Source organism: Astyanax mexicanus, chromosome 15, assembly GCF_023375975.1.
Source record: "Astyanax mexicanus isolate ESR-SI-001 chromosome 15, AstMex3_surface, whole genome shotgun sequence".
NCBI classification, from domain to species: Eukaryota; Metazoa; Chordata; class Actinopteri; order Characiformes; family Acestrorhamphidae; genus Astyanax; species Astyanax mexicanus.
This window is the reverse complement of record NC_064422.1, coordinates 7,793,842-7,860,000: the sequence shown is the minus strand read 5'-3', so window position 1 is coordinate 7,860,000 and position 66,159 is coordinate 7,793,842. Positions and strand designations below refer to the sequence as shown.

The 66,159-nt window shown below is 38.4% G+C and overlaps 3 protein-coding genes across 4 annotated transcripts in view; 1 reads left to right on the top strand and 2 right to left on the bottom strand.

Annotated features, from left to right (window-relative positions):
• The window catches only part of usp22 (ubiquitin specific peptidase 22), a 43,941-nt gene extending 26,829 nt beyond the window's left edge, over positions 1-17,112 (bottom strand). The window contains exon 1 of one of the 2 annotated variants that reach the window (XM_022669327.2): positions 16,651-17,112. In XM_022669327.2, coding sequence (XP_022525048.1) covers positions 16,651-16,770 — 120 coding nt within the window. In that variant the 5' untranslated portion in view covers positions 16,771-17,112. The remainder of the gene's footprint in view (positions 1-16,650) is intronic. The other variant, XM_022669326.2, reaches the window with a different exon arrangement.
• Positions 17,113-22,315: 5,203 nt separating this feature from the next.
• Positions 22,316-34,303, bottom strand: cops3 (COP9 signalosome subunit 3). Its single transcript, XM_015601189.3, has 12 exons — positions 34,122-34,303; positions 32,214-32,343; positions 30,286-30,398; positions 29,999-30,048; positions 29,627-29,719; positions 28,287-28,466; positions 26,977-27,117; positions 26,134-26,307; positions 25,886-25,972; positions 24,220-24,333; positions 23,848-23,928; positions 22,316-22,604 (listed from the first exon to the last, which is right to left on the bottom strand). Exons 1-12 carry the CDS (start codon positions 34,174-34,176, stop codon positions 22,551-22,553), a joined length of 1,272 nt encoding a protein of 423 aa, XP_015456675.2. The 5' UTR covers positions 34,177-34,303; the 3' UTR covers positions 22,316-22,550.
• Positions 34,304-36,454: 2,151 nt separating this feature from the next.
• Positions 36,455-43,679, top strand: LOC103031328 (5'(3')-deoxyribonucleotidase, mitochondrial). The gene is made up of 6 exons (XM_022669328.2): positions 36,455-36,648; positions 39,894-40,221; positions 40,353-40,453; positions 40,720-40,780; positions 41,648-41,762; positions 41,869-43,679. The coding sequence occupies exons 2-6, from the start codon at positions 39,937-39,939 to the stop codon at positions 42,006-42,008; spliced, it is 702 nt and encodes a 233-aa protein (XP_022525049.2). The 5' UTR covers positions 36,455-36,648; positions 39,894-39,936; the 3' UTR covers positions 42,009-43,679.
• The last annotated feature ends 22,480 nt before the right edge of the window (positions 43,680-66,159 follow it).

Genomic DNA, 66,159 nt, shown 5'->3' with positions numbered 1-66,159 from the left:
GAAATCATTTTAATTTGAGTGTTTTGTTTTATCGCCAAGAGTATAGTTAGCGCAAAAATACCATGAAATATTGTGATATTATTTTAGGGCCATATCGCCCACCCCTACCATCCATCTGTTTTCAAACAGCCATTAATTCAGCTCAGAAAACATTTAGCATTACTAGTTACCCATTACGTCTCATTTGTTATTTTAAGTGTCATAATAAAAGCCCCAAGGCAGATAATACAAATGAGAAGATGTATAATTAAATCAGTGAAAAAAAAACTTCCAGGTATTTTATTTCATTTGGATTTGGACATTTTGTCAAACCTAAATTCTCTTAATATCTGCATCTCATTTTAAGCACTATAAGCAGGTCTGGTATATTTTATTATTACAGAGCAACATATGTCTGCTTTTAATATTAAAAATGTATTGAAAATAACCTTTGGTATGTGTGAGCATCTTCTTTTTTTGAGTAGTTTTGTCATTTTTATGTGAATAAAGGTGAAGCTATAATAAAGTGGTCTAGTGTCTTAAGAGATATACAGTGTTTACAGAATCTGTTACTGACTGACGTTTATTATAGGGAGCTTTTAAATGTATGCTAATTATTTATTCATTCACTCCACAGCTAAAACGCAATTAAATTTGATTCTAAATGCGATTAATTTATGACAAAACACTTTAAAGACAATCACATCGCACTTTAAAGTGTAAAAAATCTGAAAACAGAAAAAAAAAAAGATTAGTATATAGTATACAGCACATTCCTTACAATATTAGTGTGTAGTATTTGTATTTGGGAGAAACTGAACCTTCAAATAATTTATTTACTATATTACTTAAGGTTTTTTTGGTTTGTTTGTTTTTTTGTTTTGTTTTTTTACAAAGATGAGATTGCTGAGGTGATGTCCATTCTTTGTTAGCATCCTTAACCTAGCTCCTCTAGCTAAAAATTAAGAAATTACATTTCAGATACCATATATGGCCTGATATTGATGGCTAATCACAATCACAATACTTTGAATCCTGGAATCTAGTACCTCACTCTTCCTCCTCCCTCAGTCCTCCTTCATCTCCCCCTTCCCATCTCCCTCCCTCCTGCAGTAGTGTGATGTCAGCACTCTCTCCGGGCTGTGATGTTGGTGTTAATGTCCTGTTAGTATTGATCTGAACCTCATCTAAGACTGAGAAGCCTTGCTACAACAGAGCTACATCCACACAGTACAGAACATTGACACAGCACACAACTCTAGAACTGCAGATACACAGGTACGAAGGGTTCTCACTAGAGATGTCCTGATCCAAGCCAGTGGATTGGGTTTGGTGTTGATCCAGGCATATGTTAAGGAATTGTGTAGCCGCTACTTTATCCTTAGTATAGTTCTGATTCTCTGTTTAAAGCACAGTTAAAACAGAGTGTCATCTCTGTGCAGCCAGTTGCACAGAGGAGAGTTCTCAGAAGGCAAATCCAAGAGCTTAGTTACGAGCCTACAGTATAAAACTATTAAAGAGCAGAGCAAACAATGCAGAGCCCATAACATCACCAGCCCCGCCCCCATCCGAGCCAACCCACGTCCGGGCCGATCAAAAGCTTAGCCAGCACTGAGCACTCAAAACCCGAGAAAAACAGCAAAACAACAGTAATCGGCCATTTAATCAGGCATTTAAATGGCTTTTTAAAAGGTAAATAAAAGCGTAGTTTTATGGGATTAAAAGCGTGAATTCAGCTGTAACTGGAAATATCTGCGCTGCAAAACTGTGCTGGACTGAGGTGCACAGCTTTCGACACGTGCCCAACCATGTGGATGGAGGCCATGCAGGAACCTCGTGTTTACTCCTGCCCCTAAACCTCGCGCTTCTCAGGTAGCAGCAGTCTGTCACTTACACAGACACAGAGACAGCACTGTGTATCTACTTCTTGTGCCAAGAATCAAACCATTGCAGAATGACGTGTTTGATTTAATTGCCTTAAGTGACCTTGCACGTCCTGCAATGTGACTATTGTGCATGCACACATCGCAATGACGATGCTTAAACGATATATCATGCAGCCTTACATTACATTATATCTGACAGTGTATAAAACTTTGTACAACAGTGTATAAATACTATATTAATCTGTTTCATGCTGGTGAACTACATGCATTTTTGTTTTAAACCAGCACTGAACAGCATGTGTAGGACCAAATGTTAATGCTAATACACACACACACACACACACACACACACACATTATAGAAACCCAAATCATAACCCTTTTATCCCACAATATACATTATTTCACACCAGTAGTCCAAAGGGTGTCCCAATACACATGAAAGTAAATGTGAGCATGTGCTGCTATACCCTTAAACCACTGCAGGCTTGAGCCACAATGTGAGAGTTGAAGGTCATTTGCCAGTTTTTCAAACCAAAAACCCTGAGAATGTGAATGTGTGTGTACTGGAGTGTGTGTTAAGGTTTGTGTGCTTCTGGATGACCTCAGCTTCTGGTGATGGCTGAGAAAAGGGCTCCTCTGTTAGCGTTAGCGGCAGCACAGAGCGGAAGTGAAGCAGCAGAGCTGACTCAATGAAAATGGCCTTCAAAGCAGAGCCAGAGCTCAGCCTGCATGCCTGCACACACACCGAACACACACACAAAAAGCAAAAAAAAAAAAACCCTCAGGTCTAAACATGGTCTGTAAGCTCCAGTTTTGTCACCCGGAGGGTATAAAAACTGCACAATGCGCTGACCGCCAACATCAGTACTGTTCAACAACGTAATTGGTCGTCAATGTGCACACATTGCTGCGCACTAGCCACTATACAGTGCACTTTTACATAGCTCACTAGAAGGTCTGCCTAAATATTAATGCTGCTGCACTGCTAATTATATAGTCCGTGATAGATACTAGGGGTGTGACGTGACGTAGCACGAGATCTCGCGAAATTAGAACGGATGATATTTCTCGTCAGGCTTAAACCTGTCTCGCGGGGCAAAAAAACAGTTAAGTGTGGACTTTTTAAGAGGGATCTGGCAACCCAGTAGCGATAGCGATAGAGTATGATGGCTGAGCAGTGAGAACAGCTCTCCGCAGAAGAGGAAAATTCGGGCATTTGCATAGAAGATGCTTCTGCTACTTTTAAGTTGTTTGTCTGGCTGCATTTTGACTCCAGTGGAAACAATAAACAGTAACAGAGTGACCAACAAGACACAAACCATATATAAATACTGTAAGTAAATCCTACACGTGACTGTTTCATAGACAGTTGTACTAATCCCTTAGCTCTGTACTGTATTAAAAAACATGTTCTGTCTCTGTTTGCACTTCAAGCATAGCCTTAATATGACTGGTTATGGTTATGCATAGTTAAATTACAAGAGATTTAGGAGAAAAAAAAACACAAACCATAGTCTTAATATGACTGGTTGTGGTTTGCACTTATTGTTTGCTCTATGTAAGACCTAGAAAAGTTTTATTTTTTTTTTTTTTTTGTTATTCTTATTTCTATTTCTTATAGAATCAATGTGTGAGAGAAACCAGTCTGTTAAGTTTGCGTTATATGATTTTGTTAAACAAAACTCTAGTTTTCAATTTTTCATTTTTGACATTTTTTATTTTTGACATAATTTTATTTTTAAATCTCGTCTCGTTCTCGTGAACCCAATATCGTGTCTCGTCTCGTCTCGTGATATTAGTGTCTCGTCACACCCCTAATAGATACCCAATAAGAGATGCCTCAGTGAGACACCAAAGATTCTACCTGTAAGATGCCACAGTATGCTACCATAAATACCACCTGTGAGATGTGACCAAAACACCATAGAAACCACCGGTAAGATGCTAAGTAGTGCTGGACGATATGGCCAAAATTTATATCACGATATATTCCTTAATTTCGGTCGATACGATATAATTTCGATATCGATATAAATACTTTGAAGGCCTCAGAAAAACTGCTAAGAATCCCTGCAATGGAAATCTGTACACTACTGTCTGAAATTTTAAATTGAAGTCTTTAAAGCCTCCTATCACAAAAAAACTGTATAATACTTTATAAATAAAAAATTATCAGAATAAATCAATGCTCACTTTTATTTGCATGTAGCAAAATAAAAACATGACATCCCTGTCAAACATAAACCTATAACCTAGATACAAATTACCAATATAAATAACTTTACATTACAACAGAGGCAGAGCTTCTTATTCTTTTGTAAACATATTTAACAGATCAAAAAAAAGTGCTTCAACCAGAATAAGGAATACAAAAAGCCTTCACATATATAAAGGGAACATGATATCCCTGTCAAATAAACAAAACTATATCAACTATAAATAACTTAGATACAACATAAACTACAAGTGTTTTAGCCAGAATAAGGAAGATATTGTGTGTAGTGAATCTGCTTGAGGTGGAGGAACGGATGTATTACTGTTGCTGGTCGGCTCCACTCTCCAGAACAATTTGGAGCAAGCTGAAGTCTGAAGTTTATCAAACCTTTGAACGCCGAAACACTGAATTAGACCTGCCTCCCTCAACTATCCGCTCAATCTTCATCTAAAATGTCCCGCGATGAAAACGAGCGGGTTAGGGTCGGTTTCGTTTCATCGCGGGCGGGTTTTAGGTGCGGAGCGGAGCTCCGCTCGGTTAGGGTCGGTTTCGCTTCATCGCGGGCGGGTTTTAGGTGCGGAGCGGAGCGGAGATCCGCTCGGTTAGGGTCGGTTTCGCTTCATCGCGGGTGGGTTTTAGGTGCGGACGTAGCCCGGCTATGTTCAGGGCTGCAGTGAACTGACGCCGCTAAAAAACGCCTGTCTGTAAATAATACATATCGATATATCACAAAAATGATATCACCGTTATTGAAACATTTCTTATCGCGATAAATACCGATATCGAAATATTGTCCAGGCCTAATGCTAAGTAAGATCCAACTTGAGAAATCACCTACTAAAAACCCATCCATCTAAAATATAATTGTAATTATCTGGAAACACCTTGGTAACCACCATAGAAGTGCTTAATTACTCTATACATGCTGCACTTTACTAGAGATGGCACTTTTCTATCGGACATTTAGAAGACCAAACATGGAGCAGTCTATGAAGCCAGTATATCAGACTTTGCTTTGAGAAGTGTGAAGAGAACCATGCAGCTGCCTGGCCACCCAACCCTTTCACTTTCACAGAGCCCAGCCTGTCCAGAACCAGCCGGCCAGCGACACAACAGCCAAGGGATCCGCTTGCTATCAAATCACTGCTGGAGCAAAATGCAGCAACCGAGCGGCCAATCAGAGACGAGCTGCTGCATCTCCCAGATCACAGGAGAAGCATGAGAGGGATGAAGAAAAGTCAGAGGAGGAGACGGCACAGAGAGAGAGACAGACAGAACGAGAAAGAGAGAGAGAGGGAGAAAGAGAGAGAGCGAGAAAGAGAGAGAGGGGGGTGGGAGTGAAATTATAGAGAATTAATCTCAACCCCCTCCTGTTTTAGGACCACTGCTAAATGAGTAATAATGGTATGTACACAATGTTGCATTATGTATACATCCACCAAACATTCAAAAGCAATTAATCCAACCCATTTATCCATCAAAAGCAGTTTAGCCCCACCCATTCATCCACCTAAAAAGGCCATTTAGCTCCACCAATTCACCCAACAACAGAACTTAATTTTCAAAAAAATTAAAACATTTAGAAGTTTTTATAATTCTTTTCATTTTTTTCCCCCCATTTTCTCCCAATTTTGCTAGATCAATTGTTTCACCCATTCAGCTGCTAGTCAGCTGTATATCCCTCATCACAAGTGATGCCACAACACAAGGAGGGTAAAGGCTAGCACATGCCTCCTCTGATACATGTAAAGTTAGACTGCGCCTCTTTTCAAACTGCTGCTGGTGAAGCACTGCCAAGTAGCATCACAGCGTGCTCGGAGAAAAGCACAGCGACTTGGTTCTAATACATCAGCTCACAGATGCCTTGTGCTGATCTACATCACCCTTAGGAGTGAAGAGGGGAAAGAGTGCCATCAACCCACCCAGAGAGAGCAAGGCCAATTGTGAAGTTGTGAAGTTACAAGGAGTGTTTCAGGCCAGAGCACTGTTAGACCGAATCACAATTTAGGACAGCCAATCATAGCAGAGTTCATGTACATACCATCGGTCTTAAAGGTACAGTAACTAAAACAGTGTGTTTATTTGTAAGGTATAAATAGAGGACAAATTAATTAAGGAATCCACTTCTTCACCTGCAGTTGGATAAATGGTTGGAGCTAATCTACTGCCGATTTTTGGTACATAAAACAGAGAAGAGGTTAAAAAAATAAATAAAAACAAGTTACAGATTCTTAAGTTCACATCTGTCTAACAGCACAGCTTGAAGGAGGAGTTTAGCCTTCTTGACCCCGCCCTTCAGCCTCAAAGAGTTAAGACAAGCTCCAAAGGGGCTCCTCCCCGTTTGAGATCTAAAGCTCCTTCTTCTCCAGCGTCCTGCTCCATAAATCACTCTGTAACCCCAGACCCCTGCAACTCGGGCCCGGCCTGTATTTCCTGACGCAGCCTGAATATGAACGACAGCTGATGGCTGGAATGGGTGTGAATTATTGATGGCAGACGAGCAGATAGTATTAAACAAGGGCAAATAAGACAAGGGCACACTAGCAGGGCTAGCAGGAACTTCAAGCTACACCAGACTGCTCTTTTACTTTTTTTACTTTACTTTCACTTCAGATACGCTGTAGCAGCAACAGCAAACGCGCTTTTCAGCGCGCTTTTTCGGACAAGGTTGGGCGATTCTCACTTGAGCGGGGCGTGGCAAACCCCCTCTTTCACACTTTCTCTGTTTGCGGACCTCGGGGGCGTTACTCACGGCTTTAAAAGACAGTCAGGTGGCGCGGATTTCCTATATCTCCCGCAGCTGTGCGCAATCTAGAATCCTATTTCGTCACTCACACTCGCCGAGGCGTCAGCCGAAGGCGTCAGCTGTTGTGTGAAGACCCTCTCGGATGAAGACCAACGCGGGTAAAGACCTGCGAGTCTACCTGCGCGAGTCCACCGAGCAAGGACACTGACAAGGCAGCTCGTCCTACTGCCTCCTAAAATGTGCTCCCAACACATCTCAGTTATTTCCGGCACGCACAGAAGGTGTAAAAACACAAACAGGCGCCAGGATCATACTAACCTGCGTCCACTAAAACAAACCACGCCCACTACTACCTCATTCTCTGTTGGGCTATGGAACTGCCAGTCGGCTGTTAATAAAGCAGACTTTATCGCCTCTTATGCGAATCATCAGTCATTACAACTGCTGGCACTGACTGAAACTTGGATCAAACCTGAAAATACTGCTACTCCGGCGGCTCTTTCCAATTATTATTCCTTCTCCAACACTTCTCGTCTCTCTGGACGAGGAGGTGGAACGGGCCTATTAATCGCTAATGGCTTAAAACATACTCCACTATTACCGGCAAACACATTCAATACATTTGAGTATCATGCCACACTGGTTAATACTCCAGCAAAACTTGCCATTATTGTTCTCTACCGTCCTCCTGGACAAATGGGCGAATTCACGCATGAACTTGACATGCTACTGTCTTCTATCCCTGAGCAAGATTGTCCCATGCTCATTCTAGGGGATATGAACATCCACCATGACAGTACCAGCTTCACAGACTTCCTATCCCTCATGCAGTCTTTCGAACTGGAGCAGGTCCCCAGCCCTCCAACACATAAAGCTGGCAAACATCTAGACCTGATCTTTACTCGTAACTGTGACACTGACTCTCTCAACTGTCACTCCTTTGCACGTCTCAGATCACTACTTTATGAAACTCAATGTTCATATTTCAAATAAACCCACAGCTACTCCTACTATGGTCTCGTTCCGCCGAAATCTTCGAGATCTCTCAGCAGACCAGTACTCCTTGCTGGTGACTGACAATATGCCTCCACCAGGCTCATTTTCATCACTCAATGTAAATGATGCCACTGACACTCTCTGCTCCACACTAAGCTCCTGTTTGGACAACCTCTGTCCTCTTACATCTCGAGCCATTAGCTCAAACAAACCGCAGCCATGGCTTAAAAATGACACACTCAGGGAACTACGCTCCAAACTCCGAGCTGCCGAAAGAAAATTGGCTACCAGTTGATGCTCGCATCAAATTCAAAGCTCTTACAATCGCCTACAAGGTGATGACAGAACAGGCTCCTTCCTACCTGCACTCGCTCCTGAAGGCTTACGCTACCTCCCGGCTGCTGCGCTCCTCCAATGAACGTCGCCTCGCTTTGCCAAACATTCACACAAAGCAATCCAGACTGTTCTCATACAGAGTTCCCCAATGGTGGAACAAACTACCTTCCACTACCAGATCAGGAGAATCTCTCGCTATCTTTAAAAAACTCCTGAAGACAGAGCTCTTCAAAGAGCACTTACTCTCTTAACACCTCTAACACACTAACTACTTCTAACCTCATGTCCTTCTTCCCCTCCTTCACTCCTCTATCCTATTATTCCCCTTTGACCTCCTTTTATCCCTATCCAAAGATGTTTTACCTTTAAACTTATTTTACATTGTACTTGACTATTGTAAGTCGCTTTGGACAAAAGCGTCTGCCAAATGTAATGTAATGTAATGTAATGTAAACAGCATAACCCACTGCTGCAGAACCATCTGCCTGTAGAGAGTGATGCTAACAGTGGAGATGTTAATCTACACACACCAATGATTGGACAAAAGTCAAAGTAGAACTAACAGTATAACTTGGATATGTCAATTTAAGGTCCTAGCAAAGCTCATGACAATTGCAATGCTGTTCCTGGTGGATGCATTGGTGTCCAAAGTGATTGCCAAAAAATTCAGGTTGATTAGCAGGATGCTGATAAGCAGTTTGACAGTATTTCTAGTGGTTGATATGGAGCTGCCAGTTGTTTCCAAATGACAAAAAAGTAAAAGTAATACACAGTAACCTGGATAAGAAACTTTACTCTAATCACTGGATTGGAAATAGTAACTTGTTAGATTACTTTTGACTAAAAACTGGTCAGATTAGAGCAACATGTCAATAAGATCCTCTATTGATTCATATTAACTTATGATCAATCTTTAAACTGGTCAATGCAAAAGATGGCATTCTAAACCTCGCTCTTCTTCCTGAGACAGAATGAGACACTGATTCCGCCTCTCAGTCTGATTGGTGGATTTGTGTGTCCATCATTAGCCTCTACAACATAACAAGTGGATTCTGTTTATGTTGCGTCAACTAACTAACCAATGGAAACCCATCTTAGGAAATAACTTAGAACACCCATCCCATGAACATTAATTACAGAGAGGCTTGTAACCACCATTTTTTATTTGATGCATCTGTATCTACAGTAATTCTTTTTTCTTATTCCTCAGTAGTGCTGGGCTAAATGAGGCACTGGCTAAATGCTGGTCTGCACAACTGATTTAAGATAGACTAGTCACATTTTGACTTTTCAAATCATAATTGTGATTTTTTTGTTTGTTTGTTTAGGGCCAAATTATTTAATCACAATCTCTCAAGGTCCTGTATCGCTAGTACTGTAAGCCTAATGGGAGAATCGGCAAAAAACATTCTATTTAAAAATGCTGGGGGAGAACAGGGGTGGGCTTTTTGACAATGGTTTGTTCTCGTTATCGTGTTTCACTACAACCGAAATCCATTTCACACCAGAGTTCACCTTTAAGAAGATATGCAAAAATGGCAAAAAAAAAATAATAATAATAATAAATGCCCTTGGACCACTGAGTGTTTGGTACCAAGTAATATTTTTAATAATGGTAGGTTCAGTGTTCCTTGTATAATTATAGCATTATTTTTTTTTCTGAAAATCTCTTTTTTTTATATTCAAACAAAACCTGTAAATGTAGCTGACCTTGTGAATCTGAATCGATTCAGGAAATAAGTGGCAATACCCAACCCTAGTTGGAATCATAACTCTGGTGGTTACAATAGTGCTACTAAGCAGTCGGTATGCTGTTCCAAACTGTAGCTTTAATGTTTCTAAAATGTTGCTACGGTATCTTTATTTGGACGCTAGTCCAGTTTCAGTTATAATCACAGCCTGCTGTTGCCAAAGCAATTCCAAGTTGCTGTGGTATTTCACATGGTAGCTACGGCATTGCTACTCAGGAAAAAATGTATTTAATTTAAACGGTTGTTATGCAGAAACTTTACACCCAAACAAATCTAGTCACCTGTCTGAAATACATCAACAGATATCTGCATATAACAAAAACATTATTCATTCTATCAGAAAACAAACATCTGCACTGGACACTACTGCAGCATCCTTGTCAACAGTAACCCTGCTCATCCCACTCACCCTCCTGCATTCATTTAAATTGTTTCTAAAACAGACAAAAATCAACCAATCCCGGCTCATTAGACACAGTCGATATGTTTGTTTTCTCCTCTACTCTTTATTCGTTCCTCCTCTACCTTGTCTTTAATGTTGGTAACCATGGCAGCGGGGCGCCGCAGCAGCAGGTCCTTCACAGAAACCAACCAGAGCCTCTGAACTTCAATCTGCAGCTGAGAGAAGATCTAAATCCTAAACCCGTCAAAGAAATTCAGAAAGGATATTCCCAATATCAGGATTCAAATCATGTGCATGAGGAAAATACAGAGTGAGTGACACACACACAAACAAACGCACCGCCGAACTGAACCTGTACTGCAACAAAATAATCTAAAGCCCCTCGACAGATCCTAAACGCCATCAGGAAGACCTAATCCTTTCAAGAATGACTAGAACCTCTCCCAGAACAACCAGAACCCAATCAGTCATTGTGATGGCTTAATCCCCTCCTGGCACAACCAGAAACCCTCCGAGCACAACCTAACCCCCTCCCCTCACAGCCAGAACCCCTGTCGCCATGATCAAAACTCCTCCTGTTATACCCCATCAGGATAATCTAAAGCTCCCTTGATAGAACCTAAACAGCATCAGGAAGACTGAATCACTTTACCAGACACAGTACCAGAGCCAACACCTACCAGCACAACAATAACCCCTCCAAATACAACCCAAAACCCTCCCAGCACAACCAGAACCCCTCCAAGCACAACCAGAACCCCTCCAAGTACAACCAGAACCCCTCCAAGTACAACCAGAACCCCTCCAAGTACAACCAGAACCCCTCCAAGTACAACCCAAACTCCTCCAAGTACAACCCAAACTCCTCCCCGCACAACCAAAACCCCTCTAAGTACAACCAAAACCCCTCCAGGTACAACCAAAACCCCTCCAGGTACAACCAAAACCCCTCCCAGCACAACCAGAACCCCATTAGGTTTGCCTAATCCCCACTCCCCTTTGCATGACGTAAACTCTGCCAGTCACGAGCAAAACACTTTTTGACACCATCTAAACCCCTACCAGCAAAACCTAAAACCCATCTGCATGACTTAAAATACCCTATCAACCAGAATCTCTCCGAGCAAAACCAACACCCAGGCTGGCACAACCAGAACCCCATCTGCATGACCTAACCCCTTACCAGCACGACTACGATCTGTATCCCCTAATCCACTCTGTAAACAACTAGAACCCCTCTTTGCATGATGTAAACCCAGCCAACCGTGCAGAACCCTTCCTGACACTATCTAAACCCCAGCCCAATCTGAACCCCCCCCAGCCCAATCTGAACCCCATCTGCATGACCTAATCCTTTACCAGCGGGACTACAACTCTCAACGACTCTGTCTGGCACTAGGGCTGCACTATATTGGGAAAAAAAAAAAAGATATATATATATATATATATATATATATATATATATATATATATATATATATATATATATATATATATATATATATATATCGCAATATTGAACAATGCAGGGCCCATGATGTCACCAGCCCCGTCCCCACTCACGCGCTGTCTTTGGTCCGGACTAATCAAGAGCTATGTCAGCCCAAAGCACTCAAAATCCGAAGAAAATAGCAACACAACAGTAATCGGCCCTTTAATCAGGCATTTAAATGACTTTCTAAAAAGATAAATAAGAGCGTTTTTCTGGGATTAAAGCATGAATTCAGCTGTAACTGAAAATATCTGCACAAAAATGTGCTGGACTGAGATGCACAGCTTTCCACACCTCGTGTTTACTCCTGTCCCCCCTCATGCTCCCCTCAACCTTTGCGCTTCTCAGGCAGCAGCAGCCTGTCACTTACACAGACATAGAGACAGCGCTGTGTATCTACTTCTTGCGTTAAGAATTAAAAATTTGCAAAATGGCGTGTTTGATTTAACTGCCTTAAGTGACGTCACACGTCCTGCGATGTGACTATTGCGCATGCGCATATCACGATGACAATACTTAAAACGATATATATCGAGCAGCCCTACTCTCGGCACAACCAGAACCCTTCCCGGCACAACCAGAACCCCTCCAGTCACCAAATATCCTCTTCGCATGACTAGAACCCATCCTGGTATGACGTAAACCCTTCCAGGACTCGCAGACCCCTTCCTGACACAACCAGAACCCCTCCTGGCACAACTGAAAGCCCCGCTGGCATGACCTGAACCCCTACGCCCGACAATCAAAACCTCTCCTGGCTCGATTATAACCCCTGCCAACATACCCACAACCCTTCTGATACAACTTTTGACCTATCCCGCACTATCTAATCCTTTTCCAGTACAACCTCTTCCTCCTGACAACCTAAAGCCCTCCAGGGTACAACCTAAACCACTGAACTGAACAAAATGAGCTGACATCTGAAACAGCACACTCACACACACACTCACGCTCACACTGTGTGATGATGTTAGCAGTGTGTGGATGAGAGGGATTGATGAGATCATGATAGCCCACTTTTAGATGCTGAAGTGAGGTGGGTGGAGTGTGGTGCATCACATGACCGTGCTGGAGTGGGAGCAGGTTGTTTAAATATTGCAGCTGCTTCAGATCTTGATGTTGTGAAATAACCTTAACGCTGTGCTTTAACCTCGCCCTTCCTCTCTGAAGCTCCTCAGTATCGCTAATATCAGAGCCTGTAGGCGGAATGTGGCTGAGCTGCTGGAGTGCTGATCAGCTGTAGGGGATGCAGAATTGCACCAGTAAACCTACACATGTTTTCTGAGCTTCATATGGAATGTTGATGATGGCGTTAAAATACAGTTTGCTCTGGGGGCTTATTTTTTTTGTCACACAACATCCTGCGCCATTGTGTATCCCTCCACCATTTTAATGAGATGAATTATTTTTTTAAAACATGTTTTTGACACACAATCTTCTCACAACTCTGGTAAAACCATGCAATATAAAGTAAAGAAATTCTCAAATTATTCTCTCAGGCAGCCATCCTTGATTCCCTGGAGTAAACCCTGTGCTTCAAACCCTGTGTTTAAATAGTCCTTTGCATTTTCTAATAAAGCTTTTAATGTAACGGAAGAGCCATCTAATGTGGTTTTCAATCTTTTTAAACCATGCACTACACATAATCTAACTCAAATTTCCAAGTACCACTAGAACCATTTCATAGGGACATGTGCCACACCCACTCACACACAGTAGGGCTGTGTAAATAATAAACTAATGATTATTTAGGTAGTCGAGTAATTTGTCGATTACCCTTTCAATTAGTAATTTAGTCAATTTGTCAGTGTTTATTTCCGCCATGCACTCTATTACTGCATCCTGTGCGTACAACCCCTATTCCTAGCTTTCTCTATAGCTGCTAAATGATAAAAAACAGCAGATGTGCAGATGTTCTGTATTTAATGAGTACACATTTAATCAGTTTAATCACTCACCTACTGTTTTTCTGTCCTCATCTCTTTATGCAGTGCATTGCAGTTACAAATTAATGATTTGTATTCAATGAAAATTAGCATAGACATTGTCGATTATATCTACTAATCGTTGCAGCTCTAATACAAAGTACATCAGATTCAGCCTCCACACATATATAATACAGGTCATTTATTTTGTCAGTGGTTCTTCACCAATGTTGTTGAGCTTGCCCACTCTTGAAATATGTAATCTTGCATGTAAGGATGTTTTATTATTGTTTCTGGTCGATGTAGTTTGATAACTGACCATAGTACCCATCCTACTAGGGGTGGGCAATATTATATCCTAAACAATATATTGTGACACAGAAATCTCATGATATTAAAAATCCATATCGTGATAATAGGGCTGTTCTGTCTTAAAAGTAGTCTATTATTTACTGTGAAGCTTTAGGTGTATTTATTGTATATTTGTTTTAGTTTGCAGTTTATATGCATGAACTAAATATTTTGCAATATTATTTGCTGCGTTATATTATTTTATGCTATATTATTTATTTTGCCACATTATGATTATTCTGTTACACTATTATACTATATTCCTGAAATTAATGAATTACTTTAGTTTTCCTATATCGCCAAGTATATCGTTATCGCAAAAATACCCTGAAATATCGTGATATTATTTTAGAGCCATATCGCCCACCCCTAATAGAGAGGTCATTATTAATATCAAGACATGCTGGATCATTACATTTTGGTGAAATCTCCTAAGCAAAAATCTGCAATGCTAGCTAACGAAGTTTACAACGTGTTAGGAAGTGTGTTTGGACCTTGTTCAGCTGAATTAGACACAAAAATTACTGTACAACGACTGAATATTTACAATATTTCACAATAGCATGCAGCCCTATTTGGAAGGCATGGACCTGAAATAGAGGCTCAAAAATCACATGTAAGCAAAGTCAAATGTAGGTGTTTAAAACTAATACCAGTAAACAGCAGAAGGATGTGTGCAGAGCATTATAATGCAAAGAGAACAACGCATTTGTTCTGTTTGCCACAATTTTCCCACCATCACTGTTCCATATAAAGCTCAGAAGGCACATGCAGGTTCTTGGTTTGGGTTTAAACAGCGAATAAAACAGCTAAACATTTGTGTTGTTGTCACAGACCACCACTGTAAATGATCATTGTGTTGAGTTTGATCTTCTGTGGAATACTGAAACGGGGTGGACGTTCCTCTTAAGCCTGCACAGACCCTGCTGCAGTTTCCTAGACGGAAAAAGAAAACAGAAGCCTGGACATCCAAGACAGCGGTGGTGGCCATGCGGGCTGGGAACCCACACGCAGCACAGACAGACACAGACAGACACAACAAGGCAAGGTCATGATGGAGCCCTGTTGTAGAAATACATCAGCCCATTCACAACCTTAGTAATCTCAGTACAGACATTATAAACATACTGCTACAGGATGTGACCTACCATATATTACACACAATGAAATTGCTGCAGAGGGGGGCTTATAATAAAGGAGCTGAATGTGGTGGGCACCATCTGTGCCTTAAAAAGCCATTTAAAATCCATGTTCAGGGTGTTTCTAGCAGAAATAATCATTGACTAATCGACTAATCATATCGTTAGTGGACAAGCAAAATGATTATTAGTTACAGCCCTAGCTAACCAGGCTAGCTTACTACAACACAGTACAGGATGGATTGGAGGAGCTTTAGCTTCAAAACAAACACATGGTGGAGGAGATGAAAAGCTAGCAAAGGAAGTCTAGGATGTGTTAGGGAGTGTGTTTGGACCTTGTAGACTCATATTAGTGTAGTTCAGCTGCTGCTTTCGAAATTTAAACTGTCCATTCCACGTTTAATGCTGTTGAAGTTACGTTGTGAGATAGATATATAGATATATAGATAGGGAATAGGGGATAAGTTGTGAAGTGTATATAATAAACAATCCCCACAGTTTCAGTAATTTTAGTAATTTGAACACCTTCTGTTTAGGCTGCTTCTGGTGGAAATAATTACTGACTAATCGACTAATCATCAAATTAGTCGACAACCAAGATGATTTTTAGTTGCAGCCCTAAAGAACCTAGTTAACTACAACAAAGGGAAGTGAGCTAAGGAAGCAGTCTAGGATGTGTTAGGAAGTGTGTTTGGATCTTGTAGATCTACACTCTTGTAGATTAGTGAAATCCAGCTGGAACTGTCCGTTCCACCTTAAATGCTGTTAAAGTTAAATTCATAGATTCATAGATAGATAGATAGATAGATAGATTCATAGATAGATAGATAGATAGATAGATAGATAGATAGATAGATAGATAGATAGATAGATAGAAGTTGAGGAGTGTATATAATCAACAACCCCACAGCCTACACTCAGCTTGTTCTGTTGTCTCCAAAAGTGGCAAAACAAAACAGATTACACATTATTTACTCACTCTATATCAGTAATTTTTACATTTAAACACCTTCTGTGCCTTTAAATGGCATTTAAAAACCATGTTCAGACTTTTTATGCCAGAAATAATCATTGACTAATCGACTACTCACCAAATTAGTCGACAACCAAAATGAATATTAGTTGCAGCCCTAGCTTACCTAGTTAACTACAACACAGTACAGGCGTGAGTGGAGGAGCTTCAGCTCCACAGCCCACACATGGTGAAGGAGATGGATAGGATGTGTGTTAGGGAGTGTGTTTGGACCTTGTTGACTCATATAAGTGCAGTTCGTCTGCATTAGAGGGCTGCAGCTTTCGAAATTGGAACTCTCCGTTCCACCTTAAATGCTGCTGCAGTTACATTCTGGCGCCTGCAGCAGCATTTAAGGTGGAACGGAGAGTTCCAATTTCGAAAGCTCGCCCAAGATACACTAGCTAGTATTTGTACCTTGCGTTTCCTGGTTTCAGCCGAGCCACTCCACACAAAGCACTGGTAGATGACTCGCAGGTTCTGCTTCCAGTTATCCACTTTGAAGCCATTCACATGGGAGCAGCCGGCTGGACTCATGACACAAACCACATCCGAACCGCTCTCTGTTTAGAGCTGAGCCGAACCGAGCCGAGCCAAGCACTGCACCTAGCTATTACTATTATTATTACAGTTATTAACCTAACAAGCTAAATAACCAGCTATATATCACAGTAATTCTCCTCCCGTCCACCCAGCACAGCGACGCGAGCAGCCGCGGCCACTCTTCCCATTAACCCTCTCCTTAAATCGGCGTCTATATCGCTCCGTCTCGGCGCTGTTAGCCTATATTCGGGCCCACTTAAGCGCTGTATTTTCCAACTCGGATGTTTTAATGGACGGCAATGGAATTCAAGCGAGCCGACCAGCAGCAGCGTTCCTATTGGCTCCTATTAGCTAGCTGCCCGCTCTGACTTAAGCTGATTGGACAAGACTAACGCCACTCATCGTCTATGCTTAAGCGTGATTGGGTGTGAAGAACGCTCGTCTTGGATTCGCGTCGCAGATTGGATTGGCCACAGAGAAGAGGGCGGGCGGTTTGGTTTGTGGTTTGTGCTAGTAAGGCTTTATTAATAAAAAATATTAGTTTTGTATCATTAAACTGTAAATGTATTTTTTAAATGTGTATATATCAAATTTACACATTTGCTATACATTTTTTTGAACATCTATATTTTTAATTTTAAATATTCTGTTCTGTTGTTAACGTCGTCGTCGTTTCATCAGCGACGTCATTTCCGGGGACTCTTATCTGTGCCAACGGTGTTGGTTGTTGGTGTTTTTTTTCGTTAAACAACATAGCTAACAAACAATAAATAAATAAAACGAATACATTTATGAATGCATTTATTAATAAATGTACATACAATTTAAATATTAAATAAATGAAATGCCAAGAGACAAAACAGATCAAATTAAAACTTACTTTCTATGCAAAGAAAAAAAAAGCTATTAGCTGTTTAGATTTTTTGTTTATTATTAACCTCAAAGATTAACAAAACACGTGAAGGTGAACACCTGAAAAAAATAAAAAAATAAACGAAACACAGGCTGCATCACTGTCACCTTCAGGAATAGCTTTTGGTCATTTTGGTCATGCTTGGGTGATATAATGACAGTGTATTTTCATATGGGTGTTACAGATCTTATATTATTACTTTATTATAAAATGCATTACATACATCTCTAATTAGAGTAAAGACAGTACTGATTTATTATTTATTGTCATTTCCTTCAGATATTTATAATATATTACTAGTATTTGTGTTTATTATTATTTATCTATTTATTCAACATATATATTCAACTATACTTTTTTTTTCTCAGAAATGTGTTTTTGCACACACTCAGCATCCTGACCCCACCAGTACAGCACTAGAACTTTTCAAGAACTGATATGCACTCACACCCCACCATACCTGCACTACTGCTTATACTTGCACTATCATACCCACTTTAATTCCCCCTACAACTGTGACATTTAAAGACCTGTATGCACTTGTTCACTTTACCAGCCATAAGCTTTTATACCTATATATTTGCACTACTGTCATACGAGTTCTGTTCATACTGGTATTGTCATTCCATCTTTAATCACCGCCATAACCTTTTTTGAATATGGTTCAATAATGCAAAAAAAAAAAAAAAAAAAAACTGTATTGAACCAATAAAGGGGTTCCTTTATAGGTTGTGCACTTCCACAGCTCACACAACTGGTGGCTCAAAGCCATATTATTAGATACACCATATTGCTCCACTGCATATAGTACCAGTCTAAAGTTTTGAAGGAAGCATCCTCTCTTTACATTTTTTTCTTATTTCTTTATTTATTTTCTAAATTGTAGGTTAATATTAAAGCCATGAAAACAATTAAGGGGCACATATGAAATTATGTAGTAAAAAAGAAAAGAAAAAAAATAAAGTGTTAGTCCTCTACATTAATCCCCTGATCTGAACCTGATGAACTGAGATGATTTGAGGTGATTTAAGTGGGATGAGCTGGAGCTTCACAGCGTGAAGTAAAAGCAGCAACTATTGTTCAGCACTTCCAGGAACTCTTTAAAGACGCTGAGAAAAATATTTCAGGTGACTCTCCCTCATTAACACAGAAATTACCATCCCAAGAATGTGCAGATCGGTCCTCAAAGATAAACGTGCTACTTAGAAGAATCTAAAGTATAAAACATATTCTGGTTTAACATTTGTTTACAGAATAATACTGCATGTGTTCCTGTATAACTTTAATATAGTCTTTAATATTAAATTTACAATGTAAAAAAATCAGAAAAAGAAAGAACACATTGAATAAGAAGAGGTGTGTCCAAACCTTTTACTGGTACTGTATATGTACAGTCACAGACTTTCTCTTTATCTGTTGCTGCAGTTTATCTGCTCTTCTCTGTCCTATTCAGCACTTAAAACACCAACATTCATAAATATATAAATTTGGGCCACGAGCCAATGTTAGCTAGTGTAGTTCTCACCTCAAACGTCCAGCAAGAGAGTTCATCCACCACACAGTTTAGGATCAAAAGGTAATGTTAGTTTTCTGCTGAATTTAAAACATCCTCTACACAAATCTACATAAAATCTCCTCTAGTTTAGAATACACTTCAACAGAGATCATTGAAATGTGTGTTTTTTTGTGTTTATACAGGAGAATTTTGCTGTTCAGGAATCACCAGCACAATCTGTTAGACCCAAAGTGCTGTGTGATGCTCATGCAGGAAATAGGGATTTGGATTACAGCACACGGTACACCACTAGTTATTTTTTTCTTCTATTGTTTAATGAGAGATCCTAGCCTGCCTCAACTTTCCCCTAATATTAAATTATTCTTCCAGCATAAAACAAATGAAACGAGTTGTCCCCCTGTCACAGGGGGACGTAGGGCCCTCGCACACCAGCGCAAATCGTACCGGGCCAAACCGAGAAACCGGTGAAAGTAATTTTGAGGTCTCATTGAGTGTGCCAATTATCAAGAGTTTTCTATTCTGCCAAAAATGTCAAATATTCATTTAAAATATAGGTGGCGCTATAGAGCTGTGAAAACACATGTATTTGAATTTTTAATTCTAGATCAAAGAACCGCCTCAGATAAGCAGGCCGGTCAAATTTTGTGAGTTTTCCTCAGTTATAACCTCCTCAAAACACCTTGCGTTACCTAGGTGTCAACTTCCTGTTTTGAGGTGGCATCTCAAAAATTCAACCGTCCGTCATTTCGTCCTCGTTTAAGATATCAACTATTCCTTCACAATTTGTCATCAGATATGTTCAGTGTTTATTTTTACCAAATACCAAGAGAATTCAACAAAATTTCTAGGAGTAGTTTGACAACATACGCAAAAAATGTATGTAAAATGCAGATATTTCAAAATGGCAGACTTCCTGTTGGGCGGAGTCAGTCCTACCAATACTGAAAACGTGTGTAATGATTTCTCTTGTGTTTTTGCCAAGTTTCATGAATTTTCAATCATCTGTGTTCTGACCGTGTCATGGTTTCACTTTGGTTTAGTGTTGCGTCTCTAGTCAATCAATTGCCCGCCATTACGTCACTGTTTTAGCGATCAACTAATCCTTTGGCAGTTTTCATCAAATATGTCTGTTGTTCATTTACAGTGAAATAAGAGGTAATCTGACAAAGACTTTAGGAGCAGTTTAAATGAGTTTGTGAAAAAAGTGTAAAAATCTTACAAATTCCAATATGGCCGACTTCCTGTTGGGCGGAGCTAATACAAGCCAATTGCAAATATGTGCAGGGTCACAGTATCTACATTCCTACCACAATTGGAGAACATTAGACCAATTTTGACACATCCAGAGCTAATTTATTAACTGAACAAATTAGGGGGCGCTGTAGAGTCAGCTAGCTACACATGAAAAAACTATCACAATATTTGTAATGTGTTTTTAGGTCCTATGCAATCTGACAATTTTCAAGAGTTTTTGATTATTCCCGTAATGTCAAATATTCATTGAAACCTAGGTGGCGCTATAGAGCCAATGAAATGCGTATATATGAAATTTCAATTTCAGACCAAAGAACCACGTAAATCAAGCAGGCCTTTAAAGTTTTGTGAGTTTTCATACTTTTTAACCTCCTCAAACACCTACCAACACCAGAATGTATTCACTTCCTGTTTTAAAAGGGTATCTCCAGCAACTCAACTGTCCGCCATTTCGTCCTCGTTTAAGATATCGACTATTCCTTCGCAATTTATCATCAGGTCTGTTAGTACTTTATTGCTGACAAATATCAAGAGTATTCAACGAATTCCCTAGGAGGAGTTTGACAAAGTATGCAAAAAATGTGTGTAAAATGCACTTTTTTCAACATGGCCGACTTCCTGTTGGGCGGAGTCAGTCTTACCAATACTAAAAACGTGTCTTATGATGTCTCTTGTGTTTTTGCCAAGTTTCATGAATTTTCAATCATGTGTGTTCTGACCGTGTCATGGTTTCACTTTGGTCTAGTGTTGCGTCTCCATTAAATTAATTGCCTGCCATTACGTCATCGTTTCAGCTATCGACTATTCCTTCGCAATTTATCACCATGTATGTCTGGAGACTATCCACTGACAATTTAGAGGTAATCTGACAAAGACTCTAGGAGGAGTTCGAATGAGTTTGTGAAAAATATGTAAAAATTCCACAAATTCCAAAATGGCCGACTTCCTGTTGGGCGGAGCTAATGCATTCCGATTGCTAATATGTGCAGAATCATATTGTCTATGTTTCTGTCAAAAATCGAGAATATCTGAGAATTTTTGAGAAGGCCACGGCTAATTTATTAGCCGAACCAAATAGGGGGCGCTGTAGAGTCATCTAGCTACACACGACAAAAATGACAATATATATCTAAGTCACTTCGAGGCCTTATTGAATCTGCCAATTATCAAGAGGCTGAGCGCTTTCCAAAAATGTCATATGAAATAGGTGGCGCTAGAGAGCTGATGAAACACGAATTTACAAAATTTTAATTTACGGTGAAAGTTTGGCCTAAGCCAAATAGCTCTGTAAAATTTTAGGAGTTTTCAAACATCCTAACCACTCCGAAACCCAGCGGGAAACTTTTTATTTTGCAACTTCCTGTCAAAATGGCCGACTTCCTGTTGGGCGGAGTCAAATAAAACCTAGTGATTCTTGTTGTTTATGAAGAGGTCAATAAGTGTACCAAAGTTGGTGCACATTGGACAAACTTCATCCCGGCCAATGCCGACGTTTGGGGGCGCTATGGAGCTCCTGAACCACGCCCATGTCAATGCTCTATGGAACTTTTACATTTTCACCAAGTTTGAGGCCTGTGCCAAAATGCGTGAGTTTTCCCATATCAGAAATGCCTCAAAAATGAGCGAAAGGGTCAAGAAGCGTAATAATAATAATAATAATAATAAACGGACCAAAAACAATAGGGCTTTGCACCTCCGGTGCAGGCTTCGCCTGCGCCTTCGGTGCTCGGGCCCTAATTATAATTTCGATCTATGTATCTCAAAATGTTAAGAACCTCAACAGAAATGCCTAAAAATTGAACTAATAACCTGAAGTTGGTAAATCAGAATGAAAGATGTAATAAAGGGACAGCAGATTATTTTTTGAACAAAGAAGTCCAGTCTTTTTATTGTTACGTTTGTGGCGTTTCCGCTTCAACATTGATAAATAAAACACTGACGAAACAGGGATGGTGTATATGAGTGCGCTGTGAAAGAAAGAAACCAAATTATCATCATTTCAGACAAGTTTAGTCCATACTCAATAAAACAATTCTTCCTGATGATGGGTCTCCAGGTCAGAGAGGCAGGGCAGTGGGTGGCGCTGTGGCCTCAGGAGTAGGAGGACGTCTTGCTGCCGACGTCGTCTTCTTGCGTTCCCATACTCTGGAGAAAGTGAAGCACAAAAAAAAAAAACAGTGTGAGAGCAGATTTTAATGCTGTAGACTGAATTTTGATATCATCATATATCATATCTTGTTTGACGATAGAAAAACGTCTATTGCTTAGGTAATAAAAAAAAAATTATAATTTCCATGCTGTAATCAATGCTGCCGGTTCCTAAAATCACCTATTATTCAGTTAAACACACTAACCAGTAGGGGTGTCACAATACTCTAAACGCTCGATTCGATTTTATTTCTGATTTTAGGGTCACGATTCAATTCTCGATTTTCTTTTCTTTCTTTTTTTACAGCAGAGAGGCCTATGCCAGTTTTAGATTAGTCTATGGTCAGTCATTGGTTTGATACATCAAATTTACAATATCTTATTTCAAAAGGTGGGCTTGATATAAGTGATGCAAAGTGATACAAGTGATGTGTAATACACCACATTAGGCCCTAAGGGTCAAATTTAAATAATTTAATTAAGATATATATGTAATGCCATCGAGTGGCTTTATTGGGTAGCAGTAGTGTGCACTATTAAAACAGCAATGTGCAACATAACAAAATAAATAATAAAAAAATACAGGAACAGTCATGTACAAAATAATAGAACAATTAGAGCCTTAACAAACTGAACTCTATCCTACTATAACAGTTAAACATGAAAAATAAGACTCGGTCCCTGAGAATGACAAGTTTTTTCTTTAATAAAGACATATTATTAACTTTATCTGAGAGAAAGATGCTCCTTAAGGTACCAAAAATATTAACATATTTGAGGCTAGACAAAACAACTGTTATTTTTATATTTTCAAGTTTTTCTTTAAGAAGATGAGAATGTCCACATTCTCTGGAGAAAGGGCTACTCTTTGAGCAGTCACAATGTCCGCGGCGTCGGCTACAGTGTGCTGCGCTATTTGCGTAGTGCATGTGCTTGCGTAGCTTAGAGGGAGGGATCGTCGATCCTCTTTTTGACTTCCAAGGCTCGAGACATGACAATTTCGATCGATTTCAATAAAATAACGAAATCGTGACACCCCTACTGAACAGAGTTTATAGTCCATCAGAATTAAACTGTTCAACTCCATCTTAAAAGCTGATATTTTAACCAGCACATCAACAAAACCAGAGAAAAACTAAAGTGGAGTGCCGCACTGTTTCGTCCAGCATTCACTCTGGTTCAGTTTAGAATATAAAATTGTTGCTTTTATCATTTTTGCAGGATATGAAAATCTTGGTACCTTTTGCACAAACTGGGGATTGACAGTGATCTCCTGATCCATGGACTTTAGCTTCTCATCTAATTCTATACACTTCAGCATCTGTGAAAAGAGACAAAGAAAAGAGAGAGAGAAGAGAGAGAGAGAATACATGAGAACGAACAACCAGCAGCTCTAATAATCAGAGTAAGAGTCAGACACTATCAACAAAATAAATATACTGACAAGGCCATTCAACCAGACAAATAAAAGCATAAGTTTAAATATAACCATAACATGTATTTATGTTTGGATTCACTGACATTCCACCACCCTGCTAATCCCCAAGACCAGGATCAGTTAATCAATACCACATCTGTGGACAGACAGATTAGTGAAGGCTTTATTACAAACCTCTTGGTCAATTTTGTGGAGCATTGCGGGGTTGTTGTATTTCTCAGGGTTGTCATGGAAACAGACCATGCCATCTTTCTGATTGATACTAGCATAAATCTCTCCATCTTCAATCTGGAAGAAAGAAGAAAATGTTGTAGACACACACAAATATATTCACAAAACATTAATGCAGCTAATGAATATTTTAGGAATCATTTGTTCTACTGAATATTTCTTTGATTAATCAAGTAACGGGAGAACACATTTTTACTTGCATCTATAAATACAAGAGAAAATAAGACATTGGTTTCCTTTTTTATATAACAGTTTTATTTCTTAATTACATAAACTGTAACAAATAGTGTTAGTGGTATATGATACCAACATTATGACTTGAAGCCTGGGAGACAATTAAACTTTAAAATCTTCTGATATTACGCGATTTATCATGTATCCTGTGGGGTGTTTGGACACTTCGCGGAAATTATGACTGACTGAGTCCTGTTCGGTTTACGAATCAATGATTCTGAAAATGTTTTACAATACTATGGGTTGATATAAGGCTCTGAGCTGGTGTAAACACCACTGGAAAACTCAAAGACGACAGAGCTCTCCTCAGACACTGGATTATACTTTAGTACTCCGATTTGTGCTGAGATTTGAGAAATAAAGGTAAACTGGTAAACCAGTCTCAGATAGTTAATGTGAATGAATCTTTAAAGGAGCGTTTATTATTGAATGTTTTTCACAATGGATTAATCACAAATCCTCACCGTAGAGTATTGGCGCTGCAGTTTCTAGAAAGGGTAGGATTTCTTTCTAGATTTTTCTAGCCATATATGTGGTTTATGCTGATGTGTTGAAGCATTCTTGGGTTTTTAAGCTGAGAATGCAGTGTCTTCGTTAAAAGTAGTCCATGCAAAATACCAAGCTTTGAGCTTTACATTTGGGATTTGGGTGTAAATAAGATTTAAAAGCCAGAATATCAATAAGAATAACAATAGATAGAATTTGACAACATATGTTATAAATGTTAGAATGTCATCACAGGAGGTCATAGGTATGATCCTGGTGATTCTTCAGCCAACAGAATTAGCACTTGGCATTCTCTGGGGGTTTTGCGTTATGCGTAGATGACGTGATTGGCCAAGACAGCGTTAATTGTAGTTATAAATGTTTATATTAGGGCTGCACAATATTAAATATAAATATAAAAAGCTGACATTGCAATATTGCAACAATTTATTTTTGTGATGTATATTGCAGTATTAAAAATCCTGATCTAACATGCTACAGTATTAATATGCATTATGAGTATGCAAGATGGAGGTAAAATGATATTGGTTAGCAATGCACTAAAATAAATTTTTTGGTTGAAACTGAACAAAATGATACATTTGGGGAAAAAAAAAAGGCTGAATAATGGAGACTTTTTTTGCAGGTTTTCGACTTATCAACGTTGTATAAATGTATTTGTGCATTTATAAACTTATTTTTGTCTTGCTTTTCAAACAAATTGTTACTGGTTGGTTTAAATTATTTACTTAATCTCTAAATGCTAAATATATCTGTGCATAAGTACAATCTTCCTCTGGTAGGCAAGTCATAAGAAATGAGAACAGATTACTTTTTAATATTCTGTTCTTTTTTGTATTGAGCAGCAAAAAAGTTTCTGTTAAGTTACCATGTGTAGGACGTATTTCTCAGCTTCCTGAGGGCCGGAGAGCTGCACCCGACTCGCCATGTCTTGTAAGGACAACGTCAGGAAGGTCTGCACAAAGTGAAAATATGATCATAAACTGCATGTTGAAATTAAAGGCTTTCGTCTAAAGAAAAAACAAGAGGTAGTTTTATTAAAGCGTCAAGTATACTGAAATCAAAGGACTGAAATGAATATTAACTTTTCAATAATATTTATAAGAGGTAGGTAACCTTGGTTAGCCTCTGGATGTTCTTCTTGTAGAGCGAGGACAGACACTGCTTGACCAGGCCCGTGTTGTTGTCCCGGGTGAACGTCTCGCTGTGCTTGTTGACCACGTTGCGCAGTTCTGCAGGGTTGTTGGTGGCGTACACCTGGGCCAGCTCGTGGTAAGCATTACTGAGAGGCTAAAGGAACATACATACGCCTGTCACGATAACGAAATTTGTTTGGACGATATAGTGCCCTAAACATAAATGTGATGTAGAGTATTATTGTCATTTTACTGCAATTTTATGTCAATAATATAGTAATAATGGAATAATATACATACACCCAACTTTACTGTAAATAATTAGATTTTTTTTTATACTAACTCATTCAAATTCATCAAGCTCTCCTTAATAAATTGTGTTCTACAACTCTGGCAGTGATAATGTGGGTCTGGAATATAATATAATGTAATATTATGCAACATTATTGAGTAATTAAACATTTAAGTATTAAACTCATGCAAAGTACGAAGAAGGATGGGGGAAAAAATAATATTCCTGTATATAAAGACACAGAATTTTAGTTCTTTAAGTACAGTAGTGAATTAGTTCTACTTCCTTGCTATGTTTTTTTAACCTGTGGGCCACAGCCCTCCAGTGGAGAGGCAGTGGTAATGCTATTAGCCTGAGAACCAAAAATGTTCTTATGTTCTGTATTGTAAATCTAAGATGAGATAGATATTGTGTAAATTATTTGCATTACACCAAGGTTGAGCTCACTGATCTGGTCTGGAATTGTGCAGTTAAATGACACTGGAGCAGCACTGTATTACCAACCTCCTGCACTTCATCTTTGAGCCTCACCTTTATGAACCTGCCCACGATCTGTGACGTGTATTTGGGGAGCTGCTGCACTTTGCCGTGAAGAATGAGGGACACCAGAATGTACTTCTTATAAGCTTCTAACATGATGTGACTGACTGCCATTGCTGGAGTGGTTATTGCCTGGGGGACAGAAGAAAGACAAGAAGTTTCAACAACAAGGCTGCAGTAACCACAGACATTCACTGATATATATGATCACTGAATATATTCTTATCCAATATTAATGGAATTACAGGACATCTCACGATACGATATTATGACGATAAGTTGTGCATGATAACAAGGATATCACAATACTGTGATTCCGTGATACTCAATATATCACAAGACAATTATCTACGATACTTCACGGCATCTGTGTTAATGCAGAGGATAAAATATTTCCAAATGAGCAAATACCAAATTTATTTAATTTTTTCACAATTTAGCTAGGCAAAATTGTCCCACACATTCAGCTGCTATCTACCCAGCCAGAGAGATCAAGGCCAATTGTGCTCTCTCAGGGCTCCAGCAGCTGATGGTAAACTGCACGAGATTCAAACTAGCGATATCCTGACCAGCACTTTAGACCGTTGGATGACTCCTAAAATCTAATCTTTTTGGCTAATACTTTTTTCTGTTTTTTGCTGTCAGGCCAAAAAAATTATATAATTAATTACATGGGCTGTAATAAATCAATATAAATTAATCACATATATCATTAAAGTACTTAAAAGTGTAAAATTCAACTGAATTTCAGCAATCTTAAACAGTAACTATACCAATGCTTTTTTTACATTAATCGCTGAAACATGTTGCTCTGTAAAAAACAATATATCCACCCTGCCTAAAATGAGATGCAAATATGAACAGAATTTAGATATTTGATCATATTATAATTAATAGTTAACCTAGTAAAGTCCAAATAAAATAATTTATCAGTAATCAATAATCATAATTCAGAATGCAGTTAGCAACTTAATGCTAGCTAACAGCCGAACTCAGCAGTAAGGACTAGAGTGTGTTAGCTTGAATGCTAACAGTTTTCTGAGGTAAATTAATGGCTGATGTTTGATATTAGAATAATGTTACTTTGTTGGTTAGATATTGTAAGTTCTACTGTTTGATATGATGTGTATGATGTGCTTTTTTTTTTCTGTGTATTTCCGTGTTTATATCTGAACTCAGCTTTTACTCCTCAACTTCATGATTCCATTCGTGTTTACTGCTTCATGGAAATCATAAGGCCCTACACAAGCATGAACACTCTAACCAAATACCAAAGCATATCACAGTATAACAACAGGTACCTGCTCAAAAAAATACAGTGCCCGTTCAAAGTTCTTCAGACCCGTGTAGATCATCCCACCATAATAGTAGTAACACAGAAAGTGCTTTGCGTCGTACGCTCCGTTCTCCTTGCAGATGTCCATCATGTCCAGCTCCAGGAAGGGAACTGCGGGCTTGAAGCACTTTGCCAGCAAGCATAACTGAATAACACAGAATGAGAACGGTCAGATCCACATTAATATCATATTATTAACTCATTTTTACATACTAGATCCTTATAACAACATTAGACGATGTTAATCTAAAACTTCAATAAAACTTAAACTAAATGCAGGTGTTGGATATGAATGGGTAAATGTGTATCCAGCATCCAGGAGTCTAATATATAATATTGGTGAAAGCATATCTATCTTTAAGAGTAATCAAATCTATAAACAAAGTTATCAGGATTAACTCCAGAATGGCATGTAGTGTATTCAAACACTCCCAACACTGTGACCCAACTTTAAAACACTGAACACTGCTGTTGCTGGTCCGGTCTAACCTGCAGCAATCAAATGGTGCATCACTGTGGAAAAGAAGCCTGTTAGAATAACTATTTTTCAACAATATACTGTCCTAGAAATAATTTAGAATTAAGGCCATTAAAGGCAGCTGACCTAGTGATATTATTGTACCATTATAATACATTTAGAAAGAGCAGATCTTTATATATGAATAATAATAAGACATCAGAATTAGAGTATAAAAATATTTAAATATCCTACGTAAATAAAACAAATTAAATGGTGTTTATTTTATTTTTTTTTTTTTTTTTTTTTTTTTTTTACAAAAGTCAATGTACTGGCCAATAATGGGCTCTTCTTGTGAGGTAAACCCACTAGGCAATATTGAGGTCAGCAAACATGTTTGTGGTCATGTTCAATTTAATAGTTATTAGTAATGGCTGCATATCTGGTTAATTTAACCCGTTTCCTCCAAAAGGTACACTAGTTTTACATGTTCTACAAACATGCAATACAGAGTTAGATTCTGTATAACATTTAGACCTCAGTTAGCAGATTTCTACATTGGGATTATGGTGTTCTGCCACTGTATCCGAGGTCTGTATTGTTTTGTAGAAGCTGAATAAGGAACTTAAGCATCCTGTGTCCTCAATTAACTCTGCAGCAACTCACAATATATAACTCAAAAGATCAGACCATGTCTAAGAATGACAACTAAATTGTCAAACAATCACATAGTGGAGCTTAAAATCTTTCTTTGTCCAAATGAGCATTGATAGCAGTGAAATGTAAATATATTGGAGTGCTTTACTCATTTAGACTTTAATAAAACAGCAAAAAGACTGTTGACTTACCTGACACAGGTCTGCATGAATTGAGGTAAGTTGGTTTGTGTTCATCTGCATTTTTTCTATTGCCTGTTTAATTATACCTATTCCTCGTAATGGCTGTGAAGGAAATGCAGAGAGATGTTTAGAGTCAGGTTAGGTATAATAAACTCTATAATATTTCTCTAATCAGTTACTACTGATTAAATGATTTTATTACAGCAGCACTAAATCCATAACAAACATAATTTAAACTTTCACCACCATTTATACTGTAGAAGCATCTGTATATAATCTATAGTACTGTGTGTAAATTGGTGCTCAGGGTCTTTTAATTACATTCAAGCAAATAAGGCCAGCTACAACATGTGCTGTCTAGTCTAAATAAGAACCACTTACCTGCTTCCTCTCCACTAGAGCATTGGTCAACTGATGGCAGAGGCCAGCAACTAAGAAATAAACAAGTGAGAATCTGACTTCTGATAAAAGCACAAACTATTTACTTTGTAAGGCACAGGGTCAAATGTAAGATATGAGACAATATTTAATAGACAAAATATATATAAACACATCTATCACAATCTTTTACTCCCACTTCCAGCAACAGACAAAAAACAGAGAGTTAACAATCTAAGAATTAGGTTGAATATCCGAAAATGACTGATTACAGAAGTCAGTACACCTACAAGTGTCTGTTGCGTATCGGATGTGCTCTCCATTGCAAGTACTGATGAAGAGCTGGACTTGGGAAAACAGCGTCTCAAAGTCAGGGATATTTGGCATGGAGAACTTCACAAACCTGAAAAATTAGAACAAGAGAACTTATGAGTAAGTGTTTAATCCATGACAGGTACAGGTCAGAGTTACCCTATTCCATATCATGCTGCTATAGCACACTTGCACTCTGGACTTCATGTTGTTGCTACCTGTCTACTCTCTCTATTTATTTTTATTTTTTGGGGGTATTTATCCTATCTCTTTTGTATATTCTATTTTTATTGTATTCTTTTATTTTATCTATATATCAATTTTAATAACAGCTCTTGGGTGTAAACTGGATCGTGAGATCACAATTTCGTTCCACCTCATGTACCACATGTGATGCGAATGACAATAAAATCTCCTTAAATCCTTAAACCCTGCTTTAACGCCATCATTGATATTTATCGTATAGTAGCTTTATCCTTTAGTAGCTTTACATGATCTGAATCAGAAGTGTCAGAGATAGGAACACGTTCAGAGACTGACCTGTTAACTTTTTCAGCCACAAAAAAAACCCTGATAACAATTTGAGAGTCAGAGAGCAGAAAATGTCATCTAACCCTAACTACGTTTATTATAAGTGAAGCCTCTGTAGAACAGTTCCTGCGAATGAGCAGCTACTACAGAAACAATCACACTCAAAAACATAACTTGCTCAAACTCAGGGTTTCCAGTAGGGGTGGGGAAATTTCTGATTCTTAGATATGTCTTGATTTAGACGTATACAATACTGAATCAATTCAATTCAAAAATCGCTTTTCTACACGCTATATCAAAAAGCGTAAAGATAACAGGATGCAAAAGGCAGAACTAGGAACTGCGTAATTATTTTTCTTAAATATAGCTAAAGCACTTTATTTATATATAAATCTGCTTTAAATAACACTATATTAATTTCCATTTCATTTTTCTCTACATTTTAAATATTTTAAACGTTGTTTAATAACTTTAAACAAATGATGCTTGTGCTTACCATTATAATTATTAATATTGTTGTCCTTGTGGTATTATTATTATTATTAGAAGAAAAACTCAAATTTATTTGAATTTAATTATTAGGTAAGCCAATCTGGGATCCCATTCTTATGTATATATAAATATTACAAAGTCTATTATAATGTGTAACTTTCTGTTACATACTTTACATTTTATTCATATGCAAATCCAACACATATCAGACACAATATTAAAACAAGCATAAGTCATAACATTATAATCACCTTCTTGTTTCTATTTTCCTGGTTTAATATTGTGGCTGAAGCTTGCCTAACCATTACCCTAACAACATTAATCCTATCATCTGATCAAAGGAAATAACTATGTTTTTTTAAGTAAATAAAAATGGTGTCAAAGAGCCTACTAAAAAGTGGGATTTATTATGGATCATTACAAATTCTTTACTTTAAAATGACCAAGCAGTCATGCAATAAAACAAAGAAATCCTGTATAGAAGAAGAAAATGCATTAGGATGCATTAATAATTGTTTTATAACCGCATCGCAGATTCCCACCCCTAGTTTACAGGTTTCCCAATCATGCAAATTTTACCTTCTCCTAACACACCTGAATCAGCTAATTAGCTCATTAACACGCCCTTTGAGAAATTGCAATGGGTGTGGGCAATTCTCTAAATGTGCTGGGAACACTGTTGTAATTGCATTACAGATTCAAACAAATTCAATTTGGTTTTAAATACTAGTTTTACTTTAGTAAAGACTCGGTTTATAATAATAATTTATCTTTGACACCAGGGTCCATGTATGATTAATAGCATCTTAAAAAGAAGGGGATGCTTAGCTTCAGATTTAGCACTTAATAAATCAGTCTGCACTGATCCTGGAACAGCACTCACAGCACAGCCAGCACGCCCAGAGAGTGCTCCTGGATGTCCAACGCTCCCAGCACCGTGTCTAGGTGGGAGAGGTTCTTGGCCAGCAGCTCTCCACTCTTGTTGATCAGCTCACATAGCTGAGTCATCTGACCTAAGAGTGACAGACAGAAAGACGAGACAGATATATTTGATAACAGAATCAGTTACACAGAGCTCTAAACAAGACAGCTAAAGTGTGTGTGTGTGTGTGTGTGTGTGTGTGTGTATGTATGTGGGGTGGGTTGTTTGTGGCCAGTCCTTAAAGTGTCACTTTAAAGTAAAAATAAAAGAGTGTGGATTTTCTGCTTGTAAAAAAAAAAAAAAAACAAAAAAAAACATTTAACCGTAGTTTAGTTTCTAAAGCAGAATAAGAATGTGGTGGGAGTGTGTTTACATACAGAACACACACATCTGGAGTGTAAAGAGCTTTGTAAAATGCTCCTCACTGCTGCAGGCTTCATAAAATGCGTTAATTACAACTAGAGAACATAACACAGTGGTAAAAACAAAGGATCAGACATGAATCAGGAATAAAATGGTATAATGTATAATTATGGATGTAATGTTCACCATCGAGCAGATGCTTCACTAAAATTAACTACTAAACTGAAGTGTGAATATATTAAATCTTAAAATCAGTTAATAATAAGAACATAATTAAATACAGAAACAGGAACATGTAAATATAGAATAAGTCATAATATATGTATTGCTTTTCGAAGCAGTCTTATAAGCAGTTTTATAGGTTACTTAGTAACACTCATATTTACAGCTCAAAATATCTAGCTCAACGTTTACATTGTTGCAAATTATGGATGCAATGATTAGTCAACTAATCAATAATGTTCATTATTAAAAATTGGTCGTCTCCAAAGTCAGTGTATACTTATAAATTATTTGTAAATGCGATGCACTAAACAAAGTAAAATAAAATAGCATTTTAAATAGTATTTTAACGTAGCACGGCCAGTGTTACTTGGTCCTATTCCAGCACACAATACATACATCAGCATATGTTGTATAACCAATATACTGATATAATTATATATATATATATATATATATATATATATATAATGATATTCTGGTTTGTTTAACACTTTGATTGCAAAATAATTCTGCGTGTGTTCCTGTAATCAATATTCTTCTATATTAAATTTACAATGTCAAAAAATCATTAACAGAAAGAAAACACATTATACATGAACTATATATACATTATATTCTGTTAAGGATTTCGATATATCTTGACCATATCGTGATATGACATTTCAGTCATATCGTCCAGCCCTAATCTAATGGATAGGTTATCTAACTCAGTAAAGCAGCTTATTTGTCTCAAATTAAAACACTTAACTTGTCTAATAATATCTCAAACACTTGTCTAATGTAGCTAATCTATTATTTACCAAGTTTCTCTGAGAGTCTGTGAGCCAGTTAAAGCGCTAAGGTGCGCTAAAGTTAGCTGCACTCACTGTGTTTGGCTAGTCAGTCAGCTAGCACCTAATAGACATAACTAGCAGTAGCATTAGCTATCTAGCTAGCTGTGTTTATAAACACAAAAGCGAGGGGAATTCGGGTTAAATCAACATTTGTTTGCGTTTGGTGGTTTAAGAAGAGTTTAAAGGCGGTTCAAATTACATGTGTGTTTAGTTAAAGGTTAGTTAAAGAGTGTGGAAATAAGTGAAGTGAGACCAAGAAGCTGCTAGTTCGAATTCTCCATTCCACCTTAAATGTGGCGGCAGTTACAGTCCGGAATCGAGGCGCGAGAATGTAGATGCAGTCTACAGCCTCGCTATTTAAGGTGGAACGGATAGTTCGATTAAGCCTCGTCCGCCGCCGCTAGCAGACCTGGCTAAACTCGCTCCATCTCTCCGAACGGGTGCGTACCTTGTGCAGACAGCTGCCGCACATTATTCACGAACTGCTCCAGCGCGGAAGCCATGACTCTGCAGCGGGGTAACGAGCGCTCTCTCGCCGCTTTTCATTCAAGTATGAGAGGCTGCTGCTCAGGAACACAAGTCACGGTGAAGCGCCGCGGAGGCCGCCACCAACACAACACTGCTATCGCGAGATCTGCGCTCATAAGCCACAGATCCCGCGAGATTTGAGAGAAGGATCAAAAACAAACGATAAAAGTCTCCAGTGTTTAACAAAACTTTTATTTTTAATTTTTTCCGCTAAAAACGGCGATCAGAAACATTTAACTAACAATTTACTAACTTTAATATCCTGTACAGGAAACAAAGTTTTTTATTATAGACATTTTTTAATATATTTATTTTTTATGTATAGGGATATTTTTAGTACATCTTAAATAGCATAAAAATACAAATACATTAACACAAAAATATATAAATATGTAACTTAAAAAACATAAAACATATACTCATACAGTGGCTTCCAAAAGTATTCATACCCCTTGAACTTTTTCACATTTTGTCATCTTATAACCACAAACTTAAATGTCTTTTATTGAGATTTTCAGTGATAGACCAACACAATGCACATAAGTGTCTTGGTGGACAGTCTTCAGTCTCCAGCAGATTTTCTTCCATGTTTGCCCTGTATTTAGCTCCATTTATGTCCCCTAGTTTAGATGTTGTTTGGAAGTTAAATTGTGGTGCATTGTAGAGATGTTACTAAACTTTAAACAGTGGCACAAAATAAGCACTGTATAAAGTTTATTACATAATTATATCTGTGTTTTACAGCAGCTTGTAAAGAATTTATTACACCATTACAGTACCAGGTGTTTTCTTTCTTTTTATGATTTTTACTTTTTTATTTTAAAGACATCAAAGCTATACAGAAACACATACAGAAATGTTTTGTGTTCAAATTAAAATAATCAAAAGTAAAAATTTAGTAAAAAAAAATGTTTGAGGACAGATCTGCACACTTAATCTCAGTGTCCCCATAAGGGAGAGTCACCTCGAATAGTTTTCTTAGCATCTTGAAGGAGTTTCTGGAGTTTTCTTGTTTATAACTGTATTATATCAGTGTTATACAGAACATAGTAAAGTGTTAACTATGTTATAACAGTGGTGTAATGACTTGTTGGGTTAATAACATGTTGGGTGTTTGTATTCGACTGTTCTGTAGGACAGAAAGTATGTTTCAATTATTTGGAAAATGTATTCAAACTTTGTGTTCCTACACAGTTTTTACAGTATTGTATTAGTTGTACAATTTCTTTTCATGGCTGTACAGTAACTGTATACAGTAAATTATTATTTTGCTTTTGTATTTGTATGTAGACCACTGTACATGCAACTGTATGTTGGTTGGGATGTACACTGTGTACCTTGTTTTTATGGGAAAATAAAATAGATATTTTATAAAATATAGATTTTTACTGTGTACTGTGTGTTCTGAGTATAAAAACAATGTTTTAAAAAAATGTCATTATTGTGAATAGAGAAGTGTTTTTATTCATCATAATGTTTTACATTGAGCTTATCAGTGTTTAACTGATTCTTATAAATGTATATTCCTATTATGGTTTGTATGTGTCATCTGAACACAAAACACCATTATTAGAAGAGATAACATTGTGTTGAATGTAAAATTGTATTTTGCGAGAGAATTGAAAGGTTATGCCTGTTGTGTATGTGTTTGCTTGATTTGTGTGTAGAGTACTGAGAGAATGAGGTATGCTTTTGGAAAATGTGTGTAAACAAAGCAGACAAATTGTAAATAATAACTATTATTAATGTTAATTGTGCGTAGAAGAGCACAACCACTCAAAAAACATCAAATTAACGTTGATTCAATTTCCGAATTTTAGCTTGAGTTGATACTTAAAATTGTACAGTAGTATTAACCCTAGTATCTATACCTCTACCTACAGAGTAATGAATGTGATTGTTTTCACACCATTTGTGTGTGTAGAAGTGAGCCGGAGGGCGTCCAGACCGAGTGCACAGCTGGACAGGCGTTCACAGGTGTGAGGGTCTGCATGTGCATGTGCGTAAAGGTGTGTGCAAGTGTTTAGTATGTGCGTAAAAATGTGTGCAAGTGTGAGTATGTGCGTAAAGGTGTGTGCAGGTGTGAGTATGTGCGTAAAGGTGTGAAAGCGTGTGTGAATGCTTCATTTGTCCTGCTCATTTGCACGTGTTAGAAGAGTAGTGCTCGAGCTGCAGCAGTGGAGCACACATGCTTGCACATACGGGCTTTTAGAGGAAGATGGGGGGGTCGGGGTGAAGAGATGGGGTGGGGGACCAAATGTTGTAGCTAGTTCTTTAAAAACAAATAAAGGGCGCGCTCGTGCACACAGCACAACACTACAGCGGAGCTGCTACAGAGGGGCTGCCTGCAGGCGCCAGCTGACTAACTGACGGAGACGCAGAGCAGCGCGAGGACGACGGGTCAGCGGGGCGGCGGGGCAGCGGCAGCTCCGGGAGAAAGAACCGGGGTGAGTGCTTCTCTATTCAAAGCTATATAAAGCTAATACACTAAAGCTCAGTCTTTTCAGTCCAGAATCAGAGCCCAGATACTAACTAACCTACAGTCAGCCAGTCATGGCACGTTTGGGTGTATCTGAAACGCAGGAAATGCTGCCTTGATGCCTTAATGCTTTACACACTAAATAACCTAGTTAACCTAGCTAGCTAGCTAGTTAGCTAATCATAATACTGTGGTTATAACCGTCTCTTTTTTCTTTAATAAAAGGGGAAAATACGCCCCCTGACCTTGTCATGGTATAGACAGCAGTTAGCTAGCATTTCAGCTCAATAAACAGAAGGCTAACTAGCTAAAGCTAGCTTTATAAACTAAAGTTTAATAGACCTTTTTCACAGTCGCTGTGTCGTCACGTCCGGCTCTGAATATCAGCGTTAATATCGTGTTTCCGTCTGTACTGTTTTAAATGGTATCATCTCTCCTTGTGGTCAAACAAATGGTCATCAGAAATATACAATATACAGCTCTAAAAAAATAAGAAACCACATAAAATTGATGAGTTTCAAACTGAAAACCTCGAGATTATAATCAAGAGGAACATGGATGATCACAGGCCATCAAACTAAGTTGAACTGCTTAATTTTTGCACCAGGAGTGGTATAAAGTTATACAAAAGCAGTGTGCAAGACTGGTGGAGGAGAACATGCCAAGATGCATGGAAACTGTAATTAAAGACCAGGGTTATTCCACCAAATATTGATTTCTGAACTTTTAAAACTTTATGAATATGAACTTGTTTTCTTTTGCATTGTTTGTGGTCTGAAAGCTCTGCATCTTTTTTGTTATTTCAGCCATTTTTCTAAAAAAAAGCTGTCAATGACAATATTTTTTTTTGGAAATTGGGAGACATGTTTAAATAGTTTCTAGAATAAAACAACAATGTTCATTTTACTTAAAATTTATCCCTCTGGTCTCTTAATTTTTTCAGAGCTGTATATTGGACTTTGAGAGGAATTTACATGCCTGTATCAGCAAATCTGTTATCAGCAGCAGGTCAGAGTCTGTCATGGTAAGGGGGTTGTAGTAGTATATTTCTGTGATTGCAGCATTAATGACAAGGTTCCAAGGTTTTTTTTTTTTTTTTTTTTCAACAAGACAATGTAAAACCACATGATGCACTCATTACAAAGGCATGGCCGTGGAAGAAGAGGGTACGGGTACTAGACTGGCCTGCCTGCAGTCCTGACCTATCCTGTCCCCAAAAGGAGGAAATGTGTGGAAATTATTCTTAGTCCTCAAATGTATTTTAAGTGTTATGGAAAATAAATTACACCATTAAGAAGGGGTAAATGCTTTTCTGTCTTTTTTTGGAATTTATTGGAATGTGTTGGAGGCCTGAAATGCAGGAATTGATGTATACTAATTAATGAAACAGAAAGTTGAGCAAGTAAAACATTAAATATCTTCATACTGCCTGCATTCAAATAAAAGTCAGAGTAAATGTAAGAAACACCTATTTTCCTAATTTACAGTGGGCCTGCTGAGTACATTTAGCGGCTTGAATCTGGGGGGGATGGGTGGGTGGATACATGTATATGTGGTGGGGGGTGAGGGGTGTTAACTGTTCAGAGATATGTAATACAGGTCTGTAATTGTAATGTAAAATGAGGCAGTTGGGTCAGTTAAACTGACGGCACTGTGTGAGGATTCTGTACGGTTCTGCTGAATAATCCTCTGTAGTCTTTCTGAACTCACTGTCCCACAGTCTAAATATTCCAGGATAAACTGGTCCCTCCCAATTACCAGGAATTCTATAAATCACGTTTCTGTTGGTGCTAAAATATCCTGTAAAACAAGTAAAACCAGTTCACTATTGTGTGAAACAGAACTGAAGTGTTGTACTGTATTTCACAGACACAAATCAAGTTATTAATAGTCATAACATTTTATATAAGACACATACGGCACTGTTTTATATATCAGACACAATTTCTTTTCATTTGTTCACTGAATGTAACAGACTGGAAACAAAAAAAACAAACAAAAAAAAACGTATTCTCCATTACTCCGTTATTATAACTCCAGTATAGAAGCGGTAAAGAAAATGCAAATAAATAAAAATGCATTTTATAAAAATATTTACTTTTTATTTAATTTGCAGACAGTATACACCTTATATATACTTTATTTCATTTATATATATACATCTATTCCTACATTTTAGGTCTTCAACACATACTAAAAAAGTTGGGACAGAAAAGCATTTACCACTTTGTAATTTTGATCACAACACAACACAACAAGAGATTGGCTGGCTTTAAGGATACCAAGCACTAACGTGTTTCAGATGTTATTTTGTTTTATTCTTCCTGCAGACATGTCTTAAAGCGTGCAACAGACAGAGTTGTTTGTTGCAAAATTCTCCACACATTCTATTGTGGGGACAGGTCAGGACTGCAGACAGGCCACCCTCTATTTCTGCAGTAATGCCTTTATATTGTGTGAAACGTGTAGTTTCACATTGTCTTGTTGAAAAATGCATGGGTATTCCTAAAAAGATCTTGAAGTCAGCATATGTTGCTTTAAGACCTCAATGTGCTATTCTGCATTAATGCATTATGCATCACAGAAGTGTACTGACACAAACCCATATCATTACAGAGCCTGACTTTTGGACTTGTTGCTGATAACAGTCTGGATGGTCCTTTTCATCTTTGACCTAGAACATGTTTCCATTATTCTTAAAAAGATCTGATGCTTTGATTTTGTTAAATGAAGGTTCTTGATGCAGTGCCATCTGAGGGGTCTGCAATAAAATAAACGTCAAAATAAAAGTAAAACACTGTTCTATACTGTTGCAACTTTTTCTTAATGGGGGTTGTTATTATTGTTTTATTATCATTGGTGTACTGGGGGCTGGTCAGGACTGCAGACTAGCCAGTTCAGTACCCGTACTCTCTACTTCCAGAGTAATGTCTTTATAATGTGTGAAGCATGTGGTTTCACATTGTCTTGTTACAGACTCTGGCTTTTGGATTTGTTGCTGATAACAGTCTGGATGGTCCTTTTTTATCTTTGACCTGGAACAATGTTTGCATTTATTCTTTAGGAGATCTGATGCTTTGATTGTACCCAACCATTTCTTAATGGGAGTTGTTATTATTGATTTATTATCATTGGTGCTGTTGATATTACTAATGTTATTATGGTCTGGATTGATTTGAACCGGAATGTTGCTGTTTTTATGTAATGGCTCAGGTACGAATCCGTGTCCGTTGGGAGAGGACTGTGGGGCAGAGCGATGCTGCTGACACAGATGTTTCGCCGGTTCGGGAGAGACACTGCCTCTGCTTACTCTGTTTACTCTCAGAGGCAGAGTATGAACAGTGTGAGGACTGTGAGGAATGTGAGCACCAGTAAGAGGCTGCGGGTGCTGGTGGACATGGACGGGGTCTTGGCGGATTTTGAGGGAGGGTTCCTGAAGAAGTTCAGGAAAAGGTACCCACAAGATCCCTACATCACCCTGGAGGACCGAAGAGGATTCTGGGTGTCCACTCAATATGGGGAGCTGAGGAGTGACCTCTGTGTGAGTGCTCTGATTATCACTCTTATCTCACACTTAAACATATCACATACTGCTCAGCCAGCTAAACTGTTTTGCCATCTGATATCAGCTACCTGTATAAGGCCTCAAGCTTTGTGTTGTGTCGTTCACAGGCAAAAGCCATCAGCATCTGGGAGTCCAAAAACTTCTTCATAGAGCTGGAGCCTCTTCCAGGAGGTTTAGAAGCTGTAAAAGAGATGTCCAGGATGGAGAAGTAAGAACAGAGTAACGTCTACTCTATCATTTAAGAAATTTAAAGCAGTGTCACATCTATACCTGTAATGATAAACGTACCTCAGAAATATTCGACAATGGCGATCTCATCTGTTGTGTTTATTCGTATGTTTGTTCACACATATATTACAGCAGTTTTATTGTTATCATTAATGTATTTTTAAGTAGTGCTATTCTAATCATAAATTATTAGTGAATGAGTGATCTAGAGGGAATCTGTAATGGCTGCTGTTTTGTTTCTCCCAGTACAGATGTCTTCATTTGCACCAGTCCCATTAAACATTACAAGTACTGTCCATATGAGAAGGTAAGACAGACTTTCTGTTTAAAAAGTCACACATGTTTTACACTACCAACTACACAGACACAACTATGTGGACACTCTAACTTTATATACACATGTGCTTTTTTAACATCTCATTTTGAAGTGTGTTAATATAGAATTTTTCTGCAATCTACAATTGTAGCAGCTTAGACCCATTCAGCCACCTACATCAGTTTAGCCAGTCCCTTCAGCAATATAGCCCCATCCATTTCTCCAACAGCAGTTTAGCCCCGCCCATTCATCCTGCATCCATGGCTGCATCCATTCAGCGCACAGCAGTTTAGCCACACCTATTTAGACTTTAGCAGTTTAGCCCACCATTCAAACTTAAACAGTTTAGTTACACCCAATCAAACTGCAGCAGTTTAAACCAACCCATTCAGACTGCATCAGTTTAGCTACATCCCCATTCAGCCTACAGCGGTTTAGTCCCACCCATTCAGACTACTGCAGTTTAGCTCTACCTTTTTTAAACTACAGCAGTTTAGCTCCACCCATTCAAACTAAAGCAGGATAGCCCCACCCATTCAATCTACAGCAGTTAACTTCACTTATTCAAACTGCAGCAGTTTAGCTCCACCCATTCAAAAAATAGCAGTTTAGCTCCACCCATTCAAAATACAGCAGTTTAGCTCCACCTATTCAAGCTACAGCAGTTTAGCTCCACCCATTCAAAGAAAGTGTTTTTTAGTTTTTTTTTGAGTGAGCTATCTGAGTAGAGCTGATTCACATATATAGTCATACATAAATTAAAGTGAACACATTGTTTTGGTCTTGGTAAATTATTAGAGTTGTTATTACAATGTTGTCTTACTTGATCTGTATATGTGTGTGTGTGTGTGTACTCAGTATGCGTGGGTAGAGAAGCACCTGGGTTCTGAATTCCTGGAGCAGATCATTTTGACCAGAGATAAGACCGTAGTGACCGGAGACGTCCTCATCGATGACAAGCCAGACATCCTCGGTGATTAATGTTCCATCGTCCTCTGCGGAACAGTTTTCCTGCTTCTGTGTAACAGAACAGGTCAGCCTGTTCTCAGCTAATGAGTTCTTCCTGTCTCGTCCTGCAGGCGTGGAACCGAACCCGGCCTGGGAGCATATCCTCTTCACTGCCTGCCACAACAAACACCTGCCCCCCTGCCCCTCAAAGAGACACCTGCTGTCCTGGGACGACGACTGGAGGGGCGTCCTGGAGGACCTGCGCCGCTGACCCCGTCCACTTCACGTCCACGGACCATTCACACTCTGCCGCACCCTGCCGTCTGGGTTCGCTCTGTGGGTGGGCAGAGAACACTGGGAGAACAGCGAGCGAGGACCTCCGCAGATGCTGTTGATGGTCTGCATGGTGGTCCGTCTACAGATAAAGGGTGTAATCATGATGACACGAGCATGACTCGGTTCTGTGTGAGAACATTAATAGAGTTATTATAGTCCAGAAGTTTTCACATCTGTCGTGTTCATGGTTTACATCAGAGCAGAAACTGCCTCACACTTTCATTTTACTGCATTTTAAAGAAACACTGCTACTGTTCTCTTTTACAGTCACTAAAGTTACAGTATGTAGATACACTATATGTCCAAGTGTTTGTGGACTTCACTACGTAATAAGTGTGTGCTTTCAGCTACTTTAAGTTACACCCATTGCTGCTGACACAGATGTGCAAATGCACATACACAGCTTTCACTGTAAAAAACTGCAATAAATAGTTAAAAACATGTAAATTTCCATAAGATACAAAATATTTGTAAAAAACAAATATTGTTCTCCTTAGAATGATTTTAAGCCAGCTGAACAAAAAAAAATGAATACCACCATAAACTGTAGCAAACTAATTTGCCTCAACTAACATTATTAAATTTCTTGATAAAAGGTGGTCTACCTAAATGATCTATGTTGGCAGATAATACAAATAAGGCCAAGCCAATTACTCTGCACATGCTCAGTTTGACTCTTTAGTTGAACAGGGTTTACTGAGCAATTATGCAGAGACTACACCTGATGTTGGTCATGCTATTTGCATATTGGACATGTCCCCCAACCTCACCATCAGTGTGTAGTCATTCTCCACAGGCTGCTGCTGCCTTCTACAGGGATTTAAATATGTATTATATAATAATTAACTGCCGGGCCTCAGTGTTAAAGGCTCTAAGAGCAAGTTGCTGTGTTTTGTGTGACTATATGCTGACTGGGTCCAGCTAGTCACATTTGCAGGACTGATAATAAGGTAGATATGTAACAGTTGTAAATTCCCACTTTCCAGTTGCTAAATTAAATGAATGAAAAATAGTGTTGCACTCCCTATATAAATTTGATTAATGAATAATGTGTGATTAACAACTGTTTTTGTTGTTGTTGATCCTAACTTATAACTCTTAACTAAGAACTAACAATACACATTTCATCGAACTTAAATTATGCCTAAACTAAAACAAAAAGTTATTTTTTTAGTTGGTGAAACTAACAATTTGTAGTTTTTGTACATAGGAAAACTGAATTTTCTGAAGTAAAGATTTGTAGTTGGCAAATGGTAGTGGTTTTCTACAAAACTTAAAAGTTTGAGTTGGCCTCTAACTTTTATCTTTCACAGTTGTTATCCCTCAAAAAAGAAAAGCACTGTTACATTAAAAAAAACAAATGTAAAGTAATGTTCAGAAGTAATCCATAGCAGTGATTAATCCACATAACAATAATCATTTTGTGTAAAATTACAGAAAATTTCCTAATTGTTAGCAAAAACACACTTAATTTTTAGTTAGCTTTAGTTAGTATTCCAATAAATAATTGATTTCCTTAAAATTAGTGTTACTGCCAAAAAGCTGTGTATCGAATCCCTGTATAAAAGTATTGCCAATAGAATGGGACTCTCTGAAGCAGATAGACCATGCTTAAAAAAGCCAGGCATGGGCTAAAAGTGTATAAACCTCCAGCATTGAGCTGTGGAGCAGTGGAAGAACAGTGTTCTCTGGAATAATGGAGCTCCATCCAGTACATCCAGTAGTATGGGATGAGCTGGAGAGTTGTGGATGAGTTGTAGTGGGATGGTGATCATCCAACATGCTGACCTGATAAACACTCTTGTTGCTAAATGCAATCAAATCCTCACAGCAATGCTCCAAAAGCCTTCCCTGAAGAGAAGAGGCAGTTACTTCAATTATTGGTTTAGGAAGTTACACTAAATGAGCTTGGGTCCTAATACTTTGGACATATAGTGTATTAAGTGCAGTAAGAGGTACTCCAAAGACATTTAAAGCTTGAGATTCTAATTTTATTTTGGTTATCAAAATGGTCCATTACTTAATTCCAAGTTAAACTACCTAAATGAGACTGAAATTCCCAACAGGTTCTTGATACTAACTGGGTTAATGTTTGAGATACAAACTGTGGAATTTATTTTTCTCACTTACCTGGTTAATATTTTAAGAACAGAAGGGAACAGACCATTTTGATATTCACAATAGCCATGTAGCTACATTGTCTACCTGATTAATATCTAGAACTTTAGCTGCTGTAAAAGATGGTATTATGGGAACACTGCAGTGATCTCCATCCTGATCTTAGTTCTGCATATCTGTAGAGCACAGTCAATCACTGCTGAACATTCACATGTTTTCCTGAACCACACTCACTCTAAACCCATTTAACCAACTTATATTAGAAATCAAACTAACACAGTGCTGCCAGAAGTATTAGTAAGTGATTAGCAAGTGATATAACAAAAAAAAAATCAAATTATTTTAACTTAAAATTTAGGCATAATAACTTAAATTCAGCTTTTCCATGCTTAAATATTTTATTAGAATTTCACACACATATTACTAAATTCAGAATCCACCCATTGACTTCCACTGTAACTGTGAGTGTCCAGTCAGGGTGTATAAGATCAGAGAAACAGATAAAAGTGAGTGTGCTGATATACTGGGTTCTACAGACACAGCAGTAAATGAAGAGATCAGGCTGGACAGTGCTGGAGTTCTCCTGTATTGTCCTGCATGTACTGTATGTAATAAAGGGAACACAGAGCTGTACGCCAGCTCTTCCTCTCCTCACGTCTAACGCACAAACCACAAGACTATACTATATCTGCACTCTCCACACACACTCACACACTCACACTAACACCACTTCACCCAGTGGAGAGCAGTCTGAGAGCAGCATGATTTTAGCCACACTCAGGGAAGCGAGCAGCTGAACACGCACACTGTTATTAGTTTTTTTAGTTTATTTATTTTAGGTTTATTAGTATTAGTATTTTTTATTTAGTTAGGACTGAGATTCTTACACGCTAAACAGAAACTGGTTCACTATAATATTCTTTAACCAGGGTTAAGGTGATGTTGCAGTTAAAAGTGACCACAGGGGGGCAGCATTAGCACACAGTCTTTTCAGAACTGAAACAGTGGCAGCTTCTTCATTAGGGCGATTGGGCGACGCCCCACCAAAGGACAAAAGGAGGAAAATGTTTCCAGCACATTCAACCAGTGTTATAATAGCTGTTACTGTTCTAGTCGGTCAGTCCTGCCTCTAAATATTACAGACCAATCAGTGCTGAGTTGCTTTCTGTACAGAATTACCTCTTTTTGGATGATTCCTGATGATTAAAAAAAAACACCCAGTTCATTCTCACTGGCTTACCTTTTGTATGTCTGTGTTGTAGGCTGTAAGAGCAAGCATATTTTTTTCTGAGCTGCTTACTCTGTGTTGGCTGTATGCTGTATACTGTTCATTCATTTAATTTTCTATAAGTATTTCAGATATGTATTTTACTTAAACAAAGTAAAAAAGAAGACAACATTCAAATACATTTATTTCTCATTGATTACCATGTTACCCGCCCCTGTAAAGAATTTTTTTTGTCCTCGTAATGCAATCTCAATGGGCTCCAAAAGGGCTTGCACTTCCGGGTCTGTGTCACACGTAACCTAGGCAGTCATTTCAGGTCCATCTGTGTTTTTCCATAGACTGGATATAAGTTTGGTTGCTAAGGTTATTAGGTACCACACCGTACTGTTTTGAAGTGGACCCTTTACACAGGTTACGATTTCTTTTTCCACTTAAGTCAAAACAAGGAAGCATCTCGTAATAACTACGAGACCGCTGCTGCTGTTAGAAGTGTCTGCTCTCACTGTCCTGTCTTGATATCGAATTGCTGCTGATACAGCATTGCCGAGTAGCATCACAACGCGCTCGGAGGAAAGAGCAGCAATTCGGTTCTGATACATCAGCTCACAGATGCCTTGTGCTGATCAACATCACCCTAGGAGTGATGAGGGGAAAGAGCACCAAATACTGTACCCACCCAGAGGGAGCAAGGCCAGTTGTGCCCTTTCGGGGGTCCAGCAGCTGATGGCAAGCTGCATGACTGGGATTCGAACCAGCAATCTCCAGAGTGGCTGCTCTTTATTCTGCTGGACCACTCGGTGCCCCTGTTACCTTTTTTTCCCCTCTAAAGTGTGACTTTTTACTTGCTGACTACAACACAAAAGTTTACTTTCTAAACTTTCTGAAGTTTAGCCTACAGCAGTTTAGCTCTGCCCATGTAGTCTACAATTTGTTTGTCAGTAGAACCAGGATCCTGGCTGTGATGCTGTGATGTCTGCTGGGTTATTGACCTCAGATTACTGATAGCAGTGCTGCTACTGTCCCCCAGTGTTCACCTTCATTTTTGGCCCCATGGAACACTGAGAGCCATTTGGGAGATTCAGACACACACACACAAACTACCACTTCATCCTCAGTGCTCTCAATCAGGTTGTATAACGTTCACCGTGCCTTTAAATCGGCTATATCACTGAGCTGAACCTAAACCTAAACCTGAATTGGATTCATGACATTATAAAGGACGGGTCAGACCACCTCAGCGACGGTTTAACAAAAGAATATGGAATCTAGAACTTTTTATAGTTTTTATTTCTTTCAATCATCGTTATATTTCCTTTTATCTATTGTTTATTTTTTATTTTCTTCATTTTATTTACTGTTTTATGTTCTTACCTCAGATATGTTTGTGATTTCTTGTGATGTTAAAAAAAATGAAATTGTTAAAATGCACTTTTTGCAAACCTGAAGTGCTGTTGTTTAAGGTACGCCCTTAAAACCCTGTGCATGTAATCTAGTAAAATAGTTGTACACAATTCCTATCATATGCAAAAGTTTGTGCTCCCCTGGTCCGTGTGTTGTCGATGTATAGTTTGTTTCCTGTAGAGGGTGCTGCTCATTTATTTACACTAAACAACATAAATGAATAAAATGAATGTGAAAAGAGTGGGAGTTTGGACCGACCAGCGGGTTCTGGAGCATGTAAAATAAATGTAATGTAAAAAGGGAGAGTTTATTTTCCACATGAATATTAAAGGTCCACATCACAGAAAACTTGGTTTGTTCACGTTTTTACTAAATAATAAGAGATTGTGCCATGCCTATTCAGCATTACAGCACTTTAGCCTCACCCATTCAACTGTAAAACAGTTTAGCCCCAGTCAAACCTGTTTAGTACCTGTCAAAAGTTTGGACACACCTCATTTAATGTTTTTATTTATTCTTTTTTTCCTACATTGTGAATTAATACTGAAGTGATTTAACCAATGAAGGAACACATAAGGAATCATGTTGTAACATAAAAGTGTTAAACAAACCTAAATACTATTAGCATTAAGGTGCTCTTATCTGGGAGCTGTTAACTTGTGGTTTCTGAGGCTGGTTACTCTGATGAACTTATTCTGTACAACAGAGGGAACTCTTGCTCTTCCTTTCCTGGGGTGGTCCTGATGAGAGCCAGTTTCATCATAACATTTGTGATGGTCTTTGTGACTGCGTAGAGGATACTTTTAAAGTTCTTGAATTTTTGGGGGATTTTTTTCTTTACTTAGTTGAGTAGTTCTTACCATAATATTGATTAGATCATTACTCAAATAGAGCTATTCACTGTATACCTGTAACTCTACCTCTTCACTACTTTACAACTGATGCTCTCAAACACATTAAGAGACAAGAAATTCAAGTAAATAACTCTTGATAAGTTCAGCACAGCTGTTAACTGAAAGCCTGAATTCCAGGTAACTCTACCTCATAAAGCTGACAAGAAAATCCAGCAGAGATGTGTAATACTGTCATATAAGCAAGAGGTGCTACTTTAAAGAATCTAAAATATAAAACATATTCTAGTTTTAATTTTTTTTTTACTAAATAATTTGTGTAAATGTTAATTTTCATAGTATTAATCTACAATGCAGAAACATTTTTAAATAATGAAAAAAACACTGAAATTATGGTGTGTCCAAATTTTGACTGGTTCTGTAGAGGCTTTATAACACCTTTATAAGCATTGAATAACACATTTGTTAAACAATATTTTGGATATTATTAATGACTATGCTATTAAGATGCCATAAGTTCTAGACCCTCAAACTAAAGTGATGACACATTTTCCATTCAAAAACCATAATTAAGCAGAATTCAGTAGATATAGTATATTATGTATTGGAAATGTAATTTCCTGCCTTGAGTAAATGTTTTTCCCTTTTATTAACAATATGCCTGAAATATTACATATAATATTCGGCAGTCATGCAGGGTATATCAATCGATACAATATATACAATACAATTTTTTTCATACTTCAACTCTTTATGTCATTCTTCGTTATGCTGCGAGTAATGGAATAAGCTGTTCATAAATAAAAAAGTAAAAATGCATTATTCAGTTCTTATGAATGTGTTATGAAGCTTCTATGTAGGTACTCTTTAAATAAAGTGTTTTCTATTATTTTTATGTAAAGTCATTCACTGACTGTCACAAGAACGCACAGCCAGACTGACTTCATGCTGCATTCGTTTTTTTTCAGTCATTTCACTGGTGCTGCTCTTGTGAGAGGCTGTGTGAGGCGAAACGAGGTAAGCGATGCAGATGTGATGTCACAGCATTAAAAAATAAACCGTGTAAAGATGCTGTTCAGCTCAGGGCTCAGAGCTCTGAGCCGAAACAGACGCACGCTGTTTTGTCACACACTGATTGACAGCTGTGATGACATCAGAGCCCAGAGTGTGTGACTCATCATGTCTGGGAATGTGTTTTTTTGTGTGTGGTTGTGTGTGTTTGTGTGTGTGTATAAGATCAAAGCAACTTATTAACTCTGATAAGGTCTGAAGGTCGGTGGGACCCGCTTCCAGTTTTTAGCTTAATATAAACTATACAAAAAATATTTTTTTTTCAAACTAAGGTTCATTGGCCTTATTATATGTGGGGGAATATAAATTCAAAAACATTTTAAACCCCCCCCCACACACACCCTATTTACATATTCAGATTACATGCAGGGGACCCTATCTTGCACCCTGCACAAGGTGCTTTGAAACACTCATTACTATCTTACACCCCACCAACAGTCTATTTTCCCATTGTTTCAATCAGAGACTGTAGAAAAGATGGACGTCGTGTCGCCGTTCCCATTCATATAATGAAAATGATGCCAAAATCTTCTGCCATGTTTGAGATCCTGATACCCGAGTCTGCACAGTAGAGACTAGAGGAGGGAGAAAGACTGTGGAGAGACAGCCTACTCATTTAAATAACCCCTCCCCTGAGGGCTGCCTTGAGGTCACAGGCTGCAGAGTGGAGCAGAGCGGAGCTGACAGTCTGTTATTGGCCCCGCCCATAACCCGCCCTTTTACAATAACCACACCTTTTTTGAATAGAGCTGAATTACGTTTTAAAAACGAATTCTGTGGGGATATAAAAATTTGACAATATAAGCAGAGGTTACAATAGCTGTTGCATTTAAATAATGGAGGTAGAATTGCAGTATATTGGAAAAAAACGTGTTTGAAAGTTGTCTGTTTTGCCATTAAAACCTATGGGGATGGGTGGGGATGCACAGCTTTCTGCAACCGAACAGCAGGGGGCGCCCGACCTGTGGTGACTTAACTTTTGAGAGACGATGCTCTGTCCAGCTATACACAGTCTATGGTTTCAATAGCAACAGTGCTTGTAAATATATATATATATATATATATATATAATGATGGGTGTGGTGGTCTGGAAGTGAGGTGTTGCTATCTTGGCAGGGAAAATACAGGTGCCCCACTAACTGATTTAAACCCTCACAACAGTCAAAGTTTAGACATCCATACCTATCTTAGCTATGCAGGTGAGCCATGCACTGTTAATTCACATACACCCCCACTGGTTGCACATACATGTACACACAGTTTCATTTGTAAATCAAGAGATCAGAGTCTGGAGGAAGAGTGGATAGACACACAGTCCAAACTGCTCGAGGTCTAGTGGGAAGTTTCCACCAATTAGTGATGGTTTGGAGAGACATGTCTGTCATCTGCTGGTGTTGATCCACTGTGTTTTATTATCAAGTACAAAGTCAGAGCAGTGTTTTCCCTGATCCACTCACTGTACCAGCAGCACAACACACACTCATCCACCACATACACCACCACCATGCTAATCAGTGCTAATCACTGCAGTGCTGAGAATAAATGACTCACCACCCAAATAATAATAATAGCTGCTCTACTGTGGTCCTGACTACCACACTAACATAACCTCAGGACTAAGCAATCTTACAAACATTTAAACTGTAAAATCATCAGTAGCCAGTATGTGGAGCTGTGTCCCTGTTTAACAGGTTCCATCTTTACACACTTACACAGACCATAAACCCTAAAATCAACAGAACCTAAAAGCAACACTGGCATCTGTGTAAATTCAGACGTTCAGACCTTTAAAGGTCACACCAGTCCATATCACTCAACCCCGAATCAGAGAAAATTGAGACAGTCTGAAAAAGGAAAAAAAAAATTACAGTGTTTTCTGCATTTATTTTGCCTTTTTTTTCTAATTGGAAGCAGTATAAACCCAATACATTTAATATTTTGTCTGATTAACTTAATAAATGTAATTTATTTTTATATAGTACTAGTCAAAAGTTTGAACACACCTTCTAATTCGATGTTTATCTTTATTTCTTCATTTCATTTATTCTCTACACTGTAGATTAACATTAAACACATGAAAACAATCAAGGAACACATATGGCATTATGTAGTAAACAGTAATAAAAAGGTGTCAGTCCTCCACATTAATCCCCTGATCTAAACCTGATGAACTGAGATGATGATTTGAGGTGATTTAATAGGGAGGAGCTGGAGCTTCACAGCAAAGGGAAGGAAAAGCAGCAACTAGTGTTCAGCACCTCCAGGAACTCCTTCCTTCAAGACGCTGAGAAAACTATTCCAGGTGACTCTCCCTCATGAAGACACTGAGATTAAAATCTCACCAAGAGTGTGCAGAACTGTCCTTAAAGATAAATGTGCTGCTTACTAAGAAGAATCTAAAGTATAAAACAGTATATTCTGGTTTGTTTAACACTTTTTGATTGCAGAGTAATTCAGTATGCGTTCCTGTATAGCTTTAATATAGTCTTCAATATCAAATTTACAATGTAAAAAAAAATCATAAAAAGAAAGAAAACATATTAAGTCCTGTGTGAGTGTTTGGCTGTGATGGCCCCCTATGACCCTCAACCTTTCGTCTGTACTCTGTACACAAGTGTGAAGGGGAGAAATGCACTATTAATAAACAGAACTCTAAATGGATGTGGAACAAGAAAACAAGCTGAATTACATAAATGTGTCATGGTGGGGGAACCTTCAGGGAGAAAGCTTAAGAGAGAGAGACAGATAGAGATGGAGAGAGGAAGAGCTGGAGAGAGAGAGAGACAGATAGAGATGGAGAGAGGGAGAGCTAGAGAGAGAGAGAGAGAGAGACAGATAGAGATGGAGAGAGGTAGAGAGGAAGAGCTGGAGAGAGAGAGGTGTAGGAAGGCTGAATGCGTCAGCGCTGTAGAGAGTCTGCTGGGTTATGAAATATAGAAATGTACGTAAGATTCCTCTGCTGAACACCGGCGTACACATCAGCACTGAGCTCTACCACCCGGCCACCAATCTTTATTAAAACCATACTAAACCCAGGAGCTTCTACCATGCAGCAAATTACAGTGAGAAACACACACACACTGAAAAATGTTTCATAGGGTTGATAAATAATAATAATAATAATAATAATAATAATAAATATAACAAAGTTAACTGTGTAACATTTTCACAAAATATCTGAGCAATCAACTCACTGTACAAATCCAGTAGGTAGCAGATTTGTAGCAGTAAAAAGACATAACATTTTTCAGAAAAGCTGTAAGATTTTAATAAACATTGTGAGAATTATGTGGTAAAAAGAAACAAGTGCAATCTACCACACACCAAAGCAAATTTGAGTACAACTTTCTTATTGGCTATTTGCATAATGGGCTTGTTTGCATCACAATCAGTGTGCAGTCATTCACCTCAGGTAACAATCTGTTAGGTACTGAGTAATATACTGTGTTATGCTGGCTGACTCTGGTTTTAGTGTTGTTGGCTATAAGAACAAAAAAAGTTACTATTTAATTTTTATTTATTTCTAATGATCTCCCATTTTTTCTCCCCAATCTAGCAGGAAGAGGGTGAAGACTAGCACATGCCTCCTCTGACACATGTAAAGTCAAACTCTGCCTCTTTTCGAACCGCTGCTGATGCAGCATTGCTGAGTAGCATCACAGCGCACTCAGAGGAAAGCGCAGCGACTCGGTTCAGATACATCAGCTCACAGGCACATTGTGCTGATCCACATCACCCTAGGAGTGATGAAGGGAAATAGAGACATCTACCTCTGTGCTGTCTGTGCTCTCTCGGGGCTCTGGCAGCTGAGTGCAAGCTGCATGACTGGGATTTGAAACAGCAATCTCCAGAGTTGCAGCGCTTTAGCCTGCTGGACCACACAGCAGCCCTGTTACTATTTGTTTTTTCTCTAAAGTGTGACTTTTTACTGACTGTGAACTACAACACAATAGTGAGTAATAAGTAGTCATACTAATATGAATAATAATAATAAACCATAAATATTATTAATAATAAATATGATTTTAATTAAGAATTGCCAATAAACAACTATGCTATTACTCATATTTTAAAATAATTGTTGTGTAATGTAATGTAATTTCTTTAAGTATGTCTTAGATGTTTAATTTAAGTAATATTTACTCAAAATATGAGATAAACTCTACCCAAACAAAGTGTGTGCAAACTATTACCACAAATTGATTGAGTAGATTCTATAGGTTTTTTTTAAACAGTGCACAGCCATGTGAACACAATGTGAAAAAATGAGAACACCCTATGAAAACCTTTGTCTTTTAGAACATATTTAAACATATGGACAGTTGTTTTTTGTTTTCATTTTAACAATACTGAAAAAAAAACTGTTAAACTTTAAACTAATGTTTATATAAAGTAACTTAATTATTAGGCTGTCTAGATATGTTGTACATGTGATCATGTCAAATTAGTTTAAACTGAAATAGATTTACTCATTTCATATAATATCATAGTCTAATTTATCATAGTCTTTACATAACACACATTTTACCAAAGACCACCTGGGTACCACTTTAAAATAAGACTACCTTTATAAAGGGTTTATAAGTGGTTTACAATTAGTTTATTAATGGTTAGTAATTAGGTTGTAAATGCCTTAAAAATCATTAATAATCAGTTATAACACATAATTAGAAAGGGCAACAATATAGATGGCTGTGGGTTCACTATTTGGGAAACAACAGGAAACTGTTGCTCTTTCTACGTATGTGTTATAACTGATTATTAATGATTTTTAAGGCATTTAAAACCTAATTAATAACCATTAATAAACTAATTGTAAACCATTTAAAAAAACGTTTATAAAGGTAGTCTTATTTTAAAGTGGTACCGACCATCTTTACAAATGATGCTGTAACTTGCTCTTACTTTAAACACTGAGGTCAGACAAGCACAATTTGATATGAATTATAAATTAACACATAAGGGAAGGTATAGCTTGGGGGAAAGACTACACAGTGACGGTCAGTGAATAGGGAAAGGCACACCCGGCATACAAATTGATGGTTCCAGTCAAGGGGAAAGGTGTGAGATCTACTTATTAAGGTTACACTGATTAAACATAAGGCATAATTTTGCAAACATGCCCTGGAAAGGCCCTTTCAGGAATTAATCTCTCTAAACCGTCAGTGGCCAATGAAATGGCTTACTTTATTAGTAATAGTTTTAAAAGTAAAGGGTCTAGATTGTGTCTGCAAAAAAATATCATGAATTATCCTAAAAAGCTCATTTATTTGGGTTGAAAAAACTATGCATTCAGGATTAAATATTAAAAACCAGCAGTCTGTGTAAGGAAATATATTTTTATAGCAAACTAAACACATCATCTGAGCACAAGAGCTCCATACCAGCTGTGAAGCGTGGAAAAAGAAAGGTCCTGTTTTGGAGAAGCTCGGCGCAGCTGCAGGACAGCGCAGGTGTAGCCTGGAACAATAAAACATTAAAACTCTGCTTTGACAAACAGAAGATGAGTGCAGTGTTTATCTGGAAAAAAAGAGAGAGAGAGAGGAGAAAACAAGGAAGAATAAACCGACACTTTCAGTAATGGACAAACATCAGACGGTGTGTTTCTCCACACTCTTGTTTCCTTCCCACAGATCCAAGTGTTTCCAATCCAGCTTTTCCATCACTGTTTGCTTACAGCTTTTATGACTGCAGTTGAAGCTGCTCAAACTTCACTTCGGAGTCACCTGCTGACCAATCAGAGGGCGTTTCTTATTATTGCCCATTACTTATATCTGCTCTGCTATGGCCTGCTGCACGCTCCTCTCCCCCCTCCAGACTTTCCACACAGCTGTTTTTATCTCAGCCATCCTTACTTACTGAAGATGAGCTGAGTGTCGGTCCTGAATGAAAAAACAACAGTCAGCAGGGATGGATTACTCACCAGAACACTAGGGGCAGCATTTAAAGGTCTGGGACTGCCGGGCCCACAGTTTAGCCCATCCAGTTTAGCCCGTCCAATCAGCCTGCAGAGATATAGCTCCACCCATTCAGCCTACAGCAGTTTAGCTCCATCCATTCATCAGTTTACATGAGTTTAGCTCCATCCGTTCAGCCTATAGCAGTTTAGCTCCATTTATTCATCAGTTTACAGGAGTTTAGCTCCATCCATTCAGCCTATAGCAGTTTAGTCCCAACAATTTACCCTACATCAGTTCATCCCATCTATTCAGTCTACAGCAGTTTGGCACCATCCACTCATTAGCTTATATCAGTTTATGTCAATCCTTTCACCTATTTATCAGCATTCAGCAATTTAGTTCCATCCATTAATCAGCATTCAGCAGTTATTTCCATCCATTTATAAGCATTCAGCAGTTTAGTTCCACCTATTTATCAGTATTCAGCAGTTTAGTTCCATTCATTTATCAGCATTCAGCAGTTTAGTTTCATCCATTAATCAGCGTTCAGCAGTTTAGTTCCATACATTAATCAGCATTCAGAAGTTTAGTTCCATCCATTTATCAGTTTTCAGCAGTTTAGCTCCATCCATTAATCAGCATTCAGCAGTTTAGTTCCATCCATTTATCAGCATTCAGCAGTTTAGTTCCATCAATTTATCAGTTTTCAGCAGTTTAGCTCCATCCATTTATCAGCATTCAGCAGTTTAGTTCCATCCATTTATCAGCATTCAGCAGTTTAGTTCCATCAATTCATCAGTTTACAGGAGTTTAGCTCCATGCATTTAGCCTACAGCTGTTTAGTTCCTTCCATGAATCATCTTACGGCAGTTCATCCCCACCCATTCATCATTTTTACAGCAAATTAGCCCCATCCCATAATATGGAAAATTATTAGAGCCATTGCACAAATATTGGCCATGGCTAGCACAACTGTTTGGAATGTCCTGAAGAAGAAAGTCATCACTGGTGTACTAAATAACTGGTGTTGACATTTTGTCTCATATTTAACTTTTAATGTCAAACACAAATGTTTGAAAAATGTATTTTTGAATTAATGTCTAGTAACGCAGGGTGCATGCTTCTGTCAATGAATGAAACTGCTTTTATTTTAATTATTATTCCCAACAGCACTGTATATGCATATATAAAGAAGTTTTGTTTATTATCTTTTAGCAGATGTAAATCTGTGGCTACTAATAAATGCCAGATATGTCCCAGGTTTGGCACACATTAATATTGCTATCAGATCCTGCTTGACACTGCCTTGATTTACAAGATGTTGATCCACGTTGAGAAAGACCTGCTTAATATCAGAACTGCAGGTAGTGCAGCTGCTGGTTGGAGCCTCAGCATACAGAAAATTAAATAATAACATCAAAACACTTTCTGGAGCTTCTGCAAACACAGATGCTGCTTCACAGTTCTGATCTTGAGATTTCATTAATAACATAATTATTATTAATCCAGATACTTGAGTTCAATTAAAACAGGTAAATCTCACAAGCACACCGACCTGTCTGCTTCACTGGAGCTTCAGAACCAAGCCATTTCTCTCATTCTAAACATCCTGATATAATTCCTTTCCTCCACAGAATGGGAAGAGCAGTCGTATGGATGTCTCAGTGGATGTTGTAAATTTAGCTCCTTTGACCACAGACAAAGTTCCTTTTATCCAAAAGGTAGTGTATCAACAAGGTCTACATGTCCTTGAGTATATGGTTAAAACATAATGGAATAAGAATCTTTTCAGCCAGACTATTCTCCCCATTAGATGGGAAAATTAATCCATCATTGAAGTTCTTAGCCAGCATGAAATCATACTTCTCAGTAAAATGTAAAAAATAAATGGTAACTTGTTCTTATGGCCTACAACACTGTGGCCAAGCAGTCCACTACACACAATATAGGTAAATTGCTGCACCACGGACTGCCAGCAGGGGGGCTGGTAGACAAAGGGGAAGAAATGGTAGAGTTGGATCCCAAAACATCAACTCCCAGAATCTCCGGCGGTGATCGCCATCAACCAGCTGCACCTGTGTACTACCCTATATAAACCTCAGTCAAACTAGACCTCACTGTTGCACCTTTGCAGAAAAGTGGCCGGTAACAGAGGGTAGAAAAGAAAAGAAAAGAAAAGAAAGCATAAAGAGAAGACTAAGTGGTGCTTAGCCAGTTTTGAGTTTGGTTATGTTTTAATTTGGTTAATTTGAAGTTGAAAGCTGTCTTTTGTTGGTACATGCCATTTTGTGGCATTTCCTTTCTTATGTTTTCCACCTTTTTTCCACACTTATTGTGAGTTTTTTTCACACCCATTCTCCAGTTTCATTGGAGAAACAGTTGCTTAAGCACAACACCTATAATATCATTATTTCAAAAACATTACTAGAACTGAATAATAAATAATTGAACTATATCAATATAAGTATATAAAAATATTTATATAAATATTCATTGTATATTCATTATATAAATCTCCCTATCTGCTCTGCACTTTGATCCAACACCTACCGCAACTGTAACATACATACTCAAGAGAAGGTAAACCTGGTGGGCAAAACTGCACACTGATGGTGAGTTAGTGGTGGGGGACACACCCATTATCCATATAAAAATGATAAATGTAACCAATAAGGAAGATGCACGGGTAATTATGTTGCTACATTATTTAAGTGAGTGTGTGAGTTACAGTGTGAATTAGCGTTTAAGTTAAAGCTCCACTAGGTAGGATTGAGATTTTTTGCTCGTGGGCTACCTCTAAAGTTGTAGAGTGTAATAAATGTTTCAGGCGGATTAGTTTCTCTTCCTCGTTTTCTGGCACAGACATACAGTCTCTTTCCAGCTTCTGCCAGAGTGTCTGTATGTTAGTTTGTGAAGAATGAACCAGTAGTCCTTGTAGAACTGTTAGAACTAAAGGTCGGAAAGCAGGTCGCAGTTCTCGCGAGCCTCAATGGAGCACTGCAGTGAGTTTCAAGCTTTAATTTTACTTCTTTAAAAAGATGAAAAATCAAGGAAATCCTACCTAGTACTGCTTTAAATCTTTTACCAAAAGTTTCTGAATTTAAAGTGCAAGTTCAATTTCTGCAAAGTTCTCCCACATCTTTCCTCCAAACATGCTCACTGAATAACTAAAAAGGGTGGACTAAAGTTTATTCAAATGTATTTAGTTATAGAAGTTAAATAGCAACTTGATATTTAGAAATAAGTAATGTTCACTAATGTTATTTGAGAAAGTACTGATGTTTTCTCTTGCAGTGTAATGGAAAAGTTTGCTATGTGTTTGTGATGGAATATTACAGCAGCAATCAGTATCAGGTATGCTGCTGCTGCTGAGCCGTTGCTGGGGCAGGTTGTGTCATCCAGAGAAGGTCATGCACTTCCCCAACAATTCTTGGAAAAATCATTCAGCTCAGAATTTACACAGAGAGCTTCTCATTCCTGCGGAGGGAGGGGGATTACGGTTAATCTTAAACCACAAGCGCGACTTTACTCTTCAGCATTGTTTCTTCAGTGAGGTCTGGAAGTGCTCAGATCTTGGCCTGCTGTGAGATTTGTGCTTCTGTTTAAACTGTTCAATAAGATTGCTTACAGATACTGTTGAAGTCTATATATATTTTTTTTTTTTGGCCCAACCACCACCCCCCCTCTTCGGAGGACAATTAATACTTTATTTTTATTTATTTATTTTATTTTTTATTATTATTATTATTATTATTATTATTATTATTATTTTATTATTATTATTTTTTTTTTATATATATATATATATATTTTGTGTGGATATAGTTGTGGGAGTTCAGGGTTGGAAGGATCGGAGTGTGAGGTACAGGAGGGGGGTACAAGAAGAAGAAAAAGAAAAGAGAAAAAAAAAAAAACTAAACAAAAAACAAACAAACAAACAAACAAAAAAATAATAAAATAAAATAAACATAAAATAAACAAACATACATATATACACATACTCACATATCTAACTATACATATGCGTATACATATACACACATACATAAATATACATACATATTAATACATACACATAAATACATACACACACACGCACAGTTACTTCTATTCTATTGTTTTTTGCTAAAATATGTCATGTGTTACGGATTATGTCATGAAATGCCTACCACAATGGAGGCAAGAAACCGCCACCATGCCCCTGCGATCCAGAGGCAGATAGGGAAGAACCCAGTGGACCCAGACCATCCACAGCCCATTAGGAGCCCAGAAGACCCGCGGCCACACATCCCAATGGTAACCATGTGCACACCCCAGATGAGGACGGGGGAGACTCCAGACGAAGCCCCCATGGCAAAGAGCAAGAGTCCAGAGAGCCAAAGGAAGCGAGCAGCCCACCCCTCCGGCAGGCCAGCACCCCCTGCACGAGCCGAGCATGCGGCCCCTGAGATCCCAAGCACCCGGGAACAGCCCGACACCCGGCAGGCCCCCCCTCCCACGCCAAGGGGGCCCAAGCCACCCCCAGGCCACAGCCACCAAGGGGGCGGGCCAGAGACCACATTAGGGCATCCGGCCACACACCCATGGACCCACGGATGCCCACCCCCCCAGGAACGGCAGTGACGATCGGCGGAGAGCAGCGTGGAGCGGTAGGGAGGGCAAAAACCCGCCCTACGCAACCATGTCCCACAGGTGTCCATGCTCAGTCAGCCTCAAACCCAGGACCAACTGTTCACGCACACATGCACATTCACACACCCGTCGCACACGTGCACATTCACTCACAGACCAGTCACACACACCAGTCACGCACACCAGTCACACACACCAGTCACACACACAGAACATACATAGATACCTAATGCGGGAATGCTGGCACCAGTACCGAGCCAGCGGCAACCTAGGGAAGCAGCCAGCCCGGCCCCGAACAACCACCCGACCCACACCCCAGGCAGGGTGCACGAAACCAGGGTGTGAGAAGACCTGACCCCCCTCCTTCCCCCACCCAGCATGTTGCAGTGATATGAATGTGTATAATGAGAAGAATGTTGAAGTCTATATTAATATATAATATACCTTTTATGCCACAGCATGGGTGTTTCAATTTCATATATATATATATTTATTTTAAAAAATATTTACACATAGACTCTAAAAAGTCACTTTGATGGCCTTATGCCAAATATATAAAGTACCAGTTAAAAGTTAAAAGAAACACAATAAAAAAAACACACACTTTAAAATTTAAAGTTGTTAACTTGCAGTTTCTGAGGCTGGTAACTTACAGTGTTTTTTTCTTCATAGTTTGAATGATTTTAAGGTTAATCTAGAATGCAAAATATAACCCCCGTGTCTAAATATTTGACTAGTACTGAATATGCCCTGCTTTAAGATTACAATTAATTTATATGATTTTGGCGTTTATGATGATTTTTTATTATGGTTTGCGATTATTTATTATGCATTGCAAAGCTACTGCTCTTTAGTGTATTTTCTTATTAATATTTGTATTATTATTTTGTCCATTTTCACCTTCATAATAACTCATTATGAAGTTATAATCTGTCTCTAGTAGATATATAATGGAAAATAAGAACCGTGTAATAATTAGGGGTGGGTGATATGGCACAATATTTCAGGGTATAATATCGTTCACGATTTTTAATAATGTTGGCGATATTATTACGATATCCCTATCCCCAGATTCCTTTTTTTAAGGACCACAGTGGATTTTAAAGACGTAATTTACAATCAACTCCAGGATATATCTGTCCACAAACACTGTACAGTATATAGCTTGAAGATAAATACTGATACTGCCATGTAGTGATTGCTGGAGGTAACGCTACAAGGTGACAAGTCATGTCAAGCCAACCGGCTGATTAATTAGCAAAGTGAAATTTGACTGTTTTCTACTTGGATAGTTGTTAATTTACCTATTGAACATTGAACATTTACCCTCCTAACATTTTTCAGGAGCCGCCACTGTTAAAATGTAACAGGAAGACTACAAACTTCTCGAATCCAGCGTTCCTCACTGTTATTCCTCAATAAAACACTGAGGAACACTGGAAGAACACCACGGAACACTCTGGGCCTGGCTGTCCTCGCAGTTCTGGACGCAGGCCTCTGGTAAACAAGGGCTCAGCGTTTTGCTGACTGTAATGAATTTCAGAGAGGCTAATAAGCGCTAGCTTAGCCGCAAGGAGGCTAATGAGCTGAAGAGATGCAGACTGGGATGAAGCCAATCATGTTTGGAACACGCTAAGCATGTATGTACACTTATCTCTGTGCTCTGATTGGCTGAGAGATATCGCTGAAATAGCACCTCAGCACCGGGCAGACTTTCACACACAAACAGAGAGGGAGTTAGTGAATATGGAGTGAGCGTGTGAGCGAGGGGTCACTGCATATGCACATGTGCACAGAGAGAGAGGAATTTTCCTCTACGGCGTTCTGACGTGTTCTCCTTAATCAGCGGTGCTGTAACAGTGAGGCCATCTCTCCGCGGAGTGACGCCGCTGTTCTCTTTGGTAAACTGCCGGTTCCGCTCTTTCTCGCTGGCAGAGTTTGGCAGAGGGAGTGGGATCGGCACGTAGCGTGGAAAATTTTCCCATCAGGCCGGCCTTCGTGATTCATGCATTTTCACCTTTTCTTGAAAAGCAAGCTGCGCACACTCCCTGACTCTCACGCTAATGCACGTCCACCACCGCTCAGGCCCTGTTTGCTTTCATTCAGAGCCTTTCTGGTTGACCTGATCTCATTATCAGCATGGAGTTTTGAAACTGTAAAAAACAGACTGTCAATTAATAAAACATATTAGATAATTAATCACACAATTTCCTATGATTGCATTTTTCCTTCTTAACACTGAAACTTTTAGAAAGCATATTCACATGTAAACTAAATGACTCAGGGCCCTATTTTAGGGTGTGTTTTGGCCATAACGTCACAACACATTCCCTTTAAGAGGCAGGTGTGCTCTGACTTTGGCACGTTCATATCTTAACAGCATCTGCCAGCAGATGTTATTTGATTCTTTATTCTGTTTATTTTAATGTGTAAAGAGTGGGGGTGTACACAAGCTAAACGCCCGCAATACACACAGTGCTTCTGCGTGGCTAAGATAGGATTGGGCTTCTGACTGTTGACTTTTGTCAGGGTTTTAATCAGTTAGTTGAGCACCTGTATTTCCCGCCGCCAAAACAGAAACACGCTAGAAATTTACCTGAACACACCTCACTTCCAGACCACCATGCCCATCAGTATTCCTAAACTCCACAAACGCACTCAGCATGACCCACGATTCGAACCGCCGATTGTATAATTGCTCAAATTAGGCCATTTGACCATTTAGAGCCCAATAATTGCATATTCTTAGCTTTAAACACAAATGATGAACTATGTGTGAGTATCAGTTAAATAAAAAAAGTAAAAAATACATTAATATATTAGTTTGTGTGTTTTTTCTTTTCCCTATATTAATTCTTAGTTCAGCATAATTATGGATGTTCTTCTATTGGTAGAATACCATGTATATTAACCATATTTGGGTTTCACATTATCTACTGTACTGACCTGTCCACTGCTCTTTTTTTTTATAAACAAAAAGTTGTTCATAAAAAATAAATGGAATAAAATAAATAAATAAATAAATAAACAATCAATCGAATAAATAAATAAATAAATAAAAAAGTAAAAAAAATATCAATGCAAATATGAAAACAACATTGACTAAACAGACAAGAGAAAGTATATATAGCAATATAGCAAAGTATATAGTGGGGTGGGGGGGGTGGGGGGTTGTGAATCCATATTTAAATAAAGGTACCACTTTAAAATAAGACTACCTTTATAAAGGGTTTATAAATGGTTTACAATTAGTTTACAACATATGTGTTATAACTTATTATTAATGATTTTTAAGGCATTTGCAACCTAATTAGTAACCATTAATAAACTAATTGTAAACCATTTATAAACCCTTTATAAAGGTAGTCTTATTTTAAAGTGGTACCTAAATAAATAAAAAGTAATCTACCTTCTAAACTTCTATGCAGTAGCAACCATGGTTGTCACGATACTAAAATATTTACTTTAGTACCGGTATCAAGTGTAGTATCACGACTCTCGGGTCCACCTATGGATGGATGGAACTCCCTATACCGCCAGTCTCAGGAACTGCTGTGTGTTAGAGGTGCTCAGTGTGTGTGTGTGTGTGTGTGTGTGTGTAGAGAAGTGAACTTCACTGAGCTGAATAATCCATTCAGAAATTGTTCCACATCAATATTTAATCAGGAAAGAGTGAAAAGGGGAATAAAGAGCCCAAGGCAAAAAACAGTCACCTGTCAGAGACTCTGGTGAGCAGGAGGAGGTGGAGGCGGGAGGCTGGGATGATTGAGGTGGTGGCTGACCAGCGGGACACTCAGCATTGAAAATAGCAGTGAAATAAATCCATTAAAGACTGTTCAGAAACGCACAATGAACAATGGTGTGTGTGTGTGTGTGTGTGTGTGTGTGTTTTCGTGTGTGTGTGTGTGTGTGTGTGTGTACGTATGTTACATTACAACTTACACACTCTCACCCCCAGCCTTAGTCACTGTGGTGAGAAATACATCATCAGCTTTATTTAGACCAAACTCCCCATCACTGACTGACCAGGAGAGAGAGACAGAGAGAGAGACAGACAGATAGACAGAGGGAGACAGGGACAGAAAGAGAGAGAAAGAAAGAAAGAAAGAAAGAAAGAGAGAGAGAGAGTTGATGAAATGATTGGAACTCCACCAGTACCTAAAAACAGACGCACAGTGTGTGTGCAGACAGAGTCAGTGCCAGTAAACTGGCTAACTGACGTGTTTCATATACGAACAGATTGCAGATTTAGCAGTATGATATCAAACACACACGCATACACATATTCACACACACTCTCTATCTCTCCATCTCTCTCTCTCTCTCTCTCTCTCTCTCTCTCTCTCTCTCACATACACATCACACATACACCATATACTCATTAGGCTTGGGAATTGAGAATCGATTCCTGTTGAGAATCGATTCCGTGTGTTTCGATTCCACGGAATCGTTTGGCACCTTGCTTAATGATTCTCTTATCGATTCCAGACAGCACGATCACGCAAGTTACGCATGTTACGCATGATTCAGTAAGCACGTCTTTTCAATGGCGTCCACTAGGTTAAAACGCTCGAAAGTTTGGCTTCATTTCACGCTACACAAGGATGGCAACAGGGCGTTTTGCAACCATTGTAAATTTTTGATAACATCGCCGGGAGGGAATACATCAAATATGCACAAACATCTGCGCACACAACATTATTAGAGAGTATTTGCTACATTTCCATATTGCCAGTTGCACATTGTTGTGGACATGTTGACCTTGTTGTTGAGTTTGTAAGGTCGTATGATATTTAAGTAAACAAAGTTGGTGCTTATGAAACTGTTTGCTCTCCTTTTTTCCCCAAATTGGAATCGATAAGAGAATCGATAAGGAATCGAATCGTTTCACAGAATCGATAAGGGAATCGGAATCGGAAAAATCTTATCAATTCCCATCCCTAATACTCATATCTCTTTTTTTTCCTTATACAGTAAATAATATTATGCTGTAGAGTCTCCCCATTAGAACTGGGTTATGGGTAAATTATCAGATTATAATAAAGAGTGTCAAAGGTTTTAAGTAGTTTACTTTAGTTTTAGTTTAGTTTAGTTAACGTCTGCTGTCCATCAACATCAGGATCTCTTTCAAAATTGGAGACCCCACCGGTCTAGTGCCTCTGCTGGCTGGCTTCAGTAATATATGTAAATGTTTCAATGACAAAAAAAAAACAATGTTTTCATCTTTTTTTTTCTCTAAACTGTCTTTTCATCTCCAGTGTCCCAACAAAATAGTGTGCTAACATTGGCATATTGTTTATTTACCCCCATTAATCAGTTTTAATCCTTATTCTGATTCATTTTGGTGAGGCAACACTCAGAAAGAAAGTCACTGACAGATAGCCTTAGCTAGAAAAGACCATCTGCATTACATGGAGTATCTGAGTTGTAGCTGAGGTGTTTTAATCTTCACCATGTCCACAGGTGTATAAAAGCGTGTATAAAAGACTGCTTCTACAAACAATAGTGAAAGAATGGGTCTCTCTCTGGTCTCTGCAACAAGGCCAGTTGTAAAATTTCCTCACTACGAAATATATATATATACTGGCAATGATTTTATAACAAAGGTGTAATATCTGGGAATGACAACAGAGCTTCAAAATTCATGTCGCCTTCAAGTTTGCTCAGGAACAGTTGAGCGTAGAGAGTTTCAGAAATGGGTTTTCATATCCGCTTTCATATCAGCTGCATCCAATCCCTACATCACCAAGAGCAACACAAAGCTTTTTGGTGTGACCTCAACCTTTGGATAGAACACTTTGAGATGAATTAGAGTGGAGATCATGAGCCAGGCATTCTTGTCCAACATCAGTGTCTGACCTCACAAATGTGCTTCTATAAAATAATGATCAGATATTCCCATAAACAAACTCTTAAACCTTGTGGAAAGCCTTCCCTAAAGAGCTAAAGCTGTTATAGATGCAAAGCGTGGGTCAACATTATATTAAACCCTATGGATTAAGAATAGGATGCCACTCAATTTGATAGGCGTGCAAAAGTCAGACGAGAGAACACTTTTATCAATACAGTGTAGCTACTGGTAGACCTACACCTCTGATGACCACGACCAACCATGAATTAAACTCCCATTCAACTCTTGAGGGGCAAGTGCTGGATTCATCAATAACTGCTATGCAAAAAGAAACACAGAGATTCTATTACAGGAGATTAACCACTAGACAAAATACTGATAAACTGATCACCAAATTCCTATGAATTGATATATGGTCATACATAGATTTCAATAACTTCAAATACATTAAGAACCCTATCGTACAAACTGCGCAAGGTGATGCTCTCACGATGCTCTTTGCTATCTTATACCTCATCAACAGTCTATTTTCACGCCTTGCTCCTGTGCTGTTTAAATAGCGTCAGAGTTTAAAAAATAAATCTACACTGATGGGTGTGGTGGTCTGGAAGTAAGATGTGTTTTTAGGTAAATCTCTGGAGTGTTTCTATTTTGCCGGTGGAAAATACAGGAGCTCCACTGACTAAAATGTTTTTTAGCTGTTTAAAAAATAAATCTACACTGATGGGTGTGGTGGTCTGGAAGTAAGATGTGTTTTTAGGTAAATCTCTGAAGTGTTTCTATTTTGCCGGTGGAAAATACAGGAGCTCCACTGACTAAAATGAACCTAGACAACAGTCAATAGTCAGAGTCCATTCCTATACACCCCTGCTTGTTAAACACACACACAGACGCACTGCAGAACACAACCCTGACTTTTAACTCAACAATAAACAGTATAAAGAAAAACTTAACATTACTGTTCCCTTAAATAAGCTCACCTGTCTCTAAAAGTGAATGGCAAGTGACACACTGATTGATTTATTTCACGTTAC

Excerpts from the sequence above, each read along its gene's own strand:
- cops3 (XM_015601189.3), bottom strand. The coding sequence starts at position 34,176 with ATGGCTTCCGCGCTGGAGCAGTTCGTGAATAATGTGCGGCAGCTGTCT. Across the intron at positions 30,399-32,213 it reads CTGGGCGTGCTGGCTGTGCT|GTTTGTGAAGTTCTCCATGC; the intron begins GTGAGTGCTGTT and ends CTAATTTTTCAG. Across the intron at positions 22,605-23,847 it reads ATCCCCAGTTTGTGCAAAAG|AGTATGGGAACGCAAGAAGA; the intron begins GTACCAAGATTT and ends CACTTTCTCCAG.
- LOC103031328 (XM_022669328.2), top strand. The coding sequence starts at position 39,937 with ATGCTGCTGACACAGATGTTTCGCCGGTTCGGGAGAGACACTGCCTCT. Across the intron at positions 40,222-40,352 it reads AGCTGAGGAGTGACCTCTGT|GCAAAAGCCATCAGCATCTG; the intron begins GTGAGTGCTCTG and ends TGTCGTTCACAG. Across the intron at positions 40,454-40,719 it reads GAGATGTCCAGGATGGAGAA|TACAGATGTCTTCATTTGCA; the intron begins GTAAGAACAGAG and ends TGTTTCTCCCAG.